Source organism: Callorhinus ursinus, unplaced genomic scaffold, assembly GCF_003265705.2.
Source record: "Callorhinus ursinus isolate GAN/ISIS: 27379988/994484 unplaced genomic scaffold, GSC_fseal_2.0 scaffold13, whole genome shotgun sequence".
NCBI lineage: Eukaryota > Metazoa > Chordata > Mammalia > Carnivora > Otariidae > Callorhinus > Callorhinus ursinus.
In genome coordinates this window covers 27289569-27361657 of record NW_027397075.1, presented here as the reverse complement: position 1 = coordinate 27361657, position 72089 = coordinate 27289569, and the positions used below count along the sequence as shown (strand labels likewise).

Below are 72089 nucleotides of genomic sequence, written 5' to 3'. Positions count from 1 at the left end.
CTCAAGGGACAAGATTTTTTCCTTCTCCCTCTATGGCTAAGTTTAAGGCAGATGATTTTTCCTTGTAGATCGTCTTTGTGAAATTCTTTTCTTTTTTCTTTTCCTTTTTTTTTTTTTTTTCCTTTTAACCTAGTCTATTCTTCTGTGAAGAATAGGTGACCCTTTAGCATTCTGGTTTTCTTTACCTTCCTTAGTTGAGTGGGTTCCTACAACATGGGTAGTCACCAAGGCTACCAGGAATGAGTGGATTGTTCCAGGATAGCTGGTGGTTTAAAAGTTTATCTCCTGTTGGATTCCTGTACTTAATTTGTTTTCAACAAGCTGAAATTGCTTATAAAAAATAAAGGATCAGAACATCCTAATGGTGCCTGTTAGTCTATTCCTGGGTTTGAATCCCAGGTCTGCTATCTTAATTATTGTGCAAACTCGGGTAATCTATTTGCTTTCCTGAAGTTGTTTTGTCATTTGGAAAACATGAATAAATAATACTGAGATACATGTTTGACTCTTATGCAGACTCAAGAATAATGAATGCAAAGTGGCTAGAACAAAGAGATCTTGAATGGCACTTAACCAGTTGTAATTATTACAAGTTTTGTTAGCAGATTCCCTTGGGATAAATGTCCTGAAATCTTTGAAAACTACAAACTGGCCATTTCCAGACAGGCCTGCTGCCCACTCAGCCCAGAGTGAGAATAACAAAGAAGAGGCGTGGTTTGGAGTCCATAGGACCTTTACATTGGGGGTGAGGGTGGTGGAAAAGGGGATTTATCTTCTTCTCCATCTTCTGTATATATCATTCTGTGTCCCGATCAGAAATAATCCAGTGGCAAAAATGACACCTTGTCTGATGTACAAATGATTGCCTCTGAAAAGAAAACAATAAATAGGGTAGGGAGAATCTCAACCAAAGAGCCAACTACTGTCATTAAACAGAATCTTGAAAAACAACAAGAGTATTAGCTCAGTGGTATTTGGGCTGTGAAGCAGGCATTCTCCATCTGCCAGGTGATGGTCCTAATGATTACATCCACAGCATCCAAAGGGTAATTTAATTCACATATTCCTGATCCACTTACACTAATGTAATTTGAACCTGGCCTGATAGACACCGAGTCATGCACAGACTGCCCTCTCTCCTTTTGCTTAATTTGTCCAGATGAAAATTAATGAAAACTTAACGTCCATTTGAAAATTGTTAGGTCTACTGGATTTCACATGTGGCAAAGCATCTCTAATTTTAAAGGATTTTTAAAGTTTGTTAACTGATGGTTATGGGATTGTGGTCACTTTGGACATTTTTGTTTACCCTGCCCTGCAGCAATCATTCAAAAACCTGTCTTTCAAAGAAATAACACATTATGGCAGCATCACTAATTGGTGGCCATCCTCTATCTTATGAAATATTCACCTATGGAACTATGGAAAGGGGCCATGGTCACCATTCCTGCTCCTCCCTTGAAGGATGTTTAGATTAAATGGAATTGACTCCATAGGCAGCTTTACCTCCTTCCAGTGCTCATTCAGCCTTCCACAAATATTATGTGAATCCTACAATGAGTATCTTAGCTTGAGCTCCCCAGGAAAGACTGTGAAATATAGATTTGTGGGCAGGTTTACTGAGAAGTGCTTTTAGGTTCAGCATCTGTAAGTAAGGAAAGCAGACTTGGGCAAAGAGAGAAGTTGAAGGTTTATGTGGTGTCAACCAAGGCCCCACCTAGCCCCACAGAGCGCTCTGGAGCAGAGGATGGCCCTTCGGAGTTGTCCTAATTTGAGGCAACAGGCCCACCCTTTATACTACGGTATTGACCAGTCATTGGGCTGCAACTGTGGTGGGAACAAAACTCTGGGCAAGGAACTTTCTTCCTCCGAGGGCAGTTCCTGAGGAGGCACTGACCTGTGGACCAGCAGCAGCCTAAACTCTCTGCAGCTGGGGGAAACTGTGGCCATCCTGTGGCAGAGCCTGGGCGATGCCTTACAGCTTCCCCTCACACAGCAGTAGGTCGGTGAGCAAAATCAAACACAGTCCCCGGCTTCGTGGAGCTTACGGTCTAGTGGATATTCACAGCATTTCTCAGTGATCTTCGTCTTGACCTTGAAAAGTCACCATTCATCTTGTCCCTGGTGGCCCTGTCCCCGCTCTGTCTTATTCTAGTTTATCCTAGCTTCATTTCACCCACGGCCTGGGGAGACAATGATGATCATAGTTAATGATGCTGGGGTCGCACTGCAGCATCCTCCAGCATGAGCAAAGGGTTCTGTTAGCTCAGGGGTGTGTTCCCGGCAGTTTGGCTTCCCAAAGTCCCCGGTGTGTGGTGTTAAATGGGAAGATGAGAAAATGACTAAATTGATGCTTATCTAGAACAATTAGCTCTGGAGAAAGAGAAGTTACATAGTCTGTAATGGCCAAGAATGTGTGTCTGGGTGTCTGGAATGTTCCTCCCTTAGCCACTGAGGGGACCCAGTCTTTTATAGTAATCAAGTACAATATCTTATTAAGCTTTTGTAAGAATGGATGAGACAGGCAGGGCACTCAGATTATTTCCATTCTCCGGAGGAGGAAACTGAGGCAGGCACAGGCACAGATGCCCCCTGAGCCACACACCAATGAAGTGGTGGAAATGATTAAAATAGCTACGAGCTATCAAGAATCCACTATTCCCCTCACTGTCAGGCCTATGTTGTTATAAACACTATTGCTGCTTTTCACATTGACTCTGGGAGGTAAATATTAGCACACTGAGGTTCAGAGGTTAGGTGACTTGCCTAGGTCACACAGCAATTAAGTGACAGGATTTGGGACCTGCCTGTCTTCTTCCAAGTCCGGGTTCTTTGCACTACCTCATGTGTAGGCATTCTGGTCGGTGGCTGTGGGGTAGGGGAATAGCACTGGCATTTGAAAGATTTGCGAGCAGAGTGTGGGGATTTCAGAGAAGAGTGCCAGGGACATGGTTACAGGTGAATGTTGCCTCCGGTGAAGGCTGCTGCAAAACCAGGTGTTCCTAGTGCAGCAAACGTCATTGAGTTGCCGTGGGACACGGGCCAGTGAGGAAGGAGCGTGGGACCTGCCCCAGCTCTGTGGGGTGAACCGTCCAAGGACCCAGCCCTCAGCTGGAGGAGTACGCACCGCTGCCTTCATGCGAGCGTCCTGCAGAGAGAGCATCGGGGAGCGGCGGGAAGCTAGCGTGGTCTTCACATCCCGACAGACCAGGTGTCAGTCTCAGACTCACTTTCTCTAGGGTGCGTGACAGAGATGAAATGAGAATATACGTTTAAAGCGCCAATCCCAGAGCAGGGACTGGCTCCTACTTTTGACCTTCCAGTTCTGGAATGGGTAGGACTCAGAGAGCCAAATTGCTTCGCGGAGGGGGGGAGGGGAGGTGTTACCCGAGGGCAGCCCAGGCTGGTTTGGTGTTACCGGCATAAGCCAGACCCAGCCCTGGCCTTGAGTGCTCTGCGGGAAGGCTGGGGGTGTGGTTCCGGTTCACTGGCTGGTGCGGGCAGTTTCCACCAGGCTGACTTAGAAGAACGAGACCGTGAGTACAGGAGCTGCCCGAGGCCAGGTTACCTCCCCCGGGCACAGGCAGCCCTGCTCTGCTCAGAGAGCTGCAACCTGCTGGTGGGGTCTGGAGAGGCCTACAGGGCCTGGGAACGGGTAAAAGGGAAATCACACACTTCTCAAGGCCTCTTGCAAGCCTCAGGTGCTCCCTGTGTCACCCACAATTTTGAGCAGAGCAAGACAGCAGTCCCCACCCCTGGCAGATGACCTCCGTGTGTCTTGCCTGATGAGCAGCGGGCTCCCCTGGCTCAGCTTTGGAAGAGTGAGAGCCTCCGGATTCCAGACTAAATGGAGCTGACATGACACCAGAGCCTCCACATTTATTACTCCTCGGGAGCCTTCGGCTCTACTGTAATTTACAACTAATATGGTGACCTGTTTCTCACTTGTCAGCGACCTTGACTGAGTGCCCTCTCCCTGCCGAGTTCGAGCGGCACCCCACAGGGCACTGGGGTCCGGACTGAGCACACAGCACGCGATGGAAACCTGCTGCCCTGCTTACTGACGGAACCGCCTTCAGCCCTCTGAACTTCAGCTGCCGCATCTGTAAAATGCGAATACTGTGAATGCGCACGTGGGGTTTGGTCAGCGAACAGTTTTATTATCAATGTGGTCATAATGAAAAGCAAAAAAAAAAAAAAAGTGTGTGTGCACGTATGTGCCTGTCAGAATGAAATTCAGAGATTCCATGACTAGAAAGAACCACGAGATGCAGAATTATGGAGAATGACCTTAAAGGCATTTATTTCTGACAGATGGCCATACTGGTAACCAATAAAAGTCAGTTGGCTCTAAGGGGGCCTCAGCTTTAGAACTGCATTTTAACGAGAAGGATTTTTAACTTAGTTATCATATGGCTCAGGGGTGTTGGTGATAATTTCATTCATTCCACAAATATTTTTACTGCCTACCATGTGCAAAGTTTTCAAAATAAAGTAACTGCCACATTCAGACAAGAATGGTACATACAATTTCTTGTTAACCAGTCAGAAGCATGTGGGGTGATGCTAAAAAGAAGGCTGATTGCCCCGTTCCGTGCGCCCTGGCTCTCCCAGCACCCTCCTTGCTCCAGGAGCCCTCCTCGCCCCCCACATCCCATCTGGGCATGAAGGTCCTCACTTGTTTCTTGAGGTCTCCCTCCCTCCCTCATGTAAATCAGTAGATTCCTATCCTTGCTCATCCTATCTTTGGTTTCCTCAATGTTCCAGCCTCAGTGAGTTCTGAAGAATTAAACTGAGAGACAATATTTCACATTATAGTAATGATTATAATCCAACTGAAGCCTTAATCATTCTAGAAATACTTACAGTATAGAGAACAGGCTGGGCGCTTAGCACCTTGGCCTAAGGAACTGACTCTAATAGGATTTCAGACACTAAAACAGAAGACGAGGTACATAAGATATTTTTGCCTCCTACTCTGACATTTTTGCCAGAAGGTGGGAGAAGGAGGAAGAAAAGAATTTGCAGGAAGAAAATGGGCCAGATGCTGACTTGGGCTTTGGAAATAAATAAATGAATAAGACAGTCTGAACAAATTTTTAAGTAGGAGAAAATGATGTGACTTGAAAGGTGCTAAGATACCTAATGCTTTTTTCTCCGAATAGAGACTTTAGCCATGTTATGACTGTGACATTTTCTTGACATTTTCCCCTCTGTTGAAGTCTCCAGGGCTTGTCATCTCTCACCTCCCACCTGACTTGTCTCCTGTTTGACCTGTTGGATCAATTCTTAAAATGCTCCAGTCCACTAAGCTGGTTTTTACAAGGGAATTTGTGATTGTGTCAACACCATGCTTCGTTAAGTGATCAATCCTTAAGTCTGCTTTCCTGACTTTTTTTTAATATACACATATATAACACTTTATATAATATAATGATATACAATCTCTCGCTCTCTGTCCATCCACCCTCCCACACATACAGTGCTTTATGCTGTTTATAAGGCTCTTTTTTTACAAAAAAAATAAATTTTATTGAAACATCACAAAAGTCAACTGTGATAAATTAATTTTAGACCCCGATATACCTATTCTAGTAGCAACATTCTTTTTTTTTTAATTAACATACAATGTATTTTTTGTTTCAGGGGTACAGGTCTGTGATTCATCAGTCTTACACAATTCACAGCGCTCACCATAGTACATACCTTCCTGACATTTTAAAACAATGGTCACATGGAGTGGTTCCTTCAACCTAATCAGGCCAAAGGGGTTTCACAGGAGAATATTAGTTTTCATCAACATGTGATTATTTTATTTGTTTACATTCATAGCCTGGGGTCAAAATATTATTTTTCCTGGGGAAATCTTTCAAATCATAATGCAAGTAGAAAGATTGATTTATTAGGAAAACTTAATTTAATTTACAAATATACAGAAAGAAAACTAAGGCTTCTAATTGGAACCTGTTTGATTAAAATCTTGTAATATTCTATGGGTTAAAAATCAGGAAATACCAGATTTTCAAATTTTTAACCTGATACCCTCTGGAATATTGAATTTGAAATCAGTGTCTTAAGGGCAGAATTAATACCCTTGTGGTTTACTCCCTCTTGGAATGAATTCATGGTCATAAAACATTAGAAGAGGAAAAATAATGTTAGGAGAGAATCCTTTAAAGCAGGAACCCATGGTCTGTGGATGGATTCAAAGTATCCACAAATTCCCCAGAAATGTATGTTAAAAGTCTAATGTGCATGTTCTTTTCTGGAAAGAAAGTTCAGTGTTTTCACCAGATCCTCAGACTTGTCTATGATCCTCCAAATGCTAAGAATCAGTGTGTTGGAGGTAAGCTACATCAACCGTCATTCTACCAGTTGGGCAACTGCCCACCCCCTCCCAAATCTGAATGGTTAAACAACTTGCCTAACATTCTCCACAAGTGGAAGGCAGATCTCAGGCATGGACTGCCAGGAACATAAGAATTAAAACCATCCCCACCAGCACCAACATCCTTGGGCCTTTCAGGCAAACAATAGATACTAAATTTAGTTTTTAAAAATATCATTTCCACCATAACTTGTAAATGGCCCGTTAACATTGATGGAGATCTGGGACCAGATCAGTGAAACACTGCATTGCTAGGGTTTACCATCACCCCGTTTGGTTCTGATTTAGGACAGGGGCTGCACAGGTCCTTGGACAAACACTACCCCCTTCCCTTTCTCCGGAACTGCAAGTTGCTCACGTGTTTGGTGCCTTGGCAAGTGTTTGTTCTCCTCTGATGAAGCTCCTTTGACTGGGGAGATGCTGTCTGCTTTAGTTTCATGGAAAAGTACTCCCACATCTGCCCTGACACCTGAAACCTCATACCACAGTTCTCATCCAACAGGTCTTTCAGGCGTGAGGCCTTTGCAAAACAGTCTGTTGGATAATAACTGAGAAGATAAAATTTCACAGATAAGGAGGAAGTGGTGTGAATGGAAACCTACAGGGGTGAATTTGCATTCTCTGCTCCTCTCCACTTGTCTCCACTGCCCTCCAAGTCTGGCCCTGGGCCCCCTGCCTATCTGCACAGGTACTACAAACTGTAGAGTCTGCAAGTACTAGTTGTGAGTGATCCATCAAGTAACACTTCCTCTGCAAGCACAAAGTGTAAACTGCTTTGTTCCAAGCCAGTTGGGAGGCAGCAAAGCTGGATTTGAAGGGTTAAACTGCCAGGATTTGAGTGACCTTGACTCCCTTTTCCAGCAAACCTGGGGAAAACGACCCCCATCATCCACCTCAGTGTGCTCTGAACAATCTGTTTACTATCATTAACTCTAGGAGTTGATGAAGTCCTTTCATTCCAACACATAAGAATTTGTCTCTATGTTCGTGTAAAATAGAACTTTCACTTGCAGGCTTCAATCACTCCTCACTTGCAGCCGATTTCCTGACGACCCACATCAGGCAACTGTTAAGCATGACGTGCTTCTTGCTGTTTCAGCTGTTGTCTGGGGGACATGGCTCTTCTGTTCCTCGTTACTGTGTCCAGCAGCAGGAGTTCTGTTTTGATTCACCATTGCAGTTCTGTTCAACAATGGCTTCTGAGCCTTTACTACGTACCTCCACTGGTTGTGAGGAACTCATGGCTGAAGCAAGCAGTCTTTGTCTTCGAGGAGCACACGATATTGTATGGAAATCTCGTGTAAGCTATTAATCTTAGCACATGGCAGCATGACAATTTCATGCTGGAAAGACACACAGGCAATGTGTTATGGCAACTCAGAGAGCAATTGCATCTTAGTTGTGTGATCAGGAGAATCTTCAGAGAAGAGGATGTGCTTGAATTGAGCTCTTATTGCCTAAAATAGTTAATAGGCCTCATTTATGGAGTACTTACTACCAAGCATTGTGTATTTTCTCATTTCGCACTCACAACATCCTATGAAGTAGACACTTACAACTGGGAAAATGTAGGCTTATGGTTCAAATAACTCCAACTAGCGAAGGCACTTCTTGCTGACCCCAGAACCCCTGTCCTCACCACTCCACCATGCCTGCTTAGTTGAGTAGGCTTTCCAACCCACAGAAGATGGAAAGCATTCCAGGCTATCCTTCCCTGTTTATAGGACAGACAGCAGAAATGCAGTCTCAGAGAGCAAGACTGTGGCAGCCTGGAAAATAGTATAGGAATGCCTCTTGAGCCCAGAGCAGTCCCTCTGGGCCAGGCTTGCCTGAGCTCCTCATAGACACCATTATCATCTCATCCTCATAATAATCTTGAGAACTGAATATTATTATCCCAATTTTTACAATTGGAAAGACTCAGAGAGTTGAAATTACTTCCTTGAGACTCAAAGAATGTCAAAGAGTAGGGCCTTGACCTTGACCTGAAAGTGAGTCCTTTCCGACCTCCCTAATCCATTAGAGGAAGACAAGTATCCACAAACCTGATCAAAGACCTCCAGGCTTTTAACCATGACTATACCTTTGCCTCCTTCCTTTCTCCAACCCAGGACCAAAAGGCAAATTTAAAAAATCCTAGGGGCGCCTGGGTGGCTCAGTCATTAAGCATCTGCCTTTGGCTCAGGTCATGATCCCAGGGTCCTGGGATCGAGCCCCACATCGGGCTCCCTGCTCAGCGGGAAGCCTGCTTCTCCCTCTCCCACTCCCCCTGCTTGTGTTCCCTCTCTCGCTGTGTCTCTCTCTGTCAAATAAATAAATAAAGTCTTTAAAAAAAATAAAAAATCCTAGATCCCTTCCATCAAGTTGCCTTCCTATTGTTAGTTGGAATATTATAGGTTGGATTATCAACTGACAATGGGAAAGAAACGGGAGTACATTAATTCTCGCTGTAATCTCCCAAAATAAGTACTACATTCTCTATGTTACACATGAAAGAACTTATACTCAGTGAAGAACCTTGTTTAAAATCAGAGAGGTATTATATAGAGTCAGTAGGGATGGAGTCATCCTTGGCTACAGAGATTAGCAACACATAAGATGCTTTGTGTTCAGATTTTTATCTTAGCCTCTTCGGACTATTCTTTTAAAGGATGCAAAGTCAGAATTTGTAGATGGATCTCTTTCCTCATAGTTTGGATTTGGGGTGTTCTATTTCTTGTGGGGTTTGGGGAGCTTTGTATTGAATTTACCTTTTACAGTTCTTTGCTGAAGTGTTGGAGCAGGCCCCATCTGAGGCCCCTTTCACAGGCCATCTCTACAAAGGAGGCAAGGAAGTCCCCATGAGTCCATAGCCATGGGGGAGACTCTGCAAAATGTGCTTCTTTCTCCATCCCAGAAAAACAAAAATAGCATGTTTCTCAGCTGGTCATAGGGTAAATGTCCAAATGCCATGGGTGGTTAGCTATGCCATGCTGATGATTTATGGAGTGGCTCTCTGAAGACCGTGGCCCTCAGAGGAAACAACTGACAACCACAAATGCGAAAATCTTACTCAGAGGGACTAAACTCTTACACAACTATTAGTGATTGAAAACCACTCAGAGTTTAACTATAATGGCAATGATACATATTTATTGAGCACCTATTACTAGGCCAGATACTCTGTAAGAAATGGGATGTAAGGGTGAATAACATAAAATTTCTACCTTACAATCTAGAAGTGTCTAAAAAAACAAACAAGCAAGTACACTAAAGTTCAGGACGTGGCATAATAAGGGCACGTGAAACAGGAATGCACAGGTGGGGCACTATCTGGACAGGAGGGTCAAGGAAGGCTTCTCCAGAAAGGTGCCACCGGAGCGAAAGTCTGCAGGGTGAACTGGGATGGGCCAGGTGAATGGGGAAGGGGAGATGGAGAGTGTCCTTCCTGTGCCACTGAAGGATTGTGCAAAGGCCAGGACATAAGAATGATCATGGTGTTTTTAGATAACTGGTAGTCATTTGTGTGGCTGAATCATACAGCTCTGGGGAAGAAGCAGGGAGCAGACCATCAGATGACATCTCCTAGCTTCTCAATCACTGATTATTTTCCATAACCAGTAATTTAATGGTGACTTCAAAGTTTTGGAAACAGAAGCTTTGTCAACACAAAACAAAATATTAATTTTTTCAAGATTATATTGTAAATAAATTTCCAGATTGGAAAGGGCCTCTCATCCAATGCAATCCCTTTGTTTAACATGTGAGGAAACTGAGGCTCAGGGAGGTTTGATGACTTATACAAGGTCCCCAACAAGCTTTAATAAATGCTTTTGCTTTAGTAAATGCATGAGTGTATTCCATTCCTGGATGGGAAGACTATGTATTGTCAGAGTGAATACGTTTTCCAGATCCAGGTATACCATTCATACACCCAATTCAGCTCATGAATGGATTATTCATAAACAATCCAACCAAATCACTCTAGAAATCAGTGCCACTGAAGTCTTCCAGTCATTCGAGGTAATTGTCTATTTCATAGTACATTTTGTTATTTGTTTTTGTTTGTTTGAGAGAGAAAGCACACACAAGCAAGCAGGGGAAAAGGCAGAGGGGGAGGGAGAGAAAGTCTTTAGCAGACTCCATGCTGAGCATGGATCCCGACACAGGCATCCATCCCACAACCCTGAGATTGTGACCTGAGCCAAAACCGAGTCAGTTGCTCAACCGACTGAACCACCCAGGCATCCCTCCACAGGACATTCTAGACAGAAAGGTAGAATGTTAGAGACATGAAACCTTTCCTCTTAACACACAAGCTACTTTCTCATGTTATATCCCACTTTTAAGGAATATGAGTACATGTTAAAGACACACATCCCAGGGGAATGTTCTCATCCTTGGCACTGCCCATCAATCTGTGTGCTGGCCGGTGAGCTGATTGCAGGTGAGCCTGTGCTGACGTCTGCCATGGAAGGAGAACAGCAGAGGGGGTGCCCATGATCCCTGACTGAAAGCCTTCGTTCAGCCCTTGAAAATACTTACCGTATTAGCTCTTCTTCCTTCCAAATGCAATAATAATGAGTGCTTGTATAATGTCTTTTATCCCAGGAGCTCTGAGGGATTTACTAACATTACAGTGCTTAGTTCCTTTCTGATTACCCATGGGAAAATATCAGTTCTTGTTGCTCAGGAAAATTACTGCCCTTCCCCAGACACCACACACAGGCTAAGTCATCATCTCCAGGCCAGGAGAGGGGATTCCTGCACCCTGAAGGCAAACCAAGACAGAGCCAAGGAGGGACCTCCACAGGCCGTAGGACATTGTCGCTGAGGTGATGGCATTGAAAGAGGCTCTGGCTTCCCACAAGATTGGTGCTGGGGACAATCTATCATTCAAGGACCTGCTTCCAGAACTATGCGATCTTATTTGCAGGGTGTCCATGTGGTTGGAGAAAAGAGATTACTTCTACGGGGAAATTACTTCTATGGGGAAATTAACATTTCAGACTCTACTCCTTGGGCACTTTCCCATCCTTGTCATTAGCATCTGGTTTTGGTGTCTAGACTGTGAACTTTGAAGTCAGAATTCTGGAGTTCAAATCCCATGTGCTCAACTGTGTGACCTTGGGCGATTTCTTAGCTTCTTTCTGTGAGTCAGTTTTCTCACCTCTACAATGTGTACAATCCCAATCCAGAGGGTTGTTGTATGGATTAAATGTGATGATGAACATAAAGAGTTTAGCCCTGTGTCCAGCACAGAACCATACGGATGGCAGCTTCTGTTCCATCCATATAGTGGTTGCTGCTGATAGACTTGCTCACGGAGTTAAGCCAAAGACCCTTTGCTTTTGTAAAAAGCAACGGGAAATTTTTTTTTCTCCGTTATGATAATCAGGATTAAAAAAAAAGATTTATGAACTGAGACCTAGCAAAAACAGTATTTACTTTCTCAGGTCCTTTGCCACTAATAGGTCTTCCCCCACATGCTAGCTTTCTATCTTTTGTCTTCCTTTTTTTTCTTTTTTTGCTGACATCTTTGAAGTAAGATATTTATATAATTATCAGATTGTTCCTAAAGGATTAAAGTTTAATGGAGAATTCTTATTAGCTTGGTATCAAAACCCAAATCTCCTGATAGCCTGTAACAGTTAGCATTACTCATCTCTTATTATGTACCTGACACATTTCCAGTGCTTTATATCCGCCGACCTATTTGATTCTCACACTAACTGTATGAAGTAGGAACTATTAATTTTCCCATTTTACAGAGGAGGAAACCGAAGCACAGAGACATTCATTAATTTGCTCAGGTTATGCCACCATGTTTTCCCAGGATTGGCTAAAACTCAGAGCCTGAGGCAAGCACTAAAACGTCCAGGCTTCATGCAGGGGATGCAAACCTGAGTGACAGTGAGATGAGATGAGGTGAAGCATGGGCAGCCATGTTCCCTGGGAGTCTGGACTTCTCCAGAACGTTTGCAAGGAGAAAGTGTACCTTAGAGCAGTCAATGGAAGGGAGGACCCCTTCCCTGCATCTGCTCGCTCCCCTTTGATGGAGGTGCCCCTCGCCTCCAGGGCTCATTACCCCACGCAGTCCCTCAGCTCAGCAGCTGCTCGGGAAACCAACACTGTGATGTTCCATCCAAGTGGCAATGTGGAAGGGCCACTCGCAGCAGGTGGGGTGCTGTCAGAGGGAGAGGAAGATGGAGGCACTTGAGGGAAACTGAGAAGACTGGTGGAATCCTGTCTCATTCAGGCGTGCAAGGAGGACAACACTCCAGTAGCAAAACTCCTAGAACCTAGAGGAATTTTTTTCCCTAGGACTGCCGCAATAAATAACCAAAACCTGGTGGCTTAAAACCATGGAAATTTATTATCTCGCCATTCTAGAGACTGAAAATCTGAAATCAAGGTGTTATCAGAGCCATGATCCCTTGGAGGCTCCAGCCAACAATTCTTCCTTGCTTCTGTATAGCTTCTGCTGGATCCTGGCAGTTCTTGGCTTGTGATGCATCACTATAGTCTCTGTCCCTGTCTCCACATCACCCCCTTCTCTATGTCTGTGTGTCCTTTCTTTATAGGGACACCAGTCATTGGCCCATGGGCCTACCCTAAATCCAAGATGATGTCACCTTGAGATTCTTAACTAATTCCACCTGCAAAGACCTTTATTCCAAATAAGGTCAAATTTTGAGGTTTAGGGTAGACAGAAATTTGTGGGGACACTATTTCACCCACTTCACCAGGCTTTAGGAAACCATCACTGCTGTTGGTTTCGGTGAAATAAATAGAATAAATATGCCCCTACCTAAGAGAGAACAAGGTCCATTTGGTGCTCTAGAAAGTATGGAGCCAAATGTTTAAAATCAAAATACCTCAGAATATATGGATAATTTGGTTTACTGAGCTTATCAGAATAAACCACTTGATAGCTACTAAGAATTTTGAATTAAAGTACATATTCTTTGGCATCCCCAACTGAAATGAGTCTAGCGACACAGTCACAAAAAATGGATAACTTGATGTAGAAGTCATCTAAGTGGGTCACAGACACATCTGTACACACATACACACACACAGAGATAGATGATAGATAGATAGATAGATAGATAGATAGATAGATAGATAGATGATAGATAGATAGATAATTGATAGAAAGATAGACGATAGAAAGAATAGGTTTGATATGACATTATTCCCAGTATTATTATATACAAACAGACAAAAAGACCCAAAGCACTTTGCATTTGTATACAGTTGGAGGCTTTTCTTTTAGTTGATGCCATTGGTTACTTCATTTTACAAAGTGTGAAATTTTGTTGTCTCTTCATGCCATGAATTATATTTTGTCCTAAGTCCATCTCCTTTTGGAATTTGCAACAGAGTGTGCTTTGTATTGTTGGTCATTTTCTCTGTAATGTCACTAGCCAGATGGCCACGTGATTTCCAGTTTTGCTTCCTTTACTCCTGGAAGCATTTCTGAGGGATAAGAAGTATGACTTGAGAAGGGAGGAGTGGAGAGCGCCTTACTTCATTGACATTGGCCTATTTCACCTCATCCTTGCAAGAAAATGTTGATTCAGTACCCACAGTGGATGCACCAGTCCCTGCACTGGGCTCAGCACACACAGGTGTATCCCTGCTTTTAGCTGGCTAGTCATCCAGCTCACCAGACAGCAGCTGCCTGGATATCCTCAGACAACAATAAGTCAGAAAAACCAGAGTTTCTGAGCTATGCCTTGATCTGAATTTGATGTCTTGAGAGGCATCAGACAAAAAGAATTCACCCCTTGCTCTTAAAGGTATTTATAGGGTCAAAGGCTGAAAGGGACTTCAGGAAGCATTTGATCCAATCTCCTGATTTCACTCAACAGACAGCTGATAAATATTTGTTGAATGTCAGCAATGTACCAGGTACAATACTATGCCCTGCAGAAACAACAGTGAGTAAACCCAAGCACAGAACTCACCCTACTGGAGCATATACGGTTCAATGGGAGAGGTCAGATGTTACCCAATAATTACACGAATAAATATGAAGTTGTGAAGGTGAAGTCTTCCCAGGAAGTAGCCTTAAGCTTGGGTCTCACAGGAGAAGCTCTGCAGAAGCAGGCAGGCGGGAGGAGCATACTGGGCAGAGGGAGCCGGCAAGCTCACTGCAGACTCCCAGCCTGCAGGAGTCCATGAGAGCGGCCAAGAATCTGTACTTCTTGCGATCTCTCTCTCTGTGATTCTGATACAATCCTGAGAGAGCCGTCATTTTGAGAGCACAAGCTCTGTGTTCAAACAGACTTGACCTGGGTGTCCTCAGGCAAGTTCCCCTCTAAAGCCGTGGCAAGGCGTTCCTGAAAGAGTACAAAGAAGACATCCAGTATAATGAGGGTAAACATTTTGCACAGTCAGAAATGCCCCTGTAAGTCTGCAGCTCAGCCAGATGTCATTTTCCTTTGTTCAGGGACAGACTGCCTAGGGGAGAAGCCTGACTCATATACATAAGGACGAACCAAAGGGAGGGACAATGTGTTGTCAGGACAAGATTTATCTTTGACTTCCTGAAGGGAACAGGTTGCAAAGGTGGGCCTTTGGACCGAGTGATGTAAGAGCTGAGGATGGAAGAACCATGGGCGGAAGTCAGACTGACCTCACCCAGCTGGTGAGAACGTTCTTCTCCCTGGGAGTAGCTAACACCACAGCAGCTGGAGACAGATGCCCAGTGCTGGGGACAGTCCCATTGTTTCAGGATCTTCCTTGTATTGAATCCAGCCAGGTATCCCTTAGATCAGTCAGGTCCTGGCAGGAAGCAGGTGCACACATTCAAGAGGGGTGACTGGAGAGAATTCATGAAAAAACTGTGTGCAAAGGTGGGAGCTGGGTTAAGATGGAACATCCTGGGGCCAGCTATGGCTAGAAACTGCTGAATACCACTCCAGGCCTGAAGTGGCAGGGTGAGGGGGGGTGATGTTGCTGGAACCTCGCCTTGGAAGGGGGACCAGCCAGCAGAAGCCAAGGTTTCATGGAGAGAAACCCAGCCACTGCCAACCAGGGCTTGGCAGGCAGGGAGCCAGGGGAGTTAATAATTTGAGCCTCTTCTCTCATCCTTTGGCATTCCGCGGGTGCCTCCCATTGACCAAACCCCACCAGGAACCAGAGCGCAAGAGGCACAACCATGTGGCACATAAATCTTCCCCAGAACAGGGCGCCTGGGTGGCTCAGTCCTTAAGCGTTTGCCTTCGGCTCAGGTCACGATCCCAGGGTCCTGGGATCGAGCCCCACACCGGGCTCATTGCTTGGCGGGAAGCCTGCTTCTCCCTCTCCCACTCCCCCTGCTTGTGTTCCCTCTCTCACTGTGTCTCTCTCTGTCAAATAAATAAATAAAATCTTTAAAAAAAAAATCTTCCCCAGCACAGTGCAAATAAGAGATCCAGAAAGTGAAACATCTTGGAAAATGATAAATCTTTCTTTTTTGAGTACCTGACTATGTTCAAGCACTTTCCACGTATTTCCTTATTTAATATTCATGATGGGTGAAGAGTAATGTGTGAATGCATATATGTGCACACACACACAATCACACGCACGCACGCACACACACACACACACACACACACTGCAGGGCTTTGGCAGGAGCAGAAATGCTGCAACTCTATTAGTGTTTCTGTTTAGGTGAAGCAAGCCCACAGTTGAAGAGAGTTGAATTATTTTGAATTAACTGAATTAATATTGCAGCATTTAAAAAGCTGGGATGGAGAATGAACGTCATTAGCTCAGCTGCAGACTGTTGCCAGGGGATGGGAGGAGGGCAGAGTTGCAGTTCTCAGTTCTACCCTGTCACGGTCTGCGTGTGAGCAGGAGACAGTCTGGGCTCCACAAAAGTGGGATTACAGTGCAGAGCCCTCCACACTGCCCATGCACCCCAGAGCCGGGGGCACACCTGGACCTGGACCTGGACCGGTAGCTGGGTACTTGGCAGAGGAGACTTGCCTGGTTCTGCCTCCTATTTGGTAAGAATACAAAATCAGAAAAATTCTCAGGGAATGAAAATGCACCTTAGCCTATGGTTCCAGACTTTGGAATGCATAAAGGTCACAGGGGAGAGCTCGCTGCAAACACGGATTCCAGGGCCCCGTCTCCAGAGATTCTGCTTCAGCACATCCCTCCCTGACTGGGATGCTACAGTCTGTGGACCTCACTCAGAAATGCTGGTTTGTGGTGGGAGTGTGTTCTTAGGCCCGGGAAAGGCAGTGGGCTTCCTCGGTGACCATGTCCAGCACCCAAAGCTAGAGGTGAAGGGACTGATCAATACCACATGGAAGTACAAATGTGTAGTTGCAGCAATGCGGGCAAGAGCGTGGAGCTTAGTTGAAGGATAACCAGGCATGATCAGAGGAAGCAACAGATAGGAGCAGTGCTGGGGGAAGCACCTGGCAGAGACAGTGGAAATCTGGAAGAGAAGGGCTGTTCAGGGAGGCTACTTCTGCTGCTCAAACCCAGGCCCATAGCCTTCAGAAGGTCAGAGGGAAGGGCTTGGTAAATGTGCATAAGTGGATCTTCCAAAGCACTCTAGGATGGGTCATCTTGCTTCCATGCAAGTCAGGTTCACGGGTCTCTGTCCAGTCCTCCAGCGCCCTGAGAAACCTCGTAGGGCTTGCTGGGTTGGTCAGAGTGATGTAAGGTGCATCAGGATCCTCTATGTGAAACCGGGAGACATGGGTTTATATCCACACACTTTTCACCCATACGTCTGTAACTTTGGACATGACTCTACCTCTCAAAGCCTCCATTTCAAAATTGGCAAGAGAACTAATGAAGCTGACTTCACCACCCCCATCAATGCAAAGACGAACTGATTCTTGTTGGAGCCCTGCAAGTAGAAGAGAACAAATATGTACCGTGGTCTCCCACTTGCTTGATGGCATGGTTTATATACCAGGTCTGAGCGTTCATAAAGCCGATTTGAAACTAGGAACTTTGGCTTGGAATGACATCACTTAAGATCTCCTTCTCCACCATGAAGGCTCCTCCTCCTGCCTGTCGCTCCCAGACGTCCCGAATTCTCCTCCCTTACTCCCTGCCTCTAGTGCCCAGCCCTGTCCCCCGACATCTGCAAACTCACTGTCTCAGTGAGCTCTGCCATCCACACTCATCCGCGTGGAGTAGTGGAGCCCCTGAGTGGTGAAGCAGTGCATTCCTAGCTTCACCATTCCCAAACAAATTCTTCCTGGCACTCGTGGGCTCAGGACTACTTCGTTGCCTGCAGAGCTGGCTGCTCATTACACCGATTTGCATGAGACCCTCCGCTCCGGGGTCTAGTGTTTCTCTGAGGTGATAATGACAACCTACATTTGTGTCAAGCTTTACAATTTACAAAGGCTTTGCAAGACCGTTATTCGGTATGATTCTCACAGTAATCTCATGGCAGGGAGAGGAGCAGGTACTGTGATTATCATCTGCATCTGACAGATGATCAAACAGGTTTTGTCTAGCTCGGTGTTTCTCAACCAGAGATGGTTCTGTCCCTCAGGAAATGTTTGGCAATGTCTGCAGGCATTCTTGGTTGTCACGTACATTGTGGGGAAGGGAGATACTGCTGCATGTGGATAGAGACCAAGGATGCTGCTCAAGATCCTACGGCGTTCAGGACAACAAAAAATTATCTGGCCCAGAGCATCAGTAGTGCCAACGTCAGGAAACTGGTTTAATGTCATTTAGCTTACTTGTAGAACCAGGATTTTGATGCAGATATTTGGATGCCAGGCACCTCTGCTCGTTTCAGTATCATCTGCCACTGCTCTGAAGTCCGGTCATGACTGCTCGGTACTTGGGATAATAAAATGGCCCCACTAAAAGAAACAGACGGACGAAGTCGAGTCCCCTTTGTGTCTTGTGCCAACTATAAGAATTGGGGTGAGTTACCAATCCTCTCTCAACCTCATTTTCTTCAACCATAAAATGGCTATCCTAGAACTGTGGGAAGACTAACTGGGCAATCACATGTGAAGTCATAACAGAGTAACTAGCACACAGTAGGTGCACTGTGTTCTACCCTGCCCAATCTTCCCTCTTCACTCTCCTTAACTTTGGTTCTCACTCTTTCTCCCGCTGCCTCCAATACAAGCATTTTTAACCTCACTGGTAGCTCTCAGGCCTCACCTCAAATGGCATAATGGTGGATGCCCCAGAATGGGTCGAGCAAACAGTGGCGAGCTTGAGGGACAAGACAGCCTGGGTATGCAGAAGCTATTTAAGACCTTCCTCAGCTAAACTCTGAAGCTGAGAAATGTTCTTTTTGGGGAGAGAACATGGCTGGTTCAGCAGACACGTGGCATGGAGTTCCTCATAGTATGTGTGTAAAGACCCTGTACATAGAGCTGAAGCTAAATCCTGATTATAGACAGTAGTTAAAAGGGAAAAAAGAAAGTGTGGAAAAATGGAATCTTCGCATAATTTCCAACCAATATTTCAGGCTAAGCATCTGCTCACTCATCTGGGGCTACCACCTTCATCCAGGCACTGCAGTGAGCCATGTCTTCTGCCTTTCCCAAAGCTTGTCCATGGAGCCAACAGGTCACACCCAGAATACTGCAGTGGATTCGGTGTGCTCGAGAGTGATGCCGTAAGTATACGCTGTTTTTCTTGCCAACATGCAATCCAGAAAGTGTAAAAATAACTCACTCAGAGGGGTAAATTGATTCTAGGATCATTCTGGGGGCTCCCCACTGAGATCAGGCCAAAACAGTATATTCGGTATTTCTCAAGAAGGAATTATATCTTTGAGGAAGTCACCAGATTGGAGTGGATCCAGACCCCTAAAAGTGTCACCAGAGTGTCTGTGGCTTTCTGCAGCTTTCTGAAGAAGCCAGGCCTACTCAAAGCATTGGTGAAGATGTAGAGAAATTGGAACACTTGCACACTACTGGTGGGGACATTAAATGATTCTGCTGTTTTGGAAAGCAGAACCTCAAAAAGTTAAACATGGAGTTATCATATACCCCAGCGATTCCACTCCTGGGTTTATATCCAAGAGAAATGAAAACCTGTGGTCACTCAAAAACTTGTACATGAATGTTCATAACAACGTTGTTCATAATAGCCAAAAGGTGGAAACAACCCAAATGTCCATCAACTTATGAATGGATAAATAGCATGTGGTATATCCATACAATGGAATATTGTTTGGCAACAAAAAGAAATGAAGTCCTGACACATTACAACATGGATGAACCTTGAAAATAGTTACACTAAGTGTCAGACCAGTCACAAAAGACCACACGATTCTATTTACATGAAGTGTCCAGATTAGACAAATCCATAGAGACAGAACGTAGATTAGTTGTTCCCCAGGGCTAACGGGTGGGAAGAAATGCAGAGTCATTGCTAATGCGTACAGTATTTCTTGTTGGGTGACAAAAATATTCTAAAATTGACTGCGGTGATGGCGGTACAATGTGAATACACTAGAAGCCATTGTATATGCCTTAACTGATGAGTTGTTTGCTTTGTGAATTGTATCTCAACAAAGCTGTTAGAAGGAGAAGGAGGAAGAGTAAGAGAGGAAAAGGAAAAAGAAGAATCATCCAGGCTTTGGAAAGCTCAATGGCTGAGTCGCTCCAAAACATCTCAGGTTCATTGCTACTAGGAAATGATACAGTCCAGTGATTACTGTGTGGGCTCCGGAATAAAATAAATGATTTGGACTCAAATAGGCTTCAGTATCATTCAATTACTCCTTACCAAGTGATCCTGGAATTTGGGTAGATTTTTTTGAGATATCTTCTGTGTGATGGTTCTCACTTCAGTGTGCATCAGATTACCTGGAGGGCTGGTTGAAACACAGATTGCTGGTTCCCACCCCAGAGTGTCTGATTCATTAGTTCTGCGGTGGGGCCAGAGAATTTACATTTCTAACAAGTTCCCAGGTGCCGCTGGTGCCACAGTTTCTAGAACCACACTTTGAAAACTGCTGATCTCATACTTAGTTCTTGAAAGTCCTCAGATTACTGAGCACATGTTGTCAATAACAGCAGAAATCCATAGTACAAATTAGTTGTGTGTGTGTGTCTGTGTTCATATAAATAACCTCATAAATATTTTATGTGGCAATTTGTTCTAAGTGCTGATTTATAGTTAGTGACTGCAGTTTTGATGAAATAAGGAAAGGAATCACAGAATGGAGTCAAAAGACCTGAAGGTCATAACCCCCCAGCTCTAGCAATCTGAGCCAAAATGTTCCCTGGCCAGTTTCCTCATCTGTGAAAAATGAACCCCAGTAAGGCCTCACTAATATATGTTATAAGGTTGTGAGAAAGATAATAGGATTCCCTAGTTGAAAATGCATGGTAAAGTGCACATGTGTTAAACAGGTTCCTAACATCTACTCAGGAAAACCATTCTCTGTGAGGCCTCCAGCAACTCGCTCAAAGCCCTCAGCAGTTTCTGGAATCCCCTGAGCCATTGCATAAGTTGGGATGCTTTCAGCTCTAAGTAACAGGAATCTACACCCAAACTGGCCTAAACTATCAAGATGTTTACTTCTGCACATTGCAGGGAGTCCAGCCATGGTATCTCTAAGCTGTAAGACAGGAGAGGTCTGCCCAGAACAGGGAACAGGCAGGGCCTGGAAATGGTTGGGAAATGAATGTACAAAAAAGATAAGTGCTTCAATGACTTGCATTGTCTCTGGGAGTTCCTTAAGGTTTAAGATTACTCATATGTCATACCCAGAATGCAAGATGTAACTCCTGAGCATCATGATGCTAGAACTTAAAACCTCTAGGGAAAAGGGATGGAGGACAACCAATCAATCAACCAATCAATCTATCAATCAATCTATAGTAGTGGTTCTCTATTCCTCTATAGTAGCGGTTCTTAATGTTGGCTGTATGTAAGAATCATACAGAAAGATGTTAAAGGCTACTGTTGTCTGGGCCCTGATCAAAAGCTTCTGGTCTGGAGGGTTGGGGAGGAGGCTCAGACCTTGGTGTTTTTCAAAAGCTCCCCAGGTTATTCTTCCCTGGTGATTTTTGACAGGGTTGAGAATGAGTGCTCTGGCATATTAAAAATCAAAGTGGTCACCCTAAGCTTGGAGGACACCAGTTGTCAGCTGTGAGGAGTTACTTAGGGATAAAGTGGTAGGAGAAGATGATGCTAAAAAGAAAACTGAGGCCCATTTACCTGTTCAGCCCAGAGACTCTTCCCCTCCCTTTAGTAACCATAATCTCAGAGCAAACTGCATGCCCAAAACACACACAGATGCACACACACACACACACACACACACACACCTGCTTTCTTCCCATGTGGGACATTCTTTCTCCTTCAAGGTTATCTTGATTAATCTAGCCTGAATGCCATCTGGTAAATGTGCTATAGGTTGGACAAGGCATGGGATTTATAGTGTGATTTCTTTTTCCCTAGCTCCACATTCCGTTAGGAAAGTGGTTCTTAAACTTGGTTTGAATAAGAATCACCTGGAAAATTTTTTTTCAACTGTAGGTACTTGGGCTCCCCCTGTGAGGTTGTGGTTTAATAGGTTCTGGAGTGGAGCCCTGGAATCTGCATTTTAACAAGCTTCACAGGGGCCTAAGAGATAATTGGTCTACAACCACAATATAAAGAAACTTTTTTTTTAAGATTTTATTTATTTATTTGAGACAGAGAATGAGAGAGAGAGAGAGAACGAGACGGGGGAGGGTCAGAGGGAGAAGCAGACTCCCCGCCGAGCAGGGAGCCCGATGCGGAACTCGATCCCGGGACTCCAGGATCATGACCTGAGCCGAAGGCAGTCGCTTAACCAACTGAGCCACCCAGGCACCCTATAAAGAAACTTTTTTAAGGACAATCCTGATGAAAAATGAGAAATACTATGCACTTAGGAGACACCCAAGGGGCTCAAAAGATCTAAACAGCTAAATCACCAGAGAAGACATATGGTGGCTGATAAACACATGAAAAAAATGTTCAAAATCATTAGTCATTAGAGAAATGCAAATCAAAATCTCACTGAAATACCACTAGAAACCTATTACCCCATTAAAATGGTAAAATAAAGAAAGAAATGGCAATTTTCTGGTAGGGATGCACAATGGCTCAGCCATTTTAGAAATCAGGTAGTTTCTTATAAATTTAAACATACACTTACTTATGGTCCATCAATCCCACTCCTAGGTACTTGCCCAGATGAAATAAAAATTTGTTCACACAGAAAAAACCTGCACATGGATGTTTATAGCAGCTTTTTTTCCACAATTACCAAAACCTGACAAAACAACAACAACAACAACAAAAACAATTATCTTTCAACTGGTAAATTTATAAACAGCCTACAGTACAGCCATACCATAGAATACCACTCAACGTGGACTAATCTTGAAAGCATTATTCTAAGGGAAAGGAGTCGGACACAAAAGACTATTTATGTATGATTGCATTTACTTGACATTCTGGAAATAGCCAAGCTATAGTGACAGACAGTAGATCAGGGTTTACCAGGAACAGGGTGCCGGGGAAGATATGACTACCAGGGAATATAAATGGGGTTTGGGGGGGTTGATGGACCTGTTCTATGTCTCATTTATGGTACTGGTTAAATGACTATATGCTAAATATTTTAAAAGATGATTTTTATTATCTGTACATTATACTTCAATAAAAAGAAAACCCCTCACATGGAGTAAAAAAACCACTGAAGGATGAATTCAGATTATTCAGATTAAACTCATTACACACTTAAGAAGAGAGAACAGCTTGTAGATGTAGCTGGGTCCAATTTCAGCAGCTTAGGAGGATGCGCAAGGGCAGAGATAGTGCCTAACTTCTCTTCCCATGGGCCCACACCACTGCCATGTGTGACTTAATAATTCACAGAACAGCCTTGCAAACTGGCACACCATATACACTCACGGTCAAAAGACAGTGGGCTGAGAACTTAAACCAGGCATCTAGCCCTGCAGAAATCTTAATGACTCTATCCCTTCATCTTATTATTTTGGTGTTTTGGAATCACTCTGGGTATCTGTGGGGTCCTGGAAGGCTCATTTGGACAAAAAAAAATGCAGGGGCTTGCTGGGGAAGGGGAGCAGAGGGAAGGAAGGCCCTGAGAGACGAGGGGCAGACGAGTGGTTCTCTCAGGTGAAAACTTCTAAGGGGTGTGAAGCCGTTTGCTTTTATAATCTATCCGCAGAATTATTCTTTCTCCAGGGAGTTTCTTTCATTTGTATGTTCCTTACATTTTCCTAGAATTCCACCTTAAAATGAGCTGGATGGACTTGTGGCCAGGATCTCCACGCCGAAAAGTTTTGCTTGAACGATGACACACTGCAGTTGGAGCCTGCTCACCCACATCTGGAAGCCACATGTCAGCGGCAGCTGTACAAAACGGTCAGCCCAGCAGACCTAGGGTGACAGTGTTTGCCAGAAGCCCAGCAGCATGGACCTCACTCTGCTCTGGGTGCTTCTGCCACTGGTCACCGTGGCCTGGGGCCAGTATGGAGACTACGGGTACCCGTACCAGCAGTACCACGACTACAGTGATGATGGGTGGGTGAATCTGAACCGGCAGGGCTTCAGCTACCAGTGTCCCCATGGGCAGGTGGTGGTGGCCGTAAGGAGCATCTTCAACAAGAAAGAAGGCTCGGACAGACAGTGGAATTACGCTTGCATGCCCACGCCACAGAACCTCGGGGAGCCCACGGAGTGCTGGTGGGAGGAAATCAACAGAGCTGGAATGGAGTGGTAAGGGCAGCCTGCACTCTTGGGCGGGGGCCACGGCCATGACAGCACATTCGTCGCCCCCCGGGGGCCACTTGACCCCAGCCTCTAAAGACGGGGCCGGGAACTCATTCTCGGGGCAGGGGCCAGGGCTGGCTACATGACAGGATAGAAACCCAGGATGGGGAGCGCCCACGGCAGATGGGCTCCTCTGTGGTTCTGTTCCTTCCAGAAGCAGCCCTCCTCTCAATTTCGTCCAGGAACTACCGTGGGTCTGCAAAATGTTTACTAGCCTGCAAAAAGATCAGTACAGGAATTGAGAGTTTTTAAGACACTTTACAGTGTTGTGATGTCCAAATGGCATTTTCGTTTTGTAGTAATTTATTTTTACTATTTTGCAAAGGTATTGGTCCACAAGAGTTTGGGGACAATAAATGACTGGACCCTCACTGTGGACAGTTTGAGAAATGCAGATTTAAAACAAGTGGATGCGGGAGAGGGGACAAAGAAATTTAGGCAAAAAGAAGGGAAATGAAATACCTCTCTACTGCCCTGGTAAAATGTGCTCTCTTGGTTGTAGGAACCAAGGTCCTTCTCTCTGTCTGAATTTAAAGTGGGTTTCACTGCCAGAAAATAGTTTACTAAAGACTTTTAGGGAGAAATGCTGTTCTTACCTGACTGGGCTCTGCCACAATCAATGGCATGGAAATGGTCCAAGCCAGTGCTTGGCTGTGGGGTGTGACAGTCGCAGCCCCAGAGCTTGGTCAGGAGCCCATCCCAGTACTACTGCCTGTGAGACTGGCTATTCATGCAGCCTGCATGGGGGGCAGGACCCCTGGGGGGTGGTATGGGGGATGTGGGCTCTGGGGGAGGCAGGTCCAGCGAGGAAGAAGCCCAGCTGCCACTGGGCTTTCTGGAGAGCAGGACTCTGTGAGGGTTCCAGCAGCACATGGTGGAGAGTGGGTTAGGGGTGGTCAAACTCTGGGGGACCGTGCAATCAGCAGACTGAACCATGATGAGACCCTGGGAGGGAAAGACACTGACGCGTGTGTGCAGGAGCTGGGCAAGAGAGGGGACTTCTGAGTAGTCAAAACAACTGCCATTTATTGAGTACTTACCCTGAGGTAGCATCATGCTGATGCTTTATATGGATTATCTCATTAAGGCTTAAAACAAATCTATAAGTCATTTTATAGGTAGACAAACTGTGGTCTGGAGACCCAAGTGTTTCCTCAGCCCAAAAGCGGTAAAGGCAGGATTTGGATCTCGTGAGTCTTAACTCCAAAGTGTATGTGCTTGGCCACAGTGATGAGCTTCTCGAGAGCCTGCTGCCCCCGCCTGATGTGGGCCATCGGCCCAGCCAGGGGCCGGGACTCGACTCAGGGAAGTGGTTCATCCTGGGAGGATGGGATCTGCAAGGTCATAGTGGAAGCCGAGCCCGGGAGGTTTGGGGACCAGCTTGGTTACTGTGACTGAGGAGGGACTCAGCCCGTGGAAGGAATGGGAGTGGGTCAAATAAGCAGCTGCAGGTGGGGCCCTTTACTGGGCCTCCCTTGTCTACCCCACTGCCTCTGGTGAGAAGATTTAATTATTCAAAACTCCTTCTGAAAGGTGACCAACTCAGAGTCCAGCCTTACCTCAAAGATCCCCTTAGCCAGGCCCATTGCCTGGCATGGAGCACAGCACCACCTTAGTCCACCCATCTAGGGGGCCGTTATATGGGTGGGGCCCCTTTTTAAAGCCATATAGTAAAACAACACTCAGAGATGATTTCTTAACCCCAAAGGAAGAGCCCTGGGCTCGGAGTCAGAAGGCCTGGATTCGGACCCAGCTTCTAAAGACCACGTGACCTTGCCCCAGGGGTTCAACTCTCTAGGCTCCCACCTCATCTGGAAAATGAGTGGTCACACTACATGATCTCAGAAGAATCCACAACTCCAATACCGCATGCTCTGTTTGGCCTTGAAAATGCATTTGGATTTTTCTTGCATTCTGTTGATCCTTGTGTTTATCCCTGCTAGGGAGAGAAGGCAAATGATGTTTAGTTTTAAACTTGCCAACTTGCATCTGGTTTGTCATTAACTCCCAGACTGTTTGAAGCAAAGCAAAAGAGGAAGGGAGTGGACATGCGATGGTTTTGTTTGGCCAATGGGAGTCCAGTAAGAGGCTGATGGGCAAGATCACTCTTCCACCCTCTTCCTCCACATTTTGGGCTGTGCTGGCTCAAACGATTTTCCTTCTCCTCTCCACCCCCTGTTGCCTCCTACTCTGCTAATCACAGAGTGAAAAATGCACAAACATGAAAAACAGTTACTTTATGGTAAAACTCAACTGCCCCAGGTCTGATACCAATTACCCCAGAAACACTTTTTTAGATGATTATTGCTTTGAGTTTAGACTTCAGTCCCAGTGAAAAATCTGGAAGGAAAGAATTTGCTCATAGGCTGAGTGAGGGGCAGTTAGACTTCCCCAGGGGCTGCAAGCTTGTAATCTGCTCTGGGGGAAGAGCTGTGGACGGTTTTGTGAATTTGGCTGCCTCATATAAGTGAATCAGCTTGCAGGTTTATTTTAAGAGGGAGGAGGAGTCTAAAACACAGATTTGACAATGATACATAGGACCTATTAAAGACACAGGCTAACTGAAGCACAGATTTAAAAGGTGCTCCACGGGGGCGCCTGGGTGGCTCAGTCTGTTAAGCGTCGGACTCTTGGCTTCAGCTCAGGTCATGATCTCGGGGTGCTGCGATCAAGCCCCGCATTGGGCTCTGCGCTCAGCACAGAGTCTGCTTCAGATTCTCTCCCTCTCCCTCCTGCTCACTCTCTCTCAAATAAAGAAATAAAATCTTTAAAAATAAATCAATAAAATAAAAGATGTTCCAAGCATGGGCTGGGTGGCCTGTAACACTGCTGTTCGCTATGGTTTCTCTGTAGAAAACCACCTCTTCGGGTGCCATATTCTGGAGTGTGCAAGCTGACTCCCCTATTAATGACCACCAGGAGGCTTTCCCTGAGTCCCAAGAGTGGCACTTTGCCATTTCAGGACACGCCTCGGTTGTTCTCAGGGAATCTCTAACTCGATGTGGCACAGGCTAGAGGACAGGTGGGTCCTGTGTGGAGCAAAATGGAAGCTGGAATTTGCTAGTGAGGCTGAGCTGTCATGTGGTAGATGGAGCTCTGGTCTTAAAACCAGGAAATCTTGATTCACAGCTCCTGTTTCTATCATCTCTTAGCCCTGTGGTCCTGAGCATTTGATTCCTCATTCCCGAAAAAAAGGAGGGTGCGGCACCCGCCTCACAATAGGGGGTGTCACTGTGTGTGTGCAGGAGAAATGTATAGAGGGGGGACTCTAAATCTCAATGTAAAGAAATGTCTGGCACATCACAGGTGGTCAATAAAGGTTTAATGAATCTGGAATTGGATGAGGCTGGTATTGGGGCAAGCCAGATTTACATGGAGCCTGAATTCAAAGGAACAGCATTCTGTTTGTTGTTACCTGCTTCCCTAACCTCCCCTGGCGAGGGCCCTGGGTTTCAAAGGATCTCAGGAAGGTGTTTTCAAATGGCAGCTTCTCTTAGAGCTGACAATTTAAATTTATGAATTCACAAAAGACCAGTCATGCGACGGAGAAGAGGAGAAAGGAAAACTGTCCCAAGAGCTGTGTTAGCATTAAGGTCAATCTGAAGCTGAGAATAGAGGGCAGAAACCCAGTTTGCCATAATCTGACTCTACTGGAGAGCAGGGCTCTGTGTCGTACAGAGCAATCCCCTTGATTCATGGTTCTAAGCACTCAGGACACACAGCGCCCCCCTCCTCTGAGAGTCTTTTTCAGACCACCTTGTCTAAACCCAAGTTTCCCACCCTCTACTCCCCAACCTGCTTTATGTTTGCTGCGGTGCACCTGTCATTAGCTGATTTGTATTTGTATAGTGTTTGTCTCCTTCAAAACAAGCTTAACAAATGTAGGGACTTTGTCTTATTTGACGCTGCATAGGATATTCCCCAGGGCCTAGAATAATGTCGGTGCATGGTAGCACCACTAAATATGTATGCAAGACTAAATCAGACTAGTGAGTGCTTTGGGTAGTTCAAATCCCAGTCAGTGCCCCCACCCCGCCCCCCGCCACTCAACAAAGAAGCCTGCAGATTTTCCTGCAGGGGAAACCATTTTGTTCATATTTTTGGTTTTCAGGGTCCCATTACCTACAATATAGGGCCCAGCTTTATTGTTCACCTCTCATTTTGGCTAGTTGCATTTGCTGCCCTGCAGGATGGTCTTCTGAGACTTCCTGAAGTTCTCTAAAACATGCACAGAGGTTGTTGGACACACTTACCTCAGGATGAATTCTTAATTAGATTTCCATCCCACTACTCCCCAAATCTTACTGTCCCAATAAGCTTTCAAAAATGCAACAGTGACCTCTTTATCTCAAAAGCCACATGGGCCAAATGCCACATGGTATTCTGGTTTGGATCTTGGAACAAGAAAAGGTCATTAGTAAGAAAACATGAAATCCAAACAAAGTCTGGAGTTTAGGGTTGTACCAGTGATAATTCCTTAGTGTTGATCAAGGAACCAGAGTTCTGAAAGATAAAATCAGGGGAACAACTCTTTTGTGAATCTAAAATCACTTCAAACTTAAAAGATTTTTAAAAGTAAGGATGCTGGCTAGTAGAGTACATACTTGTAGTTTAAAGGCAAACAGCAACAGAATCAAAGAAGCTTAGCGCCAGGAGGGGCCTGGAGAAAAATCCACACCAATGTCCTTGCATCGTAGATGAGGAATGAAGGCCAAGAGAGTCAGCAATTGAAAAACCCATGAGATAGGTGCATTCCATGTAGGTGCTATTACCCTACGCCTAATTTCTGCGGTGCTTGGTAGTTTATAAGCATTCCCCATTTATATGTTCCTTTGCTCATTCATTCACTACCAAATGCTTTTGATCACAAATTGTGCCAGACTCCAAGATCATGAAGATGAATGCCATATGGTCTATGCCCTTGAGTTACTTGCAGTCTAATCTTATTTGATCTTCATGGTGCTACCGGGAGACAGGCACTACTATTTCTCTGTTTTACAGATGAGGGACTGTAGCTCAGAGCATTGGGAGACTTGCCCGCTGGGAGCTGGTGAGCAGTAGAGGGCAGGGCCCAAGCCAGACATTCTGATGCCCCAGTGCTGGCCGATGTGAAATGTTGGTGTCATTTCTGTTCTTGGATAAAGCTGGGCTAAAGAAGATATCACATCCATGTAAGAGTGACTTCTGAGGGCAAGAAGGCAAGTGTGGGAGAAGGGCTATGGCAGCTCCAGGATTCTTGCCAACTCTCCATCAAGGTCACTCTTCTTCTAAGTACTAGGAATCAGGTGTCTGGGGGAACTTGAGTTTTGCAAAAATGGCTCTTGGCCGTGCTGATAAGATTGGCAAAGTTTCACTAATCCCGGTAGGGGATTTTCTTGTGTGGGGTTTACCGGCCAGACATAATCTTCCCAATAAATAAGGATTTCCACAGAGTTAGGATATCTTCCTCTGTGCGTGTGCGTGTGCACCGTGTGTGTGTGTTTCTTCAAGTTATCTTGAAGTAATGGAAAGATAACTTTTGCAGTCAAACAGGGCAATTCTCAAAATGCCACCCCACTAATGCTCATGGAAGTTATGTCAACCTTCTGAGCCCCAGTTTCTACCTCTACAAAGACAGAAGTGTAGTGAGAAGTAAATGAGATAATATATAGGCATTATATATTATATAAGCATTCTCTCATTCTCTCATTCCTTGAGAGAATCACATAACATCTCTAAACCCAAGTTTCCTTATGTGTCACACTCTGGTGGTGGCGAGAACTGGTTATGCGAGCCCATTTCATGACATTGTTTTGATGACTGAAATAATGAGCCCGGGTTAGAGTGCTGAGCACAACACCTGGCATGCCGTTAAGTCCCTGACAAAGGTTACTTATTTTTACTCTTATGACTAGCCTGTAGAAACTGAAACTCAAAGAGATACATATCACACAGTCCATTTTAAAGCTGGGGCTCAAATATAAATTGCTACATTACAAAGGCCCCTGATGTATGTGTACCACTTTGTTTGGGGAACATATAATTCAGTTATGATCTATAAATATCTAAGCGTACGTTATGAGTGTCTTGAATATCGGTCACATTTTCAGATAGACAGGGAGGCAGCGTTAGATCTCTGGGTTAACAAATATTGTGATAATTGATGTTCGTGGGTTCCTGTCACTGAGGCTGAGATCCCTCCATGACCTGGATTTGCTCTCAGGCCATAACTGATCTCAAGACATTACTACGTCACACAAGATAATCCGGATCTTCTCAGACACCTTTGGGATAGTCTCTACTGCTTGTATTTTTCCAAAATGGGGCAGGAGTTGGTATTTTGGGGAGAATTTGTTTTTCTCTCTCTGTCCCGCTGTTTTTTGTTGTTGTTTTTTTAATCCAGAGAAGCTATTCGGCAAGCCATTTGTGCGTCACCATCTGGAAATCTGGTAGACAGGCAGGCAGACTTGAAACCAGACGCAGAGAAGACAGAACTCTTCCTCAGTTGCGGGCAGGCAGAGAAGAGACTGCATTCAGTGCAGCGCTCTTCAAACAGATTGTTCACGTCCCCACCTGAGTGGCAGAAGGCCCAGCGCTCAACAGCGCAGCACTTACCTCCGGAAACTCTGCACTATCGCACCTTGCCCCCAAACTGGGTTTGTCTCTGCCTCTTGCCACTTCCCTGGCCCAATGTCTGCACCCAGTCTCTTGCTTCTCTTCTCTGACTGGAGGGCCAGTCTACTTCTTCTCTCCAATCCCTTGTATTGCCATAGCCTTGGCTAACTGGTATAGCCCTCTGGAAAGAATTCTAGACCAAGCATCGTACCAGGCAGAGAGTAGGTTCTGATGAGGATTTGTTAGAAGATTTAAGGAACATTCTAAAACCCTGTGCTCTATGTTATAAATGCCTTAGAGCAACTCAAAGGATTAATCTGGGGAAAAGAGAATTAACAGGACTCAAAGCTTTATTCTAAAATAAAGAATCTCTCTTGGTGGAACTTAAGCCCTCATCAAGCTGGATTGGGGGAGAAAATGGGGGGGGGAGAGTAATGGAGGCTGTGTCACATGGTCTCCGCAATCCAGAGAGCTCTTATTCCATCTCTGCTGTGTGGTTGGAGACTGGCTAACAGGCCTGGAGCACCTTGCATGTCTGTGGAACTGGGAGGAAAGAGACCAGAACAACCAGCCCACCCATTTGATGTGACTATGAAAGCTTGACCAAGATGGCGCTGCTTTACCCTGTTCTATACCAGGCCCATCGCCATAAGTTTGAACTTTTTATAAGTTTGGGCCAAAACCAGTAAAGACTGGAAGGAAGCACTAAAACTCCACAGAAGGGTTCACCAACAAGACCAGACATATGCACACCTTCCAGTCCCCACCTCCATCACTTGGTCTGACCAAGAGCCCTGGACCCAGTAAAGACTACAGGAGACAGAGAGAAAGCCTGGCCAGAGAATGGACCAGAAGCAGAAGACAGTCTTCGACCAATCCTTTGTGCTCCCTGATAGCTCATGTACAGTTTTGGCCTCAGAAAAATGCATTTGGATCCTGCTCTTCCTGGTTCCATCTTGGCCAAGAGTGACTTAAATAAGGCTCCACACAGTGTGGTAATGACAGGGTGGGGACAGAACTTGGGTCTGCTGCTTCCTCAACAACAGCTTTTCATCTGCACCCCGTCGCTTCTTTGCTTTACTGCTGCAGACACAGGAAGTTTTCTGTCTTTGCTCTCCGGGGGATGGTCCCAAGATAAGCCACTTTCAAAAGGCCACCCTCCCAGAGAAGGTCCCTGAATATTTGTCAGGGAAGGGATAACTAACTGCCTTGTGATTTGCCTTCTAGAAAGTTTCTTCTATTAGGTGGAGCAGGGCCAACAATGATCCAGTTTGTGAAACAAAATTGAGCCTTCAGCCTTCAAAGGGATGGTGAGAAAGAAAGTCTGCCTTCTGAAATGGGGAGTAGACAACTTCTGAAGCAGGGCACCCAAGGACTCAGATTCCAAGGGGACGTTCTCAGGGAGTCCGTGCCCACGGCTTTGCTGGGGTCCCGTCACAATCCACCCAGAAGCCTGCAGTCTTGGGTCCATACTCTTCTGCGGGCCCATTCAGGAGTATTGAGCCGGTGCTGAGAAGTGGAGCAGAGCCTTTGGTGTGTCTTTTCATCACCAGCCACTTTTTAAAAATTGAGTTTGAATCCCATCAGTGATGCCAGCCCTCTCCTGCTTCCCCATGCCCCTCGTGTTCACAGCTGCCCTCACCCCTCTTCTCTCCTGCCTGCTCCCATGTTTGTGATCCTGCAGATGTGGCCAAATATCTAAGTGAGTCTCGCCAAATAAGGTGCTTTTACAAAAAGTTGATCGAAAGGGATAAGAATGGAGGGGAGGAAGGCCCAAAGCTCTGCTCATTTCACACCCTCAGCCGGAGCAGGCTTGGTTCCTGAGGGAAAAGGTGGATGTGGGGAGATCATCACTCACTCCAGATCCTGGAAACTTCTGGGGGGGAGTGTCAGGGCCCTTTCTGGATCTGAGTGATGGGCTCTTCAATGTCAACTCTGCCTCTGGTGTTGGAGGACGCCTGACCAGTCATCCGTTCATTCGTTCTTCTGTTAAACATCTGCTAGACCCACCTTTTCAGGCCCCATGGGGAATTCAAACTGAAGATTGAGTGATCTTTTCCCTTAAGGACTTTACCATCCACTCAAGTATCTATGCTACGAAGTGGGTGTGTGTCAGCAACTAAGACAGCCAACCTCCGTGAGCTTGGTTTTAGGGAAACAACAGCTCAGGGAATACACTGGAGTCCACCAGCTTTGCTCTGACTGGAGACTAGGGAGCCAAGGCAGCTTTGGCCAAGTACATTCACAATTGTCGAGTGGACAAAATGAAAGTATGATGACAATAATAAAGAATTTATTAAGCACCAGAATATATATGCATTGTCTTATTTGGTCTTCACAATAACTTAAATAAGTATGTGCTATAATGATGCCCATTTTACAAATGAGAAAACTGAGGCCAATAGAGAGTATGAAGCCTGCCCAAGGTGACACAGCCAGTCCAGCAGCACAGTCCATGCTCTTAGCCATTCTGCTCTACTGATCCCTACATGAGTGTGAAAATGTACCCCAACAAAAATCCAATTCTGGATTTCATTGTGTTGGCCACATGCACTGCCAAACTCCAGTGCATGCTTGCTCTACCAAAATGGGATGACCATGGGACAGAAGCTGGAAGAGAACTCTGCTTGGTTTTCTAATCTTCACAGGGCAGCATTATCTGAGGTGGTGTGTGAGGGAGTGACACATACACTTCCCATACAGGATCGTGGGGCAGGCTGCCTGGCTGACAGCTGGCAGAGAATTCATGGAACTTGGATTTCCTTCAGAACTGGTACTCCATGGAACAGGCCAGCTTATCTTGCTACACGTATTTTTACTTAAGGGAACTTACCACCCTGAGAACACTGTCCCCTGTGGTGATCCGAGTGCACAGAACAAATCCAAACAATTGGAACAACAACCACGGGGAAACTGCAAACTGGCTTGGTTTTGAAAGGGCTGTTTTAGAGGAAGCCAGAATTGTCATGATGGTAAGAAGGAAGATCACAGAAACTTCATTTACAACTTTTAGGGCTTTCTCTTGAAAAGCTCTCACTCACACTGCTAGAGTTAGGATATAATAGACTATCTTGGACTATCCACTGTCCTGGACCCAAACACTCCATTCCAATCACATTCCCAAATGTGCCAGATGTTTTCCAAAGTGGCACCACTCCTGGTGAGCTGTGAGCAGTGGTAGAGCAAAGAAGGCTAGTGCGTCAAGGGCATGGGTCTCAATGCACATTTTAATCTGCATTCCTGATCTTCCATAACTCAGCTCTCTAGGGTCTGTCAGAACCTCTTACAAGTCCCAGGGACAGGCACCTCGGGCTAATACAGCTAATACGTGTGACTAGCCAAATACCAAGCCCATCCCTCAGTGCCCTCAGCTTGGAAGCGTGGTGATTGATACAGAAGAATCGCCGGGTACAAGCTTGTTGAGTGGGTGAACAAATAAATACATGCATATTTGAGTGTAAACATGCATGAATAAACAAATAAATAGTGAATGAATGAAAAGGACAGGTGCCTTCCAATCAGAGTCATGAAATATATTTAATACCTAGTTTCATCAGATCCACAAGAGCATTTCTGGCAATTACAAAGAAGCCACCGATGGTTTTATAGTTTGTGTGTCAGCAAGGTCCCTGTCACCTATCAGCACAGAGCACTTATTCTTACTTTATCTGTTATATTTCCTGGGAATTTATCTGTACTTGGAAAATGGGATTGTGTTCCAGAAGTTTTCAAGCCATGACACATAGGCAGCTGCCTGTTCCACTCACTCATGAGACGGAACATGATCAATGGCTGGGGAGGTGGGGGGAATATGCAGAGAACCTGATGGAGCTAAGGACTGGTTTTGGAAGGACTTATGAGAGACCCCCCACCCCGCATAAGGCCGGGTGGGCAACAGCATCCTCATCATCCAGCAGAAAGTGGCAAACTTTGGGCACTGGTGGGATTTGGGGCAGGGATGGGAGAAAGTAGTACTGAAGGTGGGACAAAGGAAGAAATGATCATACTGTCCAAAGCCAATGCTTAGTTAGGAAGGTGCTGTGAAGATAAAAGGGGCTGACCCCCAGAGGCATCAGCAGCCCAGCTAAAAACAAAGAGTGACAATGCCCGTGGCCGCAGGGAGGGTCTGTAGACCAGAGAGGAAGGGTCACCTTCTTTGAAGAATTAGAACAGAGCATCTAAGACAGAAAAAAGACCCCTACAGGGAATTTGAGGAGGTCGGTTGTCCCGTCACCACCCTGTAAGGAGCGCTTCCGTATGCCAGGAGCCACTGTGGGCACTAGGATAAATCCAAGCAAAACCCGCCCCGACCACGTAGAGTTTACAGTCAAGTGGGCAATAAGAAGATTCCTGGGTAAGTGGTGAGAACCTGGGGATGTGGTCCCAGCTTCCCAGCGGGTGCCCTGGACCAAGTGCCACGCCCACCTGGGCTTTGCAGGTACGTGGGGCTTGAGTGAATGAGTGCCCCGTGCAAATTCCCAGGGCTCTGCTCTTGAGCAAAAGAAATGTTGTTTGAAGTGAATCAAGTCATTGTGTTTCTCTTTGTCTTCTTTTTATTTTAAATTCAAGTAAAAGTGTATTCTCTTTTAAGTAGCATAAATAATACAATCTTGCATTTGTAAAAGTCTAGATGCCTCTACATCCATCCATTTATGCTAGCTTCTAACTATAAATTCATAGAAGTCTACCAGGAGCTGAGCTTCCCAATTTCCTTCAGCTGAAATATTCTGAATCATTTGAATTTTAAAGGTGAGCATATGTTATTTCCACAAATATAGCAAAGTCTTTATTATTTGCATTGAAACGGAAGAAAGTAGGGCACCTGCATGGCCCAGTCAGTTAGGTGTCCGACTCTTGATTTCGGCTCAGGTCATGATCTCAGGGTCCTGGGTTTGAGCCCCGCATGGGGTTGAGTGCTGGGCATGGAACCTGCTTAAGATTCTCCCTCTCCCTCTGCCCCTCCCCCTCCTTCTCTAAGACAAGAGGCATAAATTGTCAGGAACCTAGGTCAGTCAAAGCATGGCCTGGCTCAGGAGCTGTGGGAGCTGGGGTCTTGGGTGTCCTTGCCGTTAGTTCACTTGTTCTCTTCTCTCCAGGTACCAGACATGCTCCAACAACGGGCTGGTGGCAGGGTTCCAGAGCCGCTACTTTGAGTCCGTGCTGGATCGGGAATGGCAATTTTACTGCTGTCGCTACAGCAAGAGATGTCCGTATTCCTGCTGGTGAGCCTGGCAGCCAAAAGCAACGCCTCAAGACTCCTGGGGCTGGAGGGCAGCTTGGTGGGGGCGGGGTGCTCCGGTCCCCATTTCTGACTTCAGATGAGCCTGGGCTGTCACGAACAAGTTTGGAATGCAGCAGGCAGCAGATAGAAGGAAACGAATGTACAAAATTCATGAAAAGGCTAGAATAATGTTGTCCCTGGGAGGGACCTCACAGTTCATCAGGCCAATGCATCTACACCCCTCTTTTGGCAGGGAGGAACAAACAGAACTATAGAACAAGGAAGTCCCTTGTCCAAAATTATGCAGCTATGTCGTGGGAGTTTCACCCCTAGAGCTGAGATCTATTGACTCCTGTTGCAGTACTCTTTCCCTCTATCACAATAACTTCTCGTCACATCCAAGGCTGTTAGACCTGTTTGGGAACCTATTTTTTCCTTGTCACCGGTCAGGGTAGCAAACATACTCTATAATTATAGACCAAAGAAAGAGGCTAGTGTTTTCTAGATCAATTTGTAATTCCAGTTTGTATAATTTTGCTCTTTCCTGCTCCCTGGGCTGATACCAAATATCCCCTGACCTAGTTTTCAAATTGACTAGGAGAATGTGTATATATTTATTTACCCAGATAACTTCCAATGGGTGTTGACAACACAACTTGTCCCAAGTTCTTCAGTCTAAAAACAAGCCAGGCATTTCTGCCTTGGACAAAGGGATCCTAAGTGTCAACTTTTTTGAAGTGTTTGAAGTGTGGCTCACTCAAGGGATTTATCTCTCTGCAGTGTGGTGCTAGAAAGGACAGCCTTGTGGGTTATGCTTTCTTCTGCCACCGGACAGTATTATTTCACGGATGCCCAAGCAGGGCACCATGGCTCTCGGCATAGGCAACTCCAAAAGCTAAGAGTTTTCTGTTTAAAGTAATGATAAATAGTGAACTCAGAGCTCAAAGCCAGTGGCTGTAGGATAGAGCAGGGGCTTGCTCCAGCTCTCCAAAGCTGCCCTCGTAAAGCAGTTCTTACCCCACCACGGCAGGTGAGCAGGCATGGCTAGGGTGTTAGGACAGAACTGTGCTGTCTCTGGAATGCCACTTTCCTTCTCTTTGGGCCTCAAGTCCATCACTTAAAATGATGGCCAGCTGTGCTGGGTCTCTGAGATTTTTGAAAATCTGATGGAAGCTAGAACTCTTGTCTTCAGGAAAAAGAAAATCCACTTCAGCGTATTTAGACAAAAGTTTACACAGAATTTCCAGGAGCCCTCAAACTCCTTGAAGGCCACGAAAAGATCTTTGAGGTTGTTTTGAGCCCTAAAAATTCCTTGACGCCAAAGGTGCTTTTGCAAAAGGCAATCCAGATGCCCAGAACTGACTTCCAAGACAGGCTGAAGGTCCTAAAGATGACTGGGACCACTGAGTGGGGAGAGAACGTAGGAGCCTGCCTTGCCACTGTGACCTGAGAAGCAGGGCTTTCCCCAATTTTCCTGTCCCCAGTCTGCTAACAGAAAGCCTCCCCCATGGTGAAATCTGTCTCCCTTGTTGAGAGGCATTAAAAGCCAGTTAAAATGTAAATAAATTATCCGAAAGAGCAACAAACTAATAGTCAGTTAATCCATTACCACATTAGCAAGACTTCCCCTTAGGCTCCAAAGGAAAACCTCAGGGCCGCTGTGGGGAGGATGCACAGCCTAAGGACAGTGGGAGGACCAGGTGTCTGGGGACCCTAGTTTCTGCCCCTCATGGATGTGTTACAGCTCTTAGTGCACTCCATTTGGACTGGGTCTAGACTGGGAGCCTCTGGAGCATACAGGGAACTCATTGATCTTTGCATCCCCAGTGCCCAGTGTAATACTTGGAATGTGGTGTCTGCTTGATAATTATTGAATGAATACTGGAATAAATGATTCTGAAGGGCATGCAGAATAAGGTGAAGAGGTCCAGAAAATATAATTTACTTACTTACTCTAAAAGTTTGTTGTTGTTGTTTTTTTAACTCTGTTTTTAAATCCCACTCTCCCATCCTTGCCCTAGAATGTAAACTCTATACAAGCAAAGATCTCTATATTGATATATTCCAAGCCCTTAACTAGTAACAAGCACTTATTAGGCACTCAATAACATTTGTTGAATGAATGAATAACTTTGGCCTACTTCCTAATTCTGCGAGGATAAAATGAGATAGTATATGTCTGGTATTGCCACTGGCTATGATCACACAGGGCTGACCTGTCCCCTGCAGCCCTCCCAGCTCCAGGGTAGACCCAGCCTCCTCACTGAAAGACAGGCCTTTCAAAGGCTGATTCTACCCAAGATCATCACAGTCAGGGGTGGGATCACCCTGCAGGAAGCAGAACCAGTGGCTGGAGCACAGAGTGCAGAGAAACAAGAGATGGTCCACTTGGACAGTCTACTAGGGGGCCACTGACTCATTGCCCCCCAGGCAGAAGAGGAGGGAGCCCATTCCATCACTGTGAGGACCAACTTCTCTGCCAAGACAGGTGGGAGAGTCTGCCCCTCTACTGGTCACACAGTCACTGGCTGGTCACCTGGCTTCTGGCCAAACAGAGTAACAACAGGGAGTGGACTTAGGGCCCAAGGCTTTTGGTGACAAGGCAGGCAAGAAACGGAGTCTCACTCATTTTGGAGAAATTGCCTCACAGCAGAGGTGGGGGTGAATGGAGGTAAGGGTGGGATGAAGGGGAAATAGCTCATCTTCCCAGAGTCCCTAGACTCTGTGGAGTCTGTGATCTGCATCACTATCCCGAGCATTGTTGTTTGAAGTTTACCCTGTTTCTTTGAATGCTGAGACCCAAAAGACATCCAGAATTTTATGTCTCAAAATTCCACTGATTTTCTAATGATGCTCCAGATGTCCACTGGTCATTTGCAGGGTGGGTTCCAGGCTCCTCCTGCTCCCCACAAGCACTGGATGTCCTTCGGCTCACATACTTTAGAAATGACTTTTCAAGTTCTCTTAGATGCAGCCCACCAATTACTAAGATGTTAAGAATTTAATGAACAGGGAAATATATACGTAGGAACAAAATCCTGAGGTTAGAGATGAGCATCTTTTCCTCAGTTACCTGAGACATTCAGAGCCCAGTGGCAAAACTTACCCAGAGCCTTGGTCTGCAATGGCCTGCCTCGCCCTCCTCCCCCCCACCTCCACCACCGAGACATGTCATTAATAGTCAGCAGAACCCATGGGGGGAAAGAGGAGAGAATTACTCAGAAAGACACAACAAGTCAACTTGGAAGCAAGTCCCCTCTGAGGAAGACTTTGCTTAGCTGCATCTATTTCTGACTGCACGGTGTTAGAGCTGAGAGCCACTGTGGTTATCTAAGGAAATGGTATTTTTTCAAAGGGAAACTTGGAGAAGCAGCAGAATGAGATTGCAGTATGCACCATGGTATGCAGTGCATGACTCACTATCCCACTGCAGTGTCTAGACGTTTTAGTGGCATCTTTAAATTGCCTGAGTCATGACATTATATTATGTCTTTCTAAACTACATGAAACCTCTAGGGCAAAAATTAAGTCTCATTTCTTCAGCATCTCAGCGTACTGCCTGGCACAAAAGAGACCCTTAATAAATTTCTTGAATGAATGTTGCAGGCCCGTAGGAACAGTAACAGTGGTGAAACCTGACACTGATATGATGATGTTTTAGAGTTGAAAAGGATTCTTTCACAAGCATTATTTTGTTTGATCCTTCTAACAGCCCGTCAGAGTGAGAAGTTTTTTTTCCCACAGCTTCCCACTGTGAAAACTGCTGATAACATTCCTATTTGAAGCCTTCCCTCATGTCACTTAAACTGGCTTGAATTACCTCCCAGGGAACTGGACACGTGTGGGTGGGGACATTTTTCTCTCCCACTTCGAAAGCCATTCTGTAGCACTGAGCCTGACCGTCTTTTGAACTAGCTAAATGGGCATCAATCATCTTTGTGTTTGCAAACATTTAAGGATTCAGAAATGGCACTGCTCTGGCAGGAAAACAATACAAATCATCCAACCAACTCCCAAATGAGTACGAGATTTATTTGTTTGGTGGGGACCAAGGTGCGGCTCTCACTTCAGACTGAGAAGTTTCTCGTTGGATATTACAGCCTCGCTGAACTCTGGCCAGAGAGTGAATTTCTGATAGATTCAAACATGCTGTCACTAAACAGTCCCCACTGGGTTGGATGCATATATAAATTTTACACATATTTATTTATATATGAGAATTCACATTCTTAGACCAGTCGTCTACAAACCACAAACACATGTCACTGAAGAAGCCGCAACCCTTCAGAGCCTTTTTGTAATAACTCCCCAGTTTCCAAGCAGCTGCAGCTGCTGCCTGCCCCACACCAGACTGTCTCCCACCGGCGTGCAGGGCTGGCCAGGCACAGGCTCTGGGTCCTGGGAACCGACGGTTTTGAATTGAGCATCAATTTCCTTTTCCATGGTTCTCCTCCAGACCTGTGGCCTTTCATTACATTTATTACATATTATGTTTTGATGAAAAAAGAATGTTATTCCTCAGAATCAACATAGATGACATTTCAGTTTCCTCCCAACCTTGAGATCTGATGACTCTTGCATATCACTTCCTCCACTGCCTATCTCCCCTCTCTCCCTGAAGCTCAAGTCCTACACCAGAGAATATTTTTCTTAATTCCTAGGTAGCTCTAGTTAACAACAACAAAATCAGCTAACTAGAACATTCTTCTCCTCTCTCCACCCCAAAACTCGATCAAAGCTAATCTGTAACTCCTCACCTCATGGCTCCGATTTTAATACAAGATGGGTGATGTTTGCATGACCAGTCCCCCATGATATCATGGCAGGGACAAGAATGACGTCATAGGCACCCCTACGGCTGTCTCTGTTGCCTCCCGCCCCTGGTCAGGTGTCACTCAGCACTGTGCCCAGAGGCTGGTAAGAAGGGCAGCTTCTATGATGGTTCCTCTGAGCAAGTTGGAAGCTGTTATTATAGAGATAAAGTCACCCACACTCCGTTTTAGCTACTTGCCTTTACTGGAATCTAGAGACAATCATTCATTCCTCCATTCATTAATATATTTAATCAGCCAGCCAATGTGAATGGATATAAAATAGGACAATTTATAGACTTTGATTCCGTTTGTTCCCTGTAATGATGATGGCGATACTTTAATTTATTGAGCACCTAGCATGTGCTCATGTGTTAGCTCATTCACTTCTCACACACAGAAAATATGGCACTTTCACACAGATGAGGGAAGTGAGGTGCAGAAGTTGTGACCCATTCAAAGTTCCAAACCCTGTTCAAACAGTCCTGTCTGCCTCCCAACTGCATGCTTCCACACGGTATTGAGCTCTCTCAATCCAGAGGAGAAAGTAAGACCCACACGGGTGAAGTATCAGGTAGCAACACAGTAGGCATCTGGGAGAAAACAAAGAAGAAAGGCGTTATTTCAGCTGGAACAGAGATGTTGGAGGTTGAGTTGCCCCCATCAGTGTTTAGGAGCAAGGTGACCATGATGTAATGTGGCTGATGAAAGCCAGTAGGGATGGAAACAAATGTGCTTGCTGAGCAGCCCTGGGCGTGGACAGTGAGCTAGAAACTTGGTTCCAAGAGAGCAATTTGGAAAATATTTAGAGGTTTTCTTCCTTCTAATTTAAGTCAGAGATATCTCTGGAAGTATGTTTTCCTCTGTGGTGATACATATTTGAACCATTTGAAATATAAATCTCCAAAATGCTGCAAGAAGACAGACATGAACATGCAAGGTTCTTTCTCATCCCCCCAAGGTCTAGGGTCTCTCCCTAGTGCAGAGAAGGGCACTTTGGTGGCTACAAGAGACCTGGTCATTCAGACCCACGGGGTCAGTTCCCCAGCTCTCTGGCGGGGGAAGCCAGGTGGCTGCTCCTTTGCAGGTGCTTTCCTTCATGCATAACTGCATTTGGGTCTTATCTTTCTCACCTTTGCAAAAATAATTCAAACAGGTTCTGATGCAGCTCCTATTGGGGATGCCAGGCCATTAGCAAATTAGCCTAACCTGAAATATGCTCATTCCTGCTAGCTTCCTTGGAAAAGTAGTATGCAAGAGGGTTGATCATGAACAAATTCTGTTTATTTAAGAACTTCTCACTGCTTTGCCTGTCCGAGAGGGACATACTCCTTGTAGCTGGTAGTAGAATGCGAGCCAACCTCAACACATCAATTCTACGAAGGCTGAATTTCTCGTCCATGCCACTGTGAACTAGATTGTTAAGATTTATATGCTGCCAGGTACCACTGACCCCTTAAGGAGCTCACCAGATTGGTCAGCATCATGAAACAAGATGCTTTTATGGGATCCTGGGGGTTTTTGTTGTTGTTTTGTTTTGGGGGGGAGGAATCCTGTTGTTTTTTTTTAATCAATGCTACATACGTGGTGCTGATAAGTAACAGGACATTAGAATAGGATATTTAAAATAAGGTGCTGATTGGGAAGTGGAGAAAATAGGGGCAAAACAGAATTAGAGGTTGGGTTGACCAGAAGAAGCTTCTCAAAAATGTTATTTGAACGTGGATTGCTCACCAAAGAATGGGTCAGAAAACATCCTCAGTTTATACTTGTTTAGAGAAAAGCTGAAGCTTCCTCAGGCACCCCCATTCTGGTTTGTTAACGTGTAAATGATGGATGTTCTTCCAATTCCTACAGTAGGGAGGCTGTGGGGTGTGCTTCTCTGGTGTCCCATGAAGCAGAATATGGTGGAGGATGTGACCCTAGCTGACTGTAATCCAGTTGTCCTCACTGGCAGCAGATCAGGCATGTGGCAAACAGATCCTGCTGCTGTGAAATTTGACTCTAGGTTTAACTGCCCCTTAATCACTAATAGAGGTGGATTTTTTTTTAAAGATTTTATTTATTTATTTGAGAGAGAGAGCATGAGAGATAGAGAGAACGAGAGGGAAGAGGGTCAGAGGGAGAAGCAGACTCCCTGCCGAGCAGGGAGCCCGATGTGGGGCTCGATCCCGGGACTCCAGGATCATGACCTGAGCCGAAGGCAGTCGCTTAACCAACTGAGCCACCCAGGCACCCTAGAGGTGGATTTTGATGCCATTTTACACTGAGTTGCTCTCTTCTGAGAGGAATAGATTTAACACCCCTTCTTTCAACTATTAAGACTGGTCCTCAATCAAACTTCTGACAACAAGTAAAACTGGACTCTTTATCCAACTAAACTGTATCTCTACTCCCTTCTTTAAAATGGGTGTGAGAACGTATATTTGGGCTGGCTCTGTCCCATTTTCACAGCATAGGAGCTAGGTCATCTCTCAGCGGCAGGCAGCTCCGATTCTGATAACAGACCGCTCAGCTGCCATGTTTTGATTCTAGTCGGATCTGTTGATAATTTCAGTGCATTAAGAATCTTAGATGAGAATATCTTCTATCAGTCTTAAAAATCACTTCAGTTTGATTGGGTTGTCTTCAGCTCCTAAGATTTATTTACTTTTCTTCCATCTCATTCAACCCCATCTAAGATGTTGTGCAAGTGGTTCTACATTATCAAGTTCCTGCTAAGCTTTTCTCAAGCTCTTTTCAAGTTCTCTGTCTGTCTTGTCTTGCCTGCAGTTGGCAGAGAAAATATTATGGGGTGAGAAAGTGTACCCCAATAGTCACTCATCCAGAAGTGATAGGAGGAACACACACACACACACACCACACACATACACACACACACACACACACACACACACACAAGTTCTTTGGAAAAGGGTATGTAAGGATCCCAAAAGAAGAGCTTCAGTTATATACCCATTTCAGTGTTTTGAATAAAGGCGCCTTACTGACTGACCCTTCCCTTCATCTTACCAAGCTGAAGGCTTGTTCGATTGTTGTAATTGGTCTAAGAATGTATGACAATGCTTAGTACGAAGTATACTTTGCCAAAAAGCTGCCTGGAGTGACCTAGTAATTCACAAGGAAGCTGGAACCACACAGAACTCTTCCCCACCCGCCCTCAGGAAGCCCAATGCCACCGCTTATGAAACCCTGATTTTCTTTTTTTTTTCTCTCTTAAACCCTGATTTTCTACTTCCTTGTAGCCTCCTTTAATTTCTTGACAAGTCCCTATGCCCTGTCTCAGTGTCTAGCTGACCGTTTAAATTCTGCTTTTTCTCAGAGGTGCTATTACTGGGGCTTTCATTTATTGAGAACTTTTGTGTGTGCATGATGTTGTCAAGAACTGAATGGAGGCACATCTATCTGGCTCTAAAACTCAGAATCTTAGATCATATTGAAACAGCAGTCCCCTCTATATATGGTCTTTGCGAGGTTCACTTTCTACTAATGATTTGGGCCATTTTCCTCTTTGTTTTTAGTTTCATAAAGTAGGCATAATTTCTGTCAATATCCAAATTCCTTCCCTGGTCCCCTTAATCCAAGGTTCTGTAAGATAGGCTAAACTTATCTCACAGTTTTGTAACAAAACAACAACAACCAAAAATCAAGTAAAACAAAAACCCAGCTGAGACCAAGTTGGAAATGTACCAATGAGCATGCACCACACCTTCTCTAGGGCAATCTAGAAATCTACTGAATAGCAGTAACCCCCAGAGAGGCTTCCAGACAAACTGTCCAGTTAATCGGGGGGCCAGTATCTGATCACTGCCAAAAATGAAGCAATAGAGAATGCCAGTTAAAGTATTGGATAAATTATTCCCCTTTGAAGCTTAAAACTTCATGCTTTTTTTTTTAAATGCAAGCTTCTCTTTTCCACTTTATTCCAAATTTCTTTAACTAACCAAGTAATCTGACATCAAATCAGCAAAAACTTAAAAAATAAATATCTAGGCTGGTTATTTCCAAATAATTTTGGCAATTATATTCAGTTTAGTGCAGTATTGCCATATGTAGATTCTGCCTTAGAACATATCAAAATGTTTGGCAATTAGCTTTATACATTGAATCCCAAGAGTGCTTCCAAGTTCTGGAAAATATTTTGTATTCCCTGAAGTAAGGAAAACACCTCCTACCAGATGTCTTTTAATCCTAATTTGCATTATTCACATTTCCCACCAATGCCTCTTCTTTGGATAAACTTTAGTCTAGCACTTGTTAGAATCTTCAGGGATCACAAATCAATGGGATCCAAGTGAGGCCCTATTAAGTCCATTTATGAGTCATTTAACACTTTTATTAGAAAGAAGAAGTCCTTGTTCTGGGTCTCTTTAGAAGCACAAAATAGATTTCTGAATTAGCAGAGCCTTATTTCCCTTCATGAATACATTAAGTGAAAACACATATAACCCAATCTGGGTTGGGCTTGACATCCTAATAAAGCATAACTATGTATTGGGAAAAGTCTCAGAACAAGGACAGCTATAAAATGTGAAGAAACAATTGTAAGCTTAGAGAATGGGCTTTCAGGGCTCTAGCTAACTCCATGTTATCCTGAGCTAACCATTGATCTTGCTGCATCTAAGCACTGAGATCCTCCTAGGAGACCTTCCAGTTTATAAATCAGTCTTTTTAAGATTTCATGACAATCCTTGCAATATTAAGTCTACATCGCAGAACATCTTTCTGTCATCAACAGATATACAACAACAACATACAATGACCTGGTGAACCCAAATCAGTTGAAATTACTGATGCTCGATAACTGCCTTGGAGATACAGATAAAGACTTTGACAGACCCATATCACACTGAAAAGACTGTTTTTGTCCCAAAGATCCCCTTATGAGAACCAAGAGATTCTAGATTTATTCCAGGCGGACCACAGCAAACCTAGAGAGATGCCTGGAATTGACTTAATATTAAAGGGGACCTACCATTTACACGTCACACACATCGGTACTAGTCTCAAGGACAGACCTATAAGGTAACTTTCATTCTTCTGTAGACCGGCAAACTAAGATTAAGTGACTCTCCCAAGGCCATTTATTTATTCAACAAATACTACGTAGCAGGAACTATTTCAGGTGCCACAAAACAATGGTGGGCAAGGAAAAGGGGAATTTTGTGGGGATTAAATATCACTTTAATATTTTTCATACATTTTAATCATGACTCAGTAAAAAATACATATTAAACTGTCACACCATATATGCATCATAAATACACATATACAGTATATTTGAAACAAAGTTTTTACACACATACACAAGAACTTATCTTTAGTGTCTGCTCTGATATTTTCTACTCTACTTTTTCTTTTTTAAAGCTCATTTGGTAAGAACCAATTAAATTGATTTCATGATCCACTAATAATCACAATCCATAGTTTGGAAACATGATTCCAGCAGACTTAAATGGCATGGACTAATATTGATATTAATTAATATTTCCTCAAGGCCTGGGGAGTTAGCTACATCTTTTTCAGTGTGTAGTTTAACGACAAGAAGAAAAGAGAAGCCGGAGGAAGCCACCCATCTTTTCATAGCCTGAAATGGTTTGGTGGAGGCCATCTAACTCTGGCTTGCGTTTCCCGTGAAGTTCAAATGCCATCTCTTCTTTGTAATAATAGTGTGTTTTATCTTTTTTCTCTAAACTTTTATTCTTCCCGCATAGGCTGACCACAGAATATCCAGGCCACTATGGGGAAGAAATGGACATGATTTCCTACAATTACGACTACTATATGCGAGGAGCAACCACCACTTTCTCTGCAGTGGAAAGGTGAGCCTTCCCAGGGGCTAGGAGCTAAAGGAGCCAGGGACCAGCTCTGAGCAAGTACCATGTCAGCAGGAATTTATATCCGGGATTTTCCCTACTTTATTTCTTTTTTTTTTTTTATGTTATGTTAATCACCATACATTACAGCATTAGTTTTTGATGTAGTGTCCCTACTTTATTTCTACTTGGTCTAGAATTCACTGAGAGGTGAAAGGCCATGGGAATGGAGCTATTCTCATAAACCCATTTCATGGAATAGCTCACCCTTGGAGATGAGGATGGGCTCCAGGCCACTCAGAGCAGAAGAGCCTCAGCTTGGTCTCCCGTGATGTTCTAAGCTCTGTCCTTCACTCGACTTCAAAGAGCACTTTTTCTGACCCAATGTTAGGAAGAGAGGGCAAAAATGGTTGAAGGAGTATCCACTGTCAAATTGGACCCCCACGGATGCCGATGCTGGTCTCTAGATGACCCCCATCTTGGGTTGCAGGGAGGAAGAGCAGAGAAGGGGAAGGGACTCCACCATACTTAGAAAGGAAAGGGGAGGATTTATATAACCTGAAGGCAAAACAAACTTCTTCCATCTCCTTTCCTAATAAGCTCCCCAATCATATCCCAAACATTCAAAACAAAACAATAAGAACATGAGAACTCTTCTCCCAACTAGTATAGACAGAGGTGTCGATAAATTCAGGTATTTTCAGTCAGGTGATAATCACTTTACACAGCACCTGAATTCCTGAAAAGTCACCAATAAACGTTTTGCAAACAGAACAAAAGTTACATTAACTCCTTAAATAATGGACTATGATGAATGTGTGACTTATCTTTCAGGGATATTTATGTTTTCAAGTGAAATGACATCTCACCTAACCAAAGTAACATGACCCAGAATTTAAAAAAAAAAACAAAAACAGGGCCGCCCTGGGTGGCTCAGTCGTTAAACGTCTGCCTTCAGCTCAGGTCATGATCCCAGGGTCCTGGGATCAAGCCCCACATCGGGCTCCCTGCTCCATGGGAAGCCTGCTTCTCCCTCTCCCTTTCCTCTGTTTGTGTTCCCTCTCTCTCTGTGTCCCTCTCTGTCAAATAAATAAATAAAATCTTAAAAAACAAACAAACAATAGAACAAACATTAAATAGCTCTGAAAAGGCACACTACATGGTGCAGGCTCCACAAAGACCTTTATATTTATTCCTAAGAGAGCCCCTCATGTCTCACACATTAATCATTTTTATTTTAGATCCATTTTTAAGTAGCTTAGTTATCTATTTTCTAGAAGCAGAAAACTAAAATTTGAACAGGGAAAATAATACATAAAATGAAACTCTTCACCAGTGAGAATAGCTAAATGACATAACACACACACAAAATATATTTAAGAAAAGGAAAGACTTAAGAACTCAAAACCATGGGAGCCTGGAGATAATTAGCAAGTGTGTCACCCCCAAGGGCAGACTGGAAAACAGTGCAGTAGGGCGTTCAAATTCTTAATGATGTCTCCATGTCAATAAGAAAATCAGTTCTGCATTGCCTGGTTAAGAAGGCAAGAAGGAATATAATAAAGGATACCATCCAAAATTATATATATATATATATATACACATATATATAATCGGATATTTTCACTGCATACATATCAAAATATCCAATTCCTAGTGGCTTGAAATTTTTCAGTTATGTAGATTAACCCAGAACCTTGGAAAACTGAGCTATCGTGTCATGCATTTGTTTAAAATGAACATGCCCTTGTGATTTTGCTGTTGTCACTAACATTCGGTGGCTTAAAGATCCACAGCATGTGTTCCTTCAGCTCTGCTGAAAGATGCTAAGGCCACCGCCTCGGAGAAAATAGCATCAGTGCAGGACCTACTGGGCAGGGACTTTCCTTCCATATGCAAATCAGAGTGGGTTCCTCCTGGAACGGAGCTGCTCAGCCTGAGCATCTGGGACAGGCAAGTTCTTCGTTGCAGGAGGCTGTCCTGTCATGCCAGATGTTTAGCGGCATCCTTGGCTCCAGTCACTAGATGGCAGTAGTAACCTCCCCTCCCCCATAGTTGTAACAAATAAAATCCCCCTGGGGAGCAAAAGTGTCCCTGCTTGAGAACCACTGTCCTGGAAAGAAATCAAAGACTGAGCCTGATTGAGTCCCTTGGTTCTCTTAGGACCAAGTTTAAAATTTGCTCAGCATCAATTAACAGTCTCTTGAAAGAGTAGTGTGAATGCCTGGCTTAAGAGCCTACTTATCAGTCTGTTGGTATACAGATAAGTAAGACTTGCCTACAGTAATGAAATTCATCTGATAAACATGCACGCCACCGATTTGCTAATCTCCATCTAAAGGAAGCCTTGTCCTCTGTTGACAGCTGTAGGAATAAATACTAATAAGTAGTTGGGCACCAAGACTCTCAGGACTTGTACCAGGAGACCCTCTTCCTAATCATTGCAAACAAATGACTTAGAGCAGCAGACTCAGAACTACAAAGCCTGACTTAGGCTGACCAGCATGTCCCCTAGCTGCTGGCAAGAGGTATCTCCTAGAACTAAGTGGGGTCAGTCCCACGTTCCAGATCAGAGGCTGGATGGAGACCTTCTAGGTATTGGTTGTTGTTTAAGATAAACCAACCTAGGAAGAAGCCTTGCAGGTTGAAAGGGAGAAGGGTAATTCAAAGATTAACTTACCCAGCTGTGCTTTGGAAGGATTTGCATGATCATATATGGAATGACTCTTTATTTTTGCCCTTTGTTGGGACTTTGCAAATGATGTGACAGCCATGTCCTCTGATGGGGTTATGGGCAAGTAGTTATGGGGATATTGTAGTATAAGACAAAGAGCAAGATTTCAGTTCAACACACTTGGAATCTGAAGTTGTCACCTCATTATCTTAAAGAAGGTCACATGTTTCTCTGAGTCTGCTTCTCCACCCAAATCATGAATCATGGTGAAGATTAAATGGTGTACAGAGGTGAGATCAGGTGCCCCTTGTGTTCCTAAGTTCTCCAGAGGTTGTTCATTGCTTTTCCTTCAGCAGCGATTTTTCTCACTGGCATTGGCTTTCTGACTCTCTCCCCACAGGGATCGCCAGTGGAAGTTCATAATGTGCCGGATGACTGACTATGACTGTGAATTTGCAAATGCTTAGATCTGCCACTTACCAAATCTAGGTGAGGGGAAGGGGGCCAGGAAACCTGAGGATGTCCACAGACATCAACATCAACTGGAGCTCCGATGTGGTTTCTGTTGCTCTTTTCTTCTCCCTGAGCTGGTTAGTGGCTGTAGCACCAGCTTTCTGGGCCTTTCTGACTAGTATCACACTTATAATAAAATCCACAATGAAATCGTGTTCTCACTTTCAACATGTTCCATAGCAACCGTTTTATATGACTGACAATGGCTTTCTTGCACCCTGCATAGACAGTGTGCATGCTCACAGCCAGAAAAAAAGCCTGGTTCCCAGAGCACCTGTCACAGCTTTTGCTACCAAGTGAGCTACAGGCAGGGCTGGGGCTGAGCAATATCTGTGAAGAGGTTCAGTGTAGTTGTGTGAATGGCAGAAACTGAAGAAAGTGGCAATCAATGAAGGTTCTTAGCAGGTCAGTGTGTTTGAATGAAACCAGGGGTCCTCACCAAGCCTTGAAGGGACATGTGCCCACTCTCCCCCACCACATCAGCCATGCTTGTCTGGAAGTCCAAAGTGCAGAGTTCTGTGCTCCAGGAGGGAGGAGACAGGGAGGTAAAATGGAGGAATAAAAGAGTCTGGGCAGAGCTGAAAACCTTAGCATTGGAAGAATTTCCTGAGTTGAAGGAAGATTGTAGGCATATCCAGTAATGACAATGATGCAGAACTCAGAGAAACCTATGCAAATCTGGCTTAAGTCAGACGGGAACAAGGAAGAAGACAGAGAGCATGGGACTCGTGTTAGGAACTTAGAGGGAAAGAAAGAGTGGCCAGATTGCTTTGGGCATAGAAAGGGCAGTTTGAGTCACTGGCACCTGGAGCTGTGTCCAGGACTCCCAGGAAGGCTAGCATATGCCTGCAGCCATGGGACTTACTGGCAAACTCACCTGGGAAAGGCTGCCCTGAGACTCCACTTCCCTTCTATTGATAGTTCAGGGGTGTTTTTTGCAGAGGTAACACTATCTTTCCTCCTGTGATGTCTCTGTCCCCAGCCCTTTGTACTCTCTTCATCATAAAAGGAATAAAAATGTTAACATTCACTATGCTGCAAATGTTAAGGGTCAATTTTTGCTCTCTACCCCTTCCCTTTCCAATTATTCATCCCATCCATTCGGAAAATGTAGCTTAGCATTGTGATTTGCGCCAAGCGCCGTGCCAGGCACCAGGACTACAGCGGTGATGACAGAGTATGGTTAGCAGGTCTAATGATTAAAACAGAAAGTGCTAAGTGCTTTCACTAAGGACTGGACAAAGGATAGAACTACATTTTTTGGTGCTGAACCTAACCTGATTTGCCATCAGCATCCTTCAGCCCTCCTCCCGCCAGCACGCCACGTGCATTTTTTTTATTATTACGTTCAATTAGCCAGCATATAGTACATCGTTAGTTTTTAATGTAGTGTCCACATGCATTTTTGACACAGGGGGTCCCTGTTCCCTTTATCCACACAGTTTACCTTTTGTTTTCAAATCTGTGCTGCCCCTCCCCCCCTCCTCTCCTCCAGTGGACCCAGGAGAGCAGGTAGCCGGGCAAAACCACAGGGGTTATCACCCTTGTCATGCACCCCATCCAGGTGGCCAGGCCAGTGCAGGTGCATTTCCCATGGTGACATCCTGGGACCTTGAAGGGGAAGGCAGAGCTAAGATGTCCTCCTGTGCCTCCTTTTTGCCCTATAAGGCAATTTTTCACAATATGGCTTTGCTTTACTCCCTCCATTTCATTGTTTTCCACCTCCCTGGCAAATTTAATTTACAGCAAGGTTTACTGTGTTATTTTTCACAAAAGGATCCATTAATATTTTAGCAGTTGCAGCACTGGTGCAGGATGGCAGCCAGGAAATGGCCTTAACTGGGCATGTGGAGCACAGCTGGAAGGCAGCCATGAGGAAAACAAAGGGCCAGTGAGAGGGTCCACAAGGGAGGGGGGTGCCAGCTGGAGGGCTGCAGCTGGGAGGGGCAGTCCAGGGGCCTGCAAGAGAGCAAAGCCCCCCCCCCCAAAAAAAAAACAAAAAACATCTGATAAAGCCATCCAGTAAGTGCCTGCACCAAGTAGAATAAATAGGTTTTTACTAAGAAAAAAACTATTCTTTGCATATAGGCCAAGGACAATGATAGTAAAGATATTATCACCTTGGTTCAAATCTGAGTAATTTATACTTTATATCATATGTCAATCAGAAAGAACTAAGAGTCAGCCTGGAGCTAACTCCGTGTTCTCATTGCTCCAATCTTTCTACTCATTTGCTCCATAGCCTTGGATAAGCCACCTCCCCATTCTATGAGGACATTTATTCAGGTAACCATTGTGGTTTCTTGCAATTCTGTGAACTCTATCGCTGGCCCCAGATTGTTTAGAAGGACCCTTGCTAAGGCATTTTCTTCCAGATTAGAAGCCTGGGATGAGAGTTGAAAAGTGAAATCTGACCTCTGACTCTGACAGAAGGTGGCCTTGTCCGATTAGACAAACCCCCAGGCCACCATTTCCTCATCTTCCTGGAACAGACAGGAGCCCCTCTCCTGACAACCTCACAAGATGGTGGCCACACAAAGCAGGAAGAAGAGAGACAGGATTCCCGCCTCCCAGGGACTACAGTCCTAATAGGGAGAGGTAAGAAAATGGACAATGAAGACACAGGTATAGGAAAGTTTACTAAGGGAACCAAGTCATGGTCCCGAGAGATGAAGAGAAAGTAGAGGTAAGTAGAAGAGCACGTGGGATTTTGTTCAGACTGTCCAGGCACAAATCCTGGACACTTACCAGCTTAATGGCCTTAGCCCAGTCACCTACCTTTCCCAGTTGGTTTTCTTACCAGTAGAAATAATCATTGGACCTGCAGCTTGTTGTAAGGATTACATGAGATTTCATAGTGTCTTGCACATAAGGACCCAGTAAATATAGTAAGAGGAATGGAAATATTATTAGTATGTATTAGAAATAACCTTCCTCAGGTGAGTGGACATTAGTAGAGGTCAACAATAGAAACGGTTTACCAAAGAAGTAGAACTTCCTTTTTGCTCTCAATCATTTCTTCATTTACTTAGTCACTGAATCAATAAATTTTTAAGTGCTTATCATATACCAACCACTGTTCCAGGCACTGTTCCTGCATTCCAGGGGATTATAGACTAAGAAAGCCAGACAAGCAAACAGACCATTCAAGTCCAGGTTCAGAAATCAAGGATAAGCAGCGTTTCAATAGAAAATGGACAGGGGTTGGGGTAGAGAGGGGATTGTGGAATTTCAGGCAATGGAAACAATATGATAGAAGGCACAAAAGGAGGGATGGGCTTGGGAAAAGAATCCCCAGGAAACCCTGACATCAACGGAGTCTAGAAGGCCCAACACACAGTCATAATGACCTAAGAAGGGATTGGTAGCTCACATGAGCACCATAATGGATTCTACTGTTTGGGCATATGAATTGCAATATATTGTCTCTGTCTGGAACTCAGTTTTCAGCTGGGGCTTCCTACAAATCTAGGGAGTGGGAATTCATCAAGTGCTTCCTCCTCACCCCCCATTCCTTCCCCACACACTGTGCCATGGCCGGGGGAAGTCCTTTCTCCATGCTGGGTCTTCATCCATACATACTGTGTTTATGATCAACTGTTTTGACCCAGACATGAAACAACATTTTTTTTAGTTCCTTCAGAAGAATGTATTCTTACAAATGCATTAGTGAATGGACAAACTCAAAAAGGTAAACCTAGACATACCCTTCTTCTATGGTTTTTTCTTACTTGCATGCAAACCCTTGCTATGCAGGGGTTTTCCTCTCTCTAGCTGGTCTCCGTCTAGCCCCCAGCCAGCTAGGCTCTCTCCTCACCCTCCCAATCTTCCTCCCCCTATTAACAAGGGAAAATGTTGCTTTGAGCAGCCCACACCCAAACAGGTGGGCCAACACAACCAAGGTCATATATAGTCAATAGCATCCACTCTCCTTACAAAACCTCAAATCAATTTCAATTAAACCACTTCTGTTTATTTTTTTAAAGATTTTATTTATTTATTTGACAGAGAGAGACACAGCGAGAGAGGGAACACAAGCCGGGGGAGTGGGAGAGGGAGAAGCAGGCTTCCTGCAGAGCAGGGAGCCCAATGCGGGGCTCGATCCCAGGACCTGGAATCATGACCCCAGCTGAAGGCAGACGCTTAACGACTGAGCCACCCAGGCGCCCTAAACCACTTCTGTTTAGTTCTGTTAAATTAAAACACTTTGTTAAGAAGTGATAGCTGAACCTGATTACCATTCTGGGATCCAGAGTCAGTGAGGTAAGTGAAACCTTTGCAAAACCGTGCCTAAGCCTACGTGAGTGTGTTACCCTTTACTTATTGAACTGCTGAATTTCTTTTTATCAGTTTATTCCTTTTTGTAAAGCAAGGATAAGAAACACGCCTACCTCAAAAGTCATTTTTAATGACTAATAATAATATAGTCACACATAGCTCAGATTTCATGGAACTTACAACTTTTGAACAGAATGGAATGTCCATTGTCTCCTTAAAACTAAAAACCAACCAAAACTCCTCATGTCCTTTAAACCTATTTATTAGAGCCTGAGGTGCCTTGCTAATGCTGGAAATCTACCACTGTGTGGCCTCCTTCTTCCCTCCCTGATGCATCCACAAGGAGCCAGTTATCAGTGTGAACGACTATGTATCTGTATCACTGAAAAACACGGATCAGACATACTCGAAAATGCAAAAAAAGTCTGCACTGTGGCATCACTCTTTCTTTGTTCTTTCCTTTTCTGTCTTTCTCAACTTTAAAAAACAATTGCCATGGACTGTGTTCATAATCAAAAAAGAAAAGTTATTTTAATCTTATAGAACAAAAACAGGGGCGCCTGGGTGGCTCAGTCGTTAAGCGTCTGCCTTCGGTTCAGGTCATGATCCCAGGGTCCTGGGATCGAGCCCCGCATCGGGCTCCCTGCTCCGTGGGAAACCTGCTTCTCCCTCTCCCACTCCCCCTGCTTGTGTTCCCTCTCTCGCTGTGTGTCTCTCTTTGTCAAATAAATAAATAAAATCTTTAAAAAAAAAAAGAAGAAGAAGAAGAAGAACAAAAACAGTCACCAACTGTCAAACAGTTGAGCCCTAGAACCTCGTTCCAGCCAAAAGGTGAGCATATGGTGACTTCATGAAAAGAGATTATAAAACCAAACCGTTTCATCTAACCAGCTGCCTGATGGCTTATAATTTAATATGCAGAAGTACCTGCTCTTTCCAGTGCTGCTCACCATCCCCAGAGACAATGGAACAGATGTTCAGTCTGTCAGATGGCCAATAGGAAACTATCCTTTAAAAGTCCTCCACTCACCGAAGTCCTTGGTATACTTCAGGGCCAAGCAGACACTCAGCTTCCTCAGAAAACTGCCTACGCCTTCTAAGACCTGCCCAGGGTCCCTTCCTTGCTCCCTCAGTACTGTCTTCCTTCTCTCTCCTGTCTCTCTTGTTCACTGGTAGGTTTCTAATGCCTAGTGAGGTGTTTTACACATAGTGGACCTCCAAGACATATATTTTAAAATTAATCTGGATTTCTGGTTGATTTTCAGTTTTTACTGAAATCAGACCTCTATCGAAGCTCTGAGCAATGGATAATTGAAACTATGTGTAAAAGCACTTTGAAAATTATGAAATTCTATTAGAAGGCATGGAATGATGATGATGGTTTTGATGAGGGTTAATGCCATCTCCCACTCCCTTTCTCCAGCATCATTAGGTGACCATAAATTTTATCCTTTTAAAGAGCTACTCACTAATGATGGGTGTGTTGGAAAACACACCAATCAGTCACAATTGTCACTTACATGTTCAGAAAGTGTATGTCTCCATCCTAAGGACGTGAATGTCAATTTTGTTATTGTTATGACCTCTAAACTTCACTGAAATCAACACCTGAGCAGTCAGCACCTGACTGGGCATTTGGTGAGCATGACATAGAGCCTTGCTAACACCCCTAAGGCGACTGGAACACTGAGGGAAAAAGAGGTTCAGGTTGGTTAAATAGGTGCAGCCCTGTATGAATTTAGATGCTGTTTTTAAGTCTAATGACAGCATATGAGTCCAGGGGAGGTAGAGTAGTGATTTTTGTTTGATGTACCTCCTGCACAACAAATATTTAATGAATAAATAAAAACAGAGCCCTAAGACAAACCCTAACATAGATTATGACGTCATGAATATAGATTGTATGACCCTTGCTTTTTGTTGTTAGTCCCACTAAGAGTTTACTTGTGGAATTCGCTGCTATTTAGCTGGACCCAAGCAGTAAAATTTGTTTCTCAGAGTTAGGTGGTTTCCTGTTTATATGGTAGCCTGGCAGCCATTCATAGCCCATGCTGGTGTCCTGCATCTTCCTTGTCTGTGGCTGGTGGATTTCCACTGATCTGGGTGTCTCCGTGGGCCTCTTTTGTTGGCAGACTCAAAGGTGAGCTCATTAGCCATACCCCCAGGAAAGATGTTCTTGGAAATCAAACTCACTCTGAGTCACATCTGCCTGTCCCCTACAGAGACTGTATAATGTCATGCAGATTGGTTCTGCCCACAGGCTTCCAGGAGAAAGGAACTAAAAATCTCTCATAGCATGAAACAGCACAGCTTCAGTTGGAGAAGGACTTCACTCCACAGAAATTCAGAGTGAAGGCAGGCTTTTAGTTCACTTACACGTGTAGGTTAGCCTTGATAAAATTTGCAGGTCTCTGCAGAGGGCTGTAAAAAAAAAAGAAGAAGGAAAGAGGTGAACAAGTAGATTATTGGTGCAGAGGAAGCAGACTCAGCTCTTCCCAGAATGGTACCAGTCCTTGTTCTAAATTCAAAACCTCACACGTCTGCGCTTTTGTATACATCATGTGGACTGTTGCTTCAACAAGGTGTCATTAATCACCTATGTTGCTCCCGGCACAAACTGAAAGAAGCCAGGGGTACAAAGCACACTCCCTTATGCAGGGAGATTTGTGTTCTGGATAGGGAAACAAGAACTAAAATCTGGAAAGGTTCATAAACAAAATAAGGCTGCTTATAATCAAGGGCACAATGAGTGATGCAGGAAATCTTAGGACTATTGCAGAGATAGGAGGATCACCATGGGCTGATGAAACAGAAGACTGTAAGACAGCTACAAGAAGACCAAGTTTCAAGGCAGGAGTGAGCAAACCTATGCAGTGAGGATGTTCACTCAGGACCTGAGATCTTGGGGATTGTGAAACCAATACTTACATCTTACCAATAGGGAGCTGGGACCCACTGAGATACATGACCTACTCAAGGACACCCCATGCGTTAGTGGCAGAGCCGGGTCTGGAATTCCAGGCTCTTGGTGATGTTTCTCCCAGTTCGCTGTGCAGTGCGCTAGACGGCCAAGGGAGAGGAAGGTTTGGGCCTTGCCCTCTGTGCTTGAGCAGGCTTTCCTGTTTACTGACTGCAGCTAGCTATTCTAGACAGGCTTGTTTCCTGACATTTTATAGATGGCTTCAAAGGTGTCTGAAATACAAGGTAACTTGCCCAAGCTCACCCATTTGGTGGAAGTGGATTTTGAACCCAAGTCTGGCTATTTTCAAAGCCCAGTTTTTCTCTGCTCTGTCAACCTGGAGTCAAGGGTTTCCACTGAGAGCAAAGAGAGATAAAGTGTTTACACTTGATATTTTATAGCTCCATAGACGAATGTTGCACAATATGAAGAAATGATTCACCTACTCCAATAGTTTACATATGCCCTTGAGGGAAGAGGTAGCAACAGGGAACATTGTTGGAGGTCCAAAAAGCAGACAAGTGGTCTGAAAATCATAATGTTGCTACACTACTTTTTCATTGTTATCGTAAGCCTTACCCATCATAATAAAATCAGAAACAGATTTAATATCTCCTGCAGTTACAGTAACACTTGTTGTCTACCTTTGAAAAATGTTTCCTACATAATAAACCCTCAATTCCATAAAATCAATCTAACCCAAGTAAGCAGAATTGCTCTGACAACTGACAAATTAATGCCTTTGCTTCGTCCCCCAGCCTCCGCTACTGTTTTGGCTCTCCACACAGAGTCACAGTCTTAATTCTCTAGCCGTATGTGTTCTGGGAAGCTTTCTGCCTGGAGAATCTGTAAGCTCAATAAGAACCACTGTCCTCCTCAGCTGATTAAACCCTAGAATACCCTGTCTGTTAGCAGAAATGTGTTGCGTGAACCTCAAATCTCCAACCCACCTCATCCCATGAGGCTTTCTTCCAGTGTTATTTTAGAGTGGGCATGTTTCCTGCATCATAAACCAAACTGATCGCTGGCATTTGGTAGTTACAACCAATTCAATAGACACATACATTATTTTTCATTAACTGTAATTCCCAGGGAGGAAATATGGACACCTAATCTAAGAAAGAATATCGTGTTCTAGTTTTATTGGGCATTATAAAGATCTCACTCATTGAAAGTGGAAAAGTAAACAAATTTCCAGAATAGTGGCAATTTTGAGGTCCTTCTGCATGAAACCCATCTCTATGGCCACTAAGGAAGCTGCTTCTTAGATTATGTGCAGCTTCAGCCCACACTGGTCCCAGAGAATTCAGAACAGGTCTCCATTTCCTGAGGTAGCCAGGTCTTTGATTTACCTGTGCCTATAGATATATGCACTAGATAATGATGATGAAACAATTATTTTTACTCCCTGAGCCAGGTACCTTACTCAGCTCTTAAATGCACCTCATTTGAATACTCACAGTAGACTTATGAGATGGTTGTCATCATCCTAATTTTACAAATGAAAAAACTGAGACTCAGGTTGAATTATTTCCTCAAGGCTACACACCCCACACATCAAAGCAGACTCAGGCTTGGCTAAGTCCAAGACATGAATAGTCCAATATAGACATCACTATGCTGCCTCTCATAGGCAATGCCATAAACGCTAATGGCAACCTATCTCTCACTGTCGGAAGCCAGCATGGGCACCAGATCAACTTGACATCAAACTCGTCTGAAACCACAGGACCAGTCACTCCCTCCCAGTACAAAAGGTTCATTATTGTATTCCCAACACCTAGCAGAGTACCTCGTATATTGTTGGAGATTAATACACATTTGTTGAGCGAATGAATGACTTACTTGGTTGGTTATTCGTGGATGATGCTCTAAGTGGCAGCCACTTTACTCATCTATTCTCTCCCATCCTCTTTATTCATATCCTTTCAATCATACCCCTTCGCTGTTGCTCTCATCCTCACATCCCCAAACATCCCCACCATCTAGGCTCCTAGAACTTCTACCCCATGGCTCAGGTCATCCTAATCCTCATCAACCCACCTTCCCTCTTTTCACAGACTTATGCCTCACCTCCTGGTTTTACGTGAATCTTGTTTTTGCCCGCAGCCCTCTCACGTGGGGACATGCACTCACATATGCTCTGAGTACCCTGGACTCATCAGTAGAATTTTCACCTCTTAAGCAGTTCTTGAACTTGACCTCTGTTATTTATTCTCCAACTGCCACCTTTTTCAGACCCTTATCCCTGCTTCTGCCTATCCTTAGCTGTATTCTTTTCTTCAAGAACTCCATCCATCTTTCTGAACATAATGCAATACGTTGCATCCTTGCTTAAAATCCTTTTGTAACCCACAACAATATGGCCAGTTAGTCTTGGACAAATCAGGAAAAAATATCCAGTGGGAAAAAGACAGTCCCTTCAACAAATGGTGTTAGGAAAATTGGGCAGCAACATACAAAAGAAGGAAACTGGATCACTTTCTTTTACCATACACAAAAATAAATTCGAAATGGATTAAAGGTCTAAATGTAGACAGGAAACTATAAAAATCCTACAAAAGAACACTGGCAGTAACTTCTTTGACTTTGGCCATAGCAATATCTTTTTAGGTATGTCTTCTGAGGCAAGGGAAACAAAAGCAAAAATGAACTATTGGACTTCATCAAAATAAAAAGCTTCTGTACATTGAAGGAAACAATCAACAAAACTAAAAGGCAACCTATAGAATGAAGATGATATTTGCAAATACGTATCCAATAAAGGGTTAGTATCCAAAATATATAAAGAATTTATACAACTCAACACCCAAAAAACAAATAATCCAATTAAAAAATGGGCCGAAGACATGAATAGACATCTTTCCAAAAAAAGACATCCAGATGGCCAACAGACATGAAAAGATGCTCAATGTCACTCATCATCAGGGAAATACAAATCAAAACTACAATGAAATATCACTTCACACCTACCAGAATGGCTAAAATCAATAATAAAACAAAAAGAAGCAACAGGTTTTGGCAAGGATGTGGAGAAAGGGGAAAATTCTTGCACTGTTGGTGGGAATGCAAACTGGGGCAGCCACTCTAGAACAGAGTATGGAGATTCCTCAAAAAGCTAAAAATAGAACTACCCAAAATCCAACAATTGCACCACTAGGTATTCACCCAAAGAATAAGAAAAAATACTAATTCAAAGGGTTACATGCACTTCGATGTATATAGCAGCATTATCTGCAATACCCAAAATATGGAAACAGCACAAGTGTCCATTGACTGATGAATGGATAAAGAAGAACTGGAATACACTTCCACTGATAGATGATAGATAAGAAAGAAAGAGAAAAAGAGAGAAAGAAAGATGAAAGAAAGAAAGAAAGGAAGGAAAGAAAGAAAGAAAGAAAGAAAGAAAGAAAGAAAGAAAGAAAGAAAGAAAGAAAGAAAGAAAAAGAAAGAAAGAAAGAAAGATGACAGATAGATAGATAGATGACAGATATAAACGGAATACTACTCAGCCATAGAAAAGAATGAAATCTTACCAGTTGCAAGGACATGGATGGAGTTAGAGTATTATGCTAAGTGAGTATTATGCTAAGTGAAATAAGTTAGTCAAAAAAACATATAGACCATATAATTTCACTCATATGTGGAATTTAAGAAACAAAACAAATGAGCAAATGGGAAAAGAGAGAGGCAAACCAACAGACTCTTAACTATAAAGAACAAACTGATGGTTATCAGAGGGGAGATGAGAGGGGGAATGTGTTAAATAAGTGATGGAGATTAAGGAGTGCACTTGTGATGAGCACCAAGTGTTGTATGGAAATGTTGATTCACTATATTGTACAGCTGAAACGAATATTACACTCTATGTTAACTAACTGGAATTTAAATAAAAACTGGAAAAAAAATCCTTTTGTAATTCCTAAACACATTTCAAGCAAAACATACTTTCCTCTCAATGACAGAGTATCCTTCACACTCTGCCCCCCAAGTGCCTATACTCCAGCCATGCAGAATTATTCACATTTGCCTAAAGAGACCATGTTGGTCATATATTATTTCCAGTCCCCGGGTGACTCTGTACCTGAACATTCTTTCCTGCGCTGACTTGCAGTACTCTATTTCCTGATTCCCAAGGTGAGTTAGAAGTCCCTGGCTGGTATTGCCCTGACACCTAATTATATCCACCTCATAGCATACGTCACACTTGTGCATTTTGCTGTTTTGACAGAGACTAAATGTTCTCTTTGTCCCTTTTACCCAGTGATCGGCATCAGTACATATTTATTACCTATTAACTATTCAAAGAATGAAAGAAGTGCCTTCCAACACCTGAGAGTCTACAGTTCCATGAAAAATAACTACACGTAGAACTCACCCTCTCTTTCCCAAACTGCTGCTCCAGCTTCTTGCCTAGGCTCCTTCTCTCCATTCTTCCTTGTGTCCCTCAAACCCCATGCACATACGGCCACCAGAACGAGCTGACAGTGATCTTTCCCTCGAATTTTACACCCTCGATGTTCCCCATAGGGCATGGATTTACATTCCACTGCCTCATAAAGCATCAGTGCCCTCCATGGGGGTGTCCTCTGCTTCTCCTTGTTCCATTCCATACCTTCCTTGATCCCTCCCAGGCGGGGTTAGGAAGCCTTCATGGCGGAACCCACCATACGGTGTGCAGAGCACTATCACTGCCCCCTACCACAATACTTTATGGTAACTACTGAAATGACGTTCCCATTGCCAGACAGTAAATTCCTTGAGGACAGAAACCGTGTCATATTTATCTCTGGATCCCTGCTAGCTTGCACAGTTGCTGACTGATAGCTGGTGCTCAATAATGGGTATTGAACTAATAGGATCTGGGTTGGCAAGAAAGTGTTGCAAAGAAAAGCAAACTTTTGGACAAAGAACAGGCCTCTCAGCAGACTTTAAATTTAATGTATCTCAGAATGTTAAGGAACTTATTTTTCTCATCAAACGTTTTCAACTGAGGACAATATTTCATAAATACTCTTTGGTGCAAGTCGAAAACTGATTAGATCATAAAACATAAGTAGAAAATAAAAATGCAGATAATCTTCATCAAATACAGTGAATTTCATAGAGCAAGAAGTTTTTAATACACATTTTCATAACTAATGATACATAGCATTCACAGCATTGAACTTTTAGATAGCATAACAGCGGCTAATTGCATTCTGACAGCACTCATGTTCTGTCTCACTGTTTGCCAGTGCCTGATAGCCCCCATCAATAATTAATTGGTCAACAAGTATTTATTAAAGACTTCTTGTGAGGACAGCACCACAGTGGTTGCAGTGGGAGAATAATGGAATAGCAGATTTCTGACACTCAAGCAGCTCACAATGTATTTGGATAGAACAGAGACACCCAAGAGCAATACAAGATAATCTGTGGACATTAGAATCCATAGATTCTATCCAAAAGCTGACCACTGCAGATCTGATGCAGGGGCACTGGCTGAGGGCTGAATGGAGGAAGTGCAAAGGCTATAGAGAGCTCAAATAGAAAGAAGGCTCCTACAAGACTGGAGGGTCAACATCTGCTTCGTTTGTTTGTCTCTTCATTAAAACTGAGGTTTCAGTGCCAAGTCATCTCCATCTCTCAGCACTGGCTTAGTCTCAGTCATACATGTTCTGTTCATGATTATTACCATGAGCACTGTAAAAGGGACTTCAAAATGGAGCAAGCAAGCCTAGGTAGGAAAGCCTCTTTTAAAATAGAGTCATGGGGCACCTGGGTGGCTCAGTCGGTTAAGCGTCTGCCTTTGGCTCAGCTCATGATCTCAGAATCCTGGGATCGAGTCCCGCATCGGGCTCCCTGCTCATCAGGGAGTCTGTTTCTCCTTCACCCTCGGCCCCTCCCCCCCCCAAATAAGTAAATAAAATCTTTAAAAAAATAAAATAAAAAAGTAAAATAGGGTCGGGGGTGCCTGGGTGGCTCAGTGGGTTAGCATCTGACTCTTGATTTCAGCTCAGAGCATAATCTCAGGGTCGTGGGATCAAGCCTTGCATCGGGCTCACATTGGGTGTGGAGCCTGCTTAAGGTTCTCTCTCTCTCTCTCTCTCTCTCTGCCCCTCTCCCCCCACACCCTTCTCCCTGCTCACACACTCTCTCTCTTTCTCTCTCAAAAAAATAAAATAATAAAATAAAATAGGGTGGCAAGGCCATAAGAGAGGAAGAATTTATGCAGGTCCTCATCAGGAAAACTATGAACTTTTTTGCCAGCTGCAAGCCCTCAGCCTGGCCTTACCTCCCTCCTCACCCTGACATGGGAATCTTTTGCATTCTTCACTTGGAAAGGAGCCAGGGTGATTTGACAAGCTTCAATCCCTCGTTTGCATATTAATCCAACCAATCTCAGTTAACCCAGTTTCATAGAGGACCTAAGTGAGAACTGTACTCATGACCTTTTGCCTTACAACTCTGCCCCCTCTTTGTCTTCCCCAGAACACTAGTCAGCCTTCTACCTGATTTTATGTCTCCTGAATTGCAATTCTAATAGCCCAAATAAATGCCTGATAGCTTTAATTTTCAGGAGATTCTTTCTCTGTCAACAACATAAATATAACAAATAACTATATAGCTCGACTACAGCCTGTTTGATGGGTATTACTGCCCCTATTTTGCAAATAAGCAAGAGGGCACCCAGGGATTGTGACTTGCCCAAGTACATAGCTATGAGACAAGACTAAAACTTGAATTCACATCTTCTGACCCCAAAGTCCAAGCTCTTCCCAGTATGGTGCAAGAGGCAAATGTCAAATGTTGCCAAAAAGTATCACTAGTACTTCCAAATTCCTTCCAGCCTGAGATTTTATAGATGAAATCTGTTAGGGCAGATTTGGTTACATATGTTGGACTAAGAAGTCTATAATGTATCTTCTCAACCAAAAAGCACACAATTCTCTCTAGCCTATTTATAGACACCATCAATGCTGCCATAATTCAGCCATTACAACTGAACTGTTCCATCAAGCAACCAGTCAGGGCAATGAAGAAACAAACAATATATCTGATTTATTTAAGCAAGTGATTTAAACACAATGGTTAAACTGCTTCAGAGTGAAACAAAGCCATAGTCTTGGCCAAGATTAATATTACTTCATTCCTCCAGTGTTATATAATATGCTGGATTCCTGTTTATAGACATCACTATACCTTCATTAAACTGCATTTTGTGTATTAGAGAGTCTATTAAAATTCATTTGGCCATCCAGAAATATTTATATTAGTCCCTTGTGGCTTCTCTCATATCCCTATACTCTTCCACAATGCCTTATTGTTTATTTTTAATAATAAATTGCTGAATGTATTACTGCTATGGATTTGAGCATTACATACTTATTAAATTTTCACAGAATTCTCCACTTTTCTATGACACTCAAGGTATGTCTTATTTTTTTTTCAAGGTATGTCTTAAACTATGAATGAATCTGAATCACTAAAAAGAGAATCTTTTGGAATTTCTAATTTTACTTTTTTTTCCCTTGGCTGGAAGACAACATCCACTATTTCAGGGAAATTTTCAGCTTTCATCCAGCTCTTATGGTAGATCTTTGTCCCCACGGTAAATTTCTAAAAAGCCAGGGATTGTGGCTTGCTTCTTCAGAGAGCCAACATTAATGAGGACAGTTCCGAAGTATCACAAGGAGAGAGAGCTCCTAAGTGCAGCCCAGGGGCATTAGCCTCTTTGCCTTCAGCAACTCTGTAGGATCTGACAGCTGCATTCTACCTTGCCCTGACTTCCAAGCCTGGGCACCCGGTATAAGTGCTAAATTCCAGGACAAACAGTCTCTGAAGGACAACATTTTACCTTAAAACACAAACAATCTGCCCCTAACCAGGACTACAAGTTTTATGTATATTTAGTTCAGATAAGAAAAGCAGGAAAAGAATTTCTTTACAATGAGAGTTCTTGCTTCAAAGGCAAAGGATGACACCTCCTACAAAGGTAGTTTGGTAAGGAAATACTTCATCAAATTGGGAAGGCAGCAGTGCAACACCTTTGGGAGAGCAAGGGATATGGAGTCAGGATATCTGGTTCTCATTCTGCCGCTAAAATGTTCAGTCTGCACAACTATGAGCAAGTAACTCAATTCTTATGAGTCGGAGTCCTCCTCTGTCAAATAGAGATAGCTATCATAATTCCTCCCTTCCTTATTGAGTTGTTGTGAGGATCAGTTTAGTTATGGTAAAACATACTATAAATACCATATGCTGATTCATTATTAGCATTAATTCCACATTCATACCTGCCCTTTGAGACTGCATGAGTAAGTCCTTTTAGGATTCCCTAAATGCCTTCAGCTTTGAAATAGGAAAGAGTTTGTAAAGTAAGTATTCAATGAGCACCAAGTGTGGGTCCCATACTCTGTCAGGAGCTACAAGGGTTAACAATAAATAAAAAAATATATACAGGAATCCTAACCTTAAGCACTTCATATTCTAGTCATGGAGAAGATATGGCTATACAAGAAATAAATACTGAAAAAAAATCAACATGACATAGATTTAAGGCCACTTAGGTGAGACCTGATGGATGGATTAATACATAACAGGGGTGAAGGGTAGATGGTGCTGAGGCAAGGCTTTGTGGAAAAAATGTTCACAAGCTGGGTGAAGATGCGGGCACCTGGAGAAATTAAACTAAGGAAAAGATCATCCCTTAATTGAGCCACTCTTAAATTGAGATTGATGTTAAAAGAAACTGAGGCATATTAAATTTTTTAAGAGTTTGAGCAAAAATTGATTTGAATTGACCAATATCTGATCTAGCAAATGAAAAGGAGCTCCAAGGAGTTGTACAAAAGGAAAGATTTTTATAGGCACAAGGGAGTGGGAACAAGGAAGTGATGCTAGCAAAAAAAAAAAAAAAAAAAGTGGGTGGGTTATGACAAGGTTACTTTCCTTCAGGGGATGGCAGGGATCTATCAGGCAGATTACCTAACTAATTCTGATCGGGTGACTAGTTTAAAATTCCATTTCTGGGAGAACTGAAACTGTAATCAAGTTAAGTTTTGGCTTGGTAATATGGGGCTTAGCATACACAACTCCATTTTGGACCTGTTGTCTTGTTTTTACTACCAGAGAAGAATGACAAAGTAATAGAAGAGACACAAAACGATGGAATCCAAAATTTAGATCTCAGCACAAAGATTCCTATCTTCTTAGACAAAGGTGGAAATGTATAAGGAAACATGTTCACTGAAGTTTACTGCAAGGCAGAATAGAAAATTCTAAGTGTTTTGGTTGACAAGCTTGGTCAAGAGGAGTCCTTGAAGTGGAACCACAGTGAAATACTCATGCATGTAATTCTATCACACAAACTAGGAAAAAATATCTTACTAGAAGATCACATTTCATGTTTTCAAGTATCCATGTCTTTTTAAAAGTGATGAACATTTTTGAGTCTGTAACGTGTACAAAATAAGCATACTTGCAAAGATAAAGTCTTTACAGAAGTCCCCTAATTTGATACAACTCCTCAGTGAGCTAACTTTTTATATCTCCATTTTACAGATGATAAAATTAACGCATTTGAGCGGTGGATTCACTTGCCCACATGAGTGGCAGAGTTAAGATTCCAAGAGACATGCATTCAATCTTTTTTTTTCTTTTTTCTTTTCATGAGCTATTTGTTCATTCAAGTGTTGATGGCTTGCAAAACTTTTATGTCAGAAATGGCTAAAACTGGAGATCTATTCTGTAATTTTGTTTTCTCTATGAATTGGAATGTAATCCCCATTGTTCTATTTTAGCAACAGAACACTCGAGCACTAAACATGTTAACTGTGGAATGTGGAATGTCCGCTGTAGGATCTTGGTTAGAAAACCACTGCGAACCAAGTCAAAAACTTTGAGAAAGACAAGAACAAGGATCTTTGTCTGGCACCAAGAACACTCCTGGCAGCAAATTAATTGGCTTTCTCTAGCAATTTTGCAATGCTCAGTGTTGGGATCCCAGGCAGCACCAGGAAAATGGCTGTTGGGCTCTTTGAGAGATTCAGCCACCATTAAAGGCAGTTGGATAAAATATGGTTTTAACAACCCCAATATTTTTTTTAAACATTGCCTTGAGTTCCAGCTGGCAGCTCTGAATATTTCTGCCTCTGTTTTCACCACCAAACTGAAAATTTTCCAATGTCAAAGGTAAACCACTGGGCCCTCCGACAGCAGCTCTTCCTCTCCCTGAAATATGTGTGCAGGCTGCATGAGCCTGAGCGGCCCATAAAATGGAGACGAGGGAGGTCACAGCCTCTGAGGCTTGCTAGACAACATCTTCTCTTTCCATTTGACCCAGACTCTGTTTCTCATCCCTGGAGGTACTTTTGTGTTCCAGAAATGTGCTCATAGGTCATGGTGCAATTCAGCGTGGCTGAAATATTATTCAGGAAATAGATGTGCTTTTCTGTTGATTGCTTAGTTTTGTTTTTGTAGAAATGTTGAGAGTTTTGCAGAAACTTTTTGATTTTGCTATGGAGCACCTTAAAAATGAACAACATTGAAAAATGGGGAAATTCAGACAGCAGGTCTTTAAGACAACATCTGTTTCTCCCAAGACAAGACCAGTGGAGATATTAAATTTTTAAAATCCTGAAATAGGATTTACTACAATTCCCAAAAGTCCCCATTCAGGCTTTTTGTTTGTTTGTTTCTGTAGTATAAGCCTCTCAGTCATAGGCAGCTCTAGGGAAATGGACCTATTAGGCAAAATTTAGCTCCTCACTCAACTGAACTGAAAGATTCTAGGGCTCCAAATGCCTCCTTAGATTGTGCACCTGCAGAAAGGGAGGGGGCAGAACAGTGAAGGGTAGTCATCACCCCAAGTAAAAATAAGCAAAAAATAGAGGAGGAAAAAGATTAGAAGAGACAGTGAACGCATACAACAGTAGCATAAACCAACCACATCTCAAATTCAAATAGCCCACCAGGTGGTCACATACCACACTCCATTCTGACTCCAAGAGTGGAGGGAGAGGATTTGGAAATCATCAGTGATGAAGTAAGGCGATGTTCATTTCTGGGAATTAGTCGTGAGGACCACTGTTGTAGGTAGGCGCTTGAGAAATAATAAATTCCTTAAAAGATGCAGGGAAGGGAAGAACAAAGATGATTCCTAGAGATCCAGCCAGAACTTCTTAAATTCAGTGACACCTCTGAGGGAGAAAACTGGTGTTTCAGAGACTTCCTGTTCTTTGTTGGCCTCTGTTGGAAGATTTCAGAGGCAGCTCTGGCTCAGAAGCACAGGCTCCTTCCTTTGAATACGTCCAAATGTACGGAAAGGAGCAATGATCAGGTTACCCATGGCCCATGCCCACATCTCCCAGGTTTCAAATTACCAACAATGATAAGACTCTTTGTCTGGATTATGCAGATAATCATCTCAATTCTCCATTTCCATGGTGAGGCTCACTGTCATACTTTATTTTTGCCTCAAAAATAAATGGCCAGCCAAAAGTGTGCTGAGCGGGAAGAACAGAGTGGAGAGAGGAGTGTATTCCTTGGGAAACCCATTGCAGAATCTTGGTGAGCAGAGACAGTTATGGCAAATTTGGAAGAGGGGCCTCACAACCCGTATGTATAACCTACTGGATAAGAGCATTGACCCTTTTGGAGTATAGGGACCTCTTTAAAACCTAGGATGGCCAACCAACCCAGTTTGCCCAGGATTACCCCAGTTTTAGTGCTGAAAGTCTCTTATCTCTCCCAGGTATGCAGAAAGTCCCAATGGCCATAGATACGGAAAATTGGGGAAACATAGAAAACCCGTACAGCAGCCCAAAAAATAGGGCTGAAATTACACTGTTGCTGATGTCAAATGACTGCAATGCAGATTACCCACCTTCTAGGGTGGCCATTGCTGCTTGTTTCCCCATAATTCTGTCTTAGTCTGGGTTTCTGTAACAGAATGCCCAGACCGAGTAGCTTATAAACAACGGAAAGTTCTTTCTCACACGCCTGGAGGCTAGGAGTCCAAAATCAAGGTATTGGCAGATTCTGTGTTTGGTGAGAGCCCACTTCCGAGTTCACAGATGGTGTTTTTTCTCTGTCCTCACGTGGCAGAAAAAGAGAGGGAGCTCTTTGGGCTTCTTTTTTAAAGGCACAAAGCCCATTCAGAAGGACTCCACCCTCATATCCTAACCACCTCCCAATGGCCCCACCTCCTAATACCATTACCTTGAGAGTTAGGTTTCAATATATGAATTTTAGGGGGACACAAACATTCAGACCCTAGCAACTGCTGATGTTGGGAACCATAATCTGCAGTTCAATATACCGGATCATTCACTGTCGTATTACTCCGAGGGATTAGTGTGCAATTTCAGTGCCTGGTAATCATGAGCCTTCACAGTCCACTTTTTACTTTGCATCTGGATCAACTATTGTGCTTTTTATCAAAATAAACCTAGTTTAATTTTTTCACATATTGACTATCGTGATCATGTTTTCTAAGAGTTCAGATAAAGAAAATGAGAGTGATTATGAAAGCTACTGCAGCGTGATGTGGAAATTGCTAGAAAAGAAGGCTAAATGACTGCTATTTTAATGACAGATGGAAGAACAGGTACAATGGGATTGGGGAGCTAAGTAACCAAAACAGAGTACACAATCTGCATCATCAGTACACAATCTGCAGGAAAGAATTTGGAGTTGGGCATGGCAAAAGGACATTTATGGTGAAAGGCTGACTTGGAGACCAAATCTCTTAAGTTCAAGACAGGACAGGCGTGCATTTCTTTCAATGAAGAGCCTTTTGGGGGGGCACCTAAAAAGACACCAATGCTCAGTTGACAAAGGAACCAGTGAATTAGCTTAAGCACACCACACAAATGAATAGACATTGTCATATCTTTCTCTTGGCGTCTCTATGAAACTGAGTAGTTACATGTTCTGACTCAAGTTACAACTGAAGTGTCTATTGTTGAATAAAAGAGAAAATTTTCATAATAAATGTGCTGGCCTCTTAGAGTTTAGAGTTGATTCTGTCAGTTCTTACCAATGACCATGCTATCTGCAGTTAATGAAGTGTTGAGTCAAACTGAGGCAACAAAAAGTGTTCTTTCTAGCTCTTCAGAACTTTGGTGTGAAAAATGAATTTTCCAATCATTCTCTTGAATTCTGTGAAAATTTAAAAGAAAGCACAAAAACATAGAACAAAAGATTCTTGATATCTAAACACACACTAGACTTAGCAAATCTGCATATTTGGCAGACATTGCAAATGTAAATCTTGGTAAATTCCATTCAGTCCATATACTTCTTCTTGCAGAAGAAAATGGGAGATTTAGTTGCTAATGTCCTGCACACTGGGTACACAATACTGCTAAGAGCAGATGTGATTTACTTCTCTGTGAAATTGAGGCTCTCATAATGAAAGTTTCTACTCTGAGGAATTTTTCACTTTCCTCAAAATGTGCAGAAGCCTTTAATGAAGTATTGTACAGAAATTAAAGGAGATAGACTCCTCACACATGTATCTAAAAGGGGGCTATAATTGTTACGAGCCATCAATAAATATTTCATGGCAGCCCAATATTTTAACACCTTTTGTATGATCTCCTTTCAGGAGATGATGTAGAAGTGGGAGTTTAAAAAACATGTCCAGAAAATTTTTGATACACTTCCTTTTAAGAAGTGGAGGTTCAGAGGAGCAAGATGAGGTGGAGTGGGAGACCTAAATTTTGTCTGGTCCCAGGAATTCAGCTGGATAGGGATCAAACCATTCTGAACACCTACGAAGTCAACAGGACATCAAAGGAAAGAACAGCAGCAACTCTCTGAACAGAAAAGCGACCACTTTCTGGAAGGTAGGACGTGCGGAGAAGTGAATCCGAGGCGATATTCGGGAGGATAGACAGCGGGGGAGGGGGCCTCCGTCGGCCACTTCTGGCAAGTGCTAGAGCCGCGGAGCACAAAATCGGAACTTTTAGAAGTCGGCTCCGCTGAGCGACGTCGCTCCAGTGGCTAAGCGGGGGGTGGAACCCTCGCGGGACAGTGTGGTCTCAGGACCCTCGGGGTCGCAGAAAGACCAGGGGTGACTGAGTGCGGCAGAGCTCCCAGGTATCAGAGCAGGGAAGCCGGCTGCGGAGACAGAGCCGAGGCGCGGGCTCTCAGCTCGAGGTTGCCATAAACATGATCGGCAACACAGTCAGGCCACTGCTCTTCCAGCAGGGACCCAACAAGCAACAGATCCGGGGAGACTCCCCTTCCTCCCCAGGAGGAGTGGCACGTCAGTGCACTGCAGGGATCTGCTGGGTTTGGAGACTCCACACCGAGTCAGGTGCCAGAGTTAGAAATGCATGGTCTCAGGCCGGGTGAGCACAGAGTGCGGCCAGAGTCCGGGAGACGGGAGTGACTGCTTTCCTCTGGGGGCGCACTGAGGAGCGGGACCCCGAGTTCTCAGCTCCTCTGGGGGAGAGTGGGAGGCCGCCATTGTCACTCTCATCCTCCACAGCTGTACGAAAAGCTTGCAGGGAACAAAAGCTCCCGAGAGCAAACCCGAGCAGATTACTGAGCCTGGACCCGGCAAGGGCAGGGCAATTCCACCTCCGGCAAAGACATCTGGGAACCATGGCAACAGGGTCCTCCCCCAGAAGATCAGCAAGAACCGCCAGCCAAGACCAAGCTTACCCATCAATGAGAACGGCAGAACTCCAGCGCTAGGGGAATACTGCACATAGAATTCATGCCTTTTTTACCATGATTCTTTAGTCTTTCAAAGTTAAATTTTTTTTTACTTTCTTTTTTTTTTCAATTTTTCTTTTTCCCTTTTTCAACCAACATCTTATCAATCCCCTTTTTAAAAAATCTTTTTTAATTTTCATTTTCAGAGTCATATTCTACCCCTTCGTGGTAGATAACCTTATTTTGTGTATATATATATATATATATATATATATATAAGTTGTTCTCGCCTTAAAATTTTGGGATAGGGTTTCTTCTAACAGAAAAAAATATATACCCTAAATCTCTAGTGTATGGCTTTGTTCCAGTCTCCTGCCTGATCACATTCTGTCCCCCCTCTTTTTTTTAAATGCT

General features: G+C 43.9%; 1 protein-coding gene across 1 annotated transcript; it reads left to right on the top strand.

The window, feature by feature from the left end:
- Positions 1–23707: 23707 nt before the first annotated feature.
- Positions 23708–50816, top strand: DPT (dermatopontin). The gene is made up of 4 exons (XM_025878037.2): positions 23708–24100; positions 35845–35970; positions 46495–46602; positions 49671–50816. The coding sequence occupies exons 1-4, from the start codon at positions 23796–23798 to the stop codon at positions 49735–49737; spliced, it is 606 nt and encodes a 201-aa protein (XP_025733822.1). The 5' UTR covers positions 23708–23795; the 3' UTR covers positions 49738–50816.
- Positions 50817–72089: the final 21273 nt, after the last annotated feature.

Bases quoted from the DNA above. Each gene is read 5' to 3' on its own strand.
- DPT (XM_025878037.2), top strand. From the start codon at position 23,796: ATGGACCTCACTCTGCTCTGGGTGCTTCTGCCACTGGTCACCGTGGCC. The intron at 35,971-46,494 runs GTGAGCCTGGCA...CTTCCCGCATAG, and splicing joins AGATGTCCGTATTCCTGCTG to GCTGACCACAGAATATCCAG. The intron at 46,603-49,670 runs GTGAGCCTTCCC...CTCTCCCCACAG, and splicing joins ACTTTCTCTGCAGTGGAAAG to GGATCGCCAGTGGAAGTTCA.